Genomic DNA, 70748 nt, shown 5'->3' with positions numbered 1-70748 from the left:
CATCATAGAAACAAATATAAACAGAAAAAGAGAGAAAGAGAGGATGTGACAGAGAGACAGTAAGACAGATAGAAAGAAAGCAACAGAGAAAGTTACAGAAACTGAAAAACTGAGAGAGAGGAACAGTCAGAGCAAAAGAGGGTAAGAGACAGACAAAAAAAGACTGTGTGTGTGTGTGAGAGAGAGAGAGAGAGAAAGAGAGAGAGAGAGAGACAGAGACAGAGAGAGACACAGACACAGAAACAGAGAGAGACAGAGAGACAGAAAGTGACAGAAAAGAGACAGAGAGAGAAAGAGAAGAGTGAAAGAAAAAGCATCACAGGGAGAAAGAGCCAGAAAGTAAGACAGTGCAAGTGAATAAGAGAAAAAGAAACAGAGAAGATCAGAGAAAAAGAGAGAGAAAGGAACAGTAAGATAGAAAGATACAGAGAAGCAGAGACAGAAAAATGGGGGCAGAGCCAAGATGGCAGAGAGGAGAAATATCTTTATCTGAGCTCTTCCTGATGCCCCTCAGATCAACAGCAAATCAAGCCTCTCAACTGGTTTTAGAGCGACAGAATCCACAAATATTTGGAGTGCTACAAATTTTCAGCAGAAGCTATTTTGGAAGAACTTCAGAAAAAGTCGTTTTTAATTGGGCAGGGAGGTGGGGAGGGGAGGCAGCTGAGCACAGGGCCAGGGCAGAGATCCAGCATGGGGAAGCTACAGTGTGAGAACCCACATTATGGATGAAGAAGGGCCTCAAGGGGTTCTAGAGAAAAGGAAAGATTTGAAAATCCTTAGGAACCTCAAAAAGTATAAATTGAATAAAGGAAATAAAACATGAAATGTGGATTATACATAGACCACCAATGATGATGTGTTAAAGAAAAATGGAGCAGCAATTTTCTACACAAGGTGAAGAATTGATCCCAAATATAATATCTGACGAAGTGAATCCTATACTTATAGTGCAAGTGGAAGAAAATGACATGAAAAATCATCAAAAGCCAAGTGTATTGGCCAAACATAAGTTTTATATATAGCAAGTTACCCCTGCCAAGTATCGGAGTATTCTCACACCTGGCCAGCCTCTCCACAGATAGTCCATCCATATATTGTTGGCTATTTAACTCATTTTCATGACTCTTGTTCTCCCAAGATTCTAGAGTCACAGGGGCCTCTTTTTGTGTTTTTCATGAAGAAATTGGAAAAATATTTTCCTCATGAATTGTTTCTTAATTGATGAAAAAGTCTCCTTTCTTAATGATCTTCTCTGTAATGAAATATCATAATTTAATAAACAAATGAAAGCCATTAGGAATAAAGGCAGCAGCTGTTTTGCCCGTGACAACATCATGCCCAGAGTTACCTCCAAGCCCTCATTAGAACAACCAGTAAATACCTCGCTTGACTGTGATAGTCTCCTATCACTCAGTGTAGATTCTGATGAACATCTCTTTAGAATCCTCTTCATGTTTTCATCAAATAAAATTTTATTCCATATTTTCAAAAAACAAAAAACATCTTCACCTGGACATGAATTTTCTGTGCCAGAGCTTGGAAATTGCTGAGGCAGTCTTTCCTTATAACCTGATCCTCTGTGGGTTAGGTCTAGTATCTGGAATATTGTTCTTTTTAACAAGCATCAATTTACAACTGAAGGGATCTAGTTGTCCCTAACATAGGAAGTTTGCTCATAATCTTCCATCTTATTTCCCTCAAATATCAGCACAAGTGGTAGGAAAGGAATGGAAGGGAGTAAGTATTTATTTTCACCTACAATTTGCCAGGTGCGGTGCTATATGCTTTCTTTTTAATACAGTAACAACAACAGGGTTTAAGAAGAAATTTCTGCAAATAAGTTATTTTCACTATAAGGACACAAATCAACAATAGAAGACAAATGAAGATGCTATTTGCATATGAATGGTCGCCTGCTCTAGGGTGGGAGAAGGCAGAGGACAGGAAAAAATTATTTGATAAATTTGTTGCCTATGAAAAGAATAGCAAGTTGTTCATTATAGAGTTACAGTTTCATGCACAATCATCTTTTTTAAATGTGTACTGTTATAAAAATACCTGTTTTGTTCCATAAGTTAAAAAGAAAACTAAATAGTATGTCATCTTATCTTCACAATAACCTTCCAAGTTAGGTGATATTATTCTCCCCGTTTAAGAGTTGAAGAAACTGAGGCAAACAGAGTTTAAGTGATTGCTAAGGGGCACAGAGCTAGGAACTGTTTGAAGCTTGATTTAAGCTCAGGCACTTCTGACTCTATGCCCAGGTCTCTCTTCATTGTGTTGCCAGTTCCCCTTGACCTCTAGAAAATGGAAACCTTGGGATAAGTCCCTCCTTTTATGAAGAAGGTGCCCCAAAACCAAGCTATATTGGTCAGGCTTGAGGCTGCTCTGGCCCAATAATACTCTTTTCTCCAGGTATTAGGTTAGGAGTTTCTTCCAGAATGGAGCCTTGTTAGGATTCTTACAAGGTGCTAAGACTGGAATGGATATAATTATCTAATGGTTCCATATGATTGATCTGAGATGTTATGGGTCAAAACTTGAGACAAGGTACTTATGTACTTAGTTCCATCATTGGTTCACACATTAGACTTTATACCTTTAGAGAGAATATAAAAGGACAAGCCCACTCTCTGGGAAGAGATTCAGAACTAGGATTGACTTCTGGGAGATTCACAAGGCAGAAACTCTTGGAGATTCAGAGTCAAGATTCATTCTAACTTCCACCGTTGTGCTGGCTGGAGACATTGAGAGGACGAGAGGCTGAAGCTGGCTGGAGAGATTCAGAAAGAGCTCTTGGGGAACCAAGGAGAGAGACAGGCCTCTAAGGAAGTTAACAGGGCCCAGGAAAAGATTCAGGACTTTGAAAGACACAATAAGAGATCTGGACTTTAACTCCTGGCTGCATTTTGAGGTGATTATTGAAACTGAACTGAAGCCAAGGCTGCCTTCAGAAGCTCCCCAAGAAACCTGCCGCCCAAGAGAACGATTGTAATTTAGAGAAAAGAACATTACCGAGCCTAACAGGATAGGAGGCAGGAGTTGGGAAAGCGGGGTAGGCGTTGTCTCAGAACAAGTCCTGCACAAGATACACATTAACAACTAGATTATATGATGATCAACTCTGATGGATGTGGCTTGTTTCAGCAAGGAGGCGATTCAGGCCAGTTCCAATAGACTGTGAGGGAGAGAATCATCTGCACCAGAGAGAGACCGTGGGGACTAAAAGTGGACCATCACATAGTATTTGCGCCTTTTTTGTTGTGGTTTGCTTGATTTTTCTCTCTCATTTTTTCCTTTTTGGTGTTATTTTTCTTGTACAACATGATAAATGGAAACATGTATAGAAGAATTGCATATGTTTACCATATACTAGATTACTTGCTTCCAGAGAAGGGGTGGGGGGGAAGATAAGAAGAAAAATTGGAAACTAGGTTTTGTAAGGGTCAGTGTTGAAAACTAACTTTGCATAAATTTTGAAAATAAAAAGCTATTATTTATTTATTTATTTTCTTTTATTAAAGTTTTTTTTTTAATTTTATAATTTTTAAATTAATTTTTATAATTATAACATTTTCTTTGACAGTACATATGCATAGGTAATTTTTTTTTTTTACATTATTTTTACATTGTACTCCCTTCTGTCCCGAAAAAGCTTTTTATTTATAAAACATATGCACAGGTAATTTTTTCAACATTGACCCTTGCAAAACCTTTTGTTCCAAATGTTCCCCTCCTTTCCTCCACCCTCTCCCCTAGCTGGCAGGTAGTCCAATACATGTTAAATATGTTAAAATATGTGTTAAATCCAATATACATATCCATGTTTATACAGTTATCTTGCTGCACAAGAAAAATCAAATCAAGAAGGAAGAAAAAGAAAAACTGAGAAAGAAAACAAAATGCAAACAAATAGCAACAGAGAGAGTGAGAATGCTATGTTGTGGTCCATCCTCTGCTCCCATGGTTCTCTCTTGGATGTACATGGCTCTCTTTATCACTGAACAAGTGGAACTGGTTTCAATCATCTCAATGTTGAAGAGACCCACAGAACTGAATAGTCCTGCTGTTGCTGTGTATAATGATCTCCTGGTTCTGCTCACTTCCTTTAGCATCAGTTCATGTCATTCTCTCCAGGTTCTTTGAAATCATCCTGTTGGTCATTTCTTGCAGAACAATAATATTCCATAGCATTCTTATTGCATTATTTATTCAGCCATTTTCCAAATTGATAGAAGGGTTATTATTAAAAAAAAAAAAAAAAAAAAAGAATTGTACAATAGAAAAATGTGGCATATCCTGTTTTGGATTAAAAAAGCATTAATGATTGTGAATTCATTTTAGATTCATGTATATGTGAACATAATTGAGTGAATCTCAAAATGGAGTCGTTCTGGATCCTCACCTCTTTTCCTAAAGAGAGCTAAATTACAACTTTCTCTCCCTCTTCATTCCTAATGGTTTTCCTGACCAGAGTTCCAGGCCCCAGAGAAGATATGTTCTCTCATTCTGAGCAAAGGGAAGTACCATGGCTGCTGGACCCACAAGGACTGAGGAGCTGCTCCCTAGCTGAGTGCGGTGAAAGCAGGCGTGGAGAGATGTGTTTACAAGAGGCTTCTAGGAGTTACCAAGAAATAAGTGCTAGGTTTAGGGAAGGAAGAACACCTAGGAATTCTTTTTCAAGTATTTCCTTAGAGTGGTGTCCTGGGTTGGTCAATGAATCAGAGTGGCAAAGTTAAGGGGGGATGGCACATACCAGGAGACTCAAGCCAGGGCGTCTAGCAGGAGAGTCTGACATAAGTCTCCCACTAGATGACCTTTGACTTCCAAATTGCTCTGGGGGTTAAAACCTGCAACAGCTGACCTAGGGTGAACTTGGAGGCTTCCTCAATTAGAAAGGTCTTGGCATTAGTTCTAAGGCAGGAGGCTCACCCCAAAGACACCAAGTTTCTTTGAGAATTGAGCAGGAGGTCTGGGATAAGGTTCAAGAGCCTGAGTCAATCCAGATATGGAGGGGGAAGGGGATTATCTAGGGGATCTTCAGAAGAGTCCTGTAAGATTTTCTCTTCTGGCTTTACTTGAGTGACCAGTGCGAGGTAATGGGACCCCGCTGAGAGGGAGGACAGAGGCCACCTCGACCTCTGGTGCACACTAAGTTTTCTGCCACGTTGCAGTAAGGCCCTTGTGGAGCAAAGAGCACTGATTCATGACCTTGGGAATGGTTTGGGTCTGAGGGCACAGCCAGTGGGTGGGCAGGGACGCCTTGACAGGGCCTCTTGCCCCTGATCGACCTGCTGAATTGCTGGATCAGCTCTCCTCCTGTTGGCAGATAGCATGCATACCAGAAGCCCAAGAGCAGCTTCTCTGAATGGGGACTGGGGACTGCCTACTGCTCACTGGCTGATCACATTTACAGAACTGTCTGTCAACAAGGCCGTGCTGCATAAAAAACTGGAAAAATAAACTTTTCACATCCTGTGAGTTTCCCGTCTCATTCATCTCCCCTCTGACATCAAAGGGCTCACATGCCATGAGCTCTTAAGACAGTCCCAGCAGACCAGCAATTTACGACCTTCCTTGTGCTTCCCAGGGGACTGGGTGACCAAAATGCAAATACCATGTCTCATGGTCTCAGCTCTCAGCCAGGAAGGAGAGTATTTGCAGCCAGACATCAATAGAGGGCTACTGGCCTGGATTTTCAAGGTTCCCCAGGAAGTCTCTGGTGCACTGCCTGTTCTAGGTCTCTATCTTAGGAGTGTCAATAACCCCTTACTTTTTTTTTATTTTTTTTTCTTACAAGGACTAGAAAAGTACCCAGATGCACTCACTTGTCTCTTAAAAAAACAAACAAACAAAACCGCTCAAACTAAACGTGCCAATAAACACCTAAATTTATGCTAAGAAGCACCCAAGTTGTGCCCAAAGGCACCCAGAACCAAATAATGCCACATGGAGTCACACTGGCCCTTCCCAGAGTTCTATGGCTCACCAGCCCAAAGTTCTAGCACCCAAACACGACAGAAAAACTCACCTCTAGAAGGTTTCAAACCAGGTTCTCTACTGTAGCCGAAATAGAGGTATCAGTGGTGAGTTCTTGCTGCAGCTGGAACTGGTCTCTACGTGGGATTCTGGGAAAGAAAATCCACATGCTGGCTTCCCTAAGAGTCCAGAACCAGCCAGCTCAAGGCTCCCCACCCAAGGCAGGTGTTCTCTAATCTCTAATCTTGCTCTCAGAGCTCCTATCTCACGGTGGGGCCTGTCAATGTAATGCTGAAGAAACTGAGGCAAGACAGAGATTAGTTTTTAATATTTTAATTGTGCAGAGTTTAGGCTAGCAGGTCAAATCAAACTCATGTTCAAAAATTATTTGACTCCCAGCAATTAAGGCACAGGCCTTTTATAAGTTTTACTGGGTGGGTGGACAACCCATAATTCCAGGAAAGGTCCTGGCAGAACAGGGGTCAAGGCAAGAAAGTCAGAGGCAAGGGGCAACACCCAAAGGAGGGGGAGGTATCCCAGCAGGCATTCAAGATCAGGCATCTGGAATCTTCTGACTTTATGGTATCTCAGAGCCCCTTTTCTAACTTAATTTCCTTGTTCCTAAGGGACAAAGGAGTGGGGTTATAATTTTTATTCAGGGAAACTGAGGCATAACAACACAAGAGTCCAGACGCCCCCCCAACATCCTGCCCTCTGGCAGGAATTTGGGGTTTGGTCAAGTTCCCCCTGGCTCCACCAGAGGAACACCTGGAGGCCTGTAAGTAAGATGGGTAGGGCGTCTCCTTCACTCTCACTCTAGCCCTCTGGTCTCTGATCTCTGCTCCCCCTTTCCCAGGAAATAGGGATTGCAAGGGGGAGCTCAGGACCTGTCTTGAGATCTCTCCTCTGCCTAGCCAGCTTGGTGAGACCCCTCTCTCTCTCTCAGACCTCCAAGAGGAACTTTTTTTTTTTTTTTTAAAGCACAAACTTTTAGCCAGACAGTTAAGAGATTTGGAGAAGCTTAACTGCATTCTTACCTGGATCTGCAGTCCTGGGGAGCAGGGCCACGCCCACCCTCCAGATCCTGCCTCAGAGCAGCTACCCATGCTGCCTTAGAACAGGGGCTGCAATTGAAGAGCCCTCAGAATTAACCCTGGGATAGCCATTAACGCCCACTTCAGAGCATTTTTAAAAGCCAAAGCACATCAGTGACTTAGTAGGAAACCTAATAGAGATCACCTGACCTGACTCTCTGGGTCCATCACACCCTAATCTCCCAGCCCTGCTCCCTGACTCCACCCCAGGAGAAATGAGCTTTCCTGAAAATGGAAAGAAAGGGCGGTTTATTCAGTGATTTTCAATGACACCCTAGACTCTAGGCTACTTAACACTTTTATTAAAGAGGAGAACTGTTTGCTCCTAGTATTTTCTCTCCTACTTTTCTTTGGCATTCTATACCCCTGCCAGCAATTAAGTCCCTAACTGCCTTCAGCTGGGGGAGCTCTGTGGGCAGTGGGGGCATTCAGTATGGTTAGGTGGGCTATCAGCATTTTTAAAGGCAGCCCACAGATGGGACCTGCATTTTCTGCAAAATGCTCCATTCCCAAAGGTCATCATCTCAACCCTGGATGACACCTCACTTTTAATCTACTCCTGAGATCTGTTTTCTCTAGGCTTCCAGCTTCAGATTTTCTACTGGCCTTCAGCCTGGAGAACACGGGACTACTGACCGGGACAAACACCCCTTAGATGACCTGCTGCCATTTTCAAACCTCACACCTCCCCTCCTGGCATGAACCCCCATGAACCTTTGCCATCTCAAAGCAGTTACAGAAGAAGAGACCTTCGCCCTTTATCCCAAATGAATTAGGGGGTGACTGCTTGAGGGGGGAATGATGAGGGGAGCCCCCAAACTCTCTTTTCTCTGGCTTTGGGGAGGGAACACTGTTCTCCCCTGAGAGATCCGCCTCGGAGAATCAAGATAAAGTGGTTTTCATTCTGTTATTAGGCTGGGATTGGTTGACTCCTAACCCCATTGAGTTGGAAAGTAGACAGAGGACTCTATGCCCTCCTTACCTTCCTGCTGGGATTTCTCTTTCTATAACCCTCTGTTGGGACCTGCCACCAAGGAATTCAGTCTTTCTAGCAAAGGCTGACTTCCAAATGCCAATAAATAAACTTCTTTTTGCCAGTCTAGCCTTTTGGGTTTGTAAATTCCTTTACAAAGGACCTCTGCACTGACCAAAGGAGTTCCCACAACTCTCTGCCCTGCACCAAATACTAGAGGAATCGAGGGGACCCTGTGCTGAACCTTTTCATTTGAGGGACACAACCCCAAACTTCTTCATTTGGCTTCCTGACCACTGGGAACCCCAAACCTTAACAATAGGAGCAAATGGTCAACACAAATTCAATTATATCATATCATTTTTTCTGTCTGAAAATATGTAGTCATTGTATCCTAAATAATTTGATGAATGAGTATTTGGCCTAGTCATCTATGTGTAATAGACACATATAGATGTTTTCTGTGAAACAAAGTCCTTATAGGTTTTCAAAATAATGTAAGACAATGAACGTGATTGTCCATAACACCTAACTCTTATTTTGTTGTTTATTGAAACTGAAGCTGAAACATCTTTAACATTTGTCTATACTGTGACACAAATATATTTCATTAAATGGGAAGTTGCTGGCCAATCTGCACTGGTCTCCCTACATCTTATAGCAGTCCTTGTGGACTTGTCTTTATCTCAGATGATCCTAAGCTCTATTTGTTAGATTTGGGTTTTATTCTCATTTTGGTCAGTTATATCTGCATTGGCCAGTTTCGAGGAGCTGAATAAACCACTAAATGCTTCAATCGGTTCCAGTTTACCACCCCCTCCATAAAAAGATGGGACCCCACAGGTGACTCAGGTCTACACCCATTCTCAGCAGAAAGTAGTTGCAGAAGATGAGATCATCCACCCTGCTCCCAAAGAACTTTGGAGCCCATTGGCTTGGGGAAGAACAGGAACTGATTGGTGAATGGACCTCAGATTATCCACTGTCTGGATGGGTCTCCTGTTACAAAGCACTTGGGATTTAGGATGGCACAAATTTTTACTTCTCAGATTTGGGGATGCTACAATGTTTCAGAGCCCTCAGACATATACTTTGCAGCATGTTTCGAAATACAGATACTGTTTAAAGGAATGGCACTGGAATCCAAATCATGAATGTGTTAGAAGGATATATTGTGAAATGTTACAAGTGTATTCTGCCTCAGTGTCTTACTTCTGATTCATTACCTATGGTTCCTATTATTAAACACCCATCCTATGTGATGGCACCTACTAAGATCACAATTGGAACAGATCAGCACATGAACAGACTTGGGATATATCAAAAAAAAGGGGGGTGGTGGAAAACAATAGAAGTAGGAAAAAGAGATTTGTTGGATTATTCACTGTTGGAGTTCTAGCAGCTAGAGCAATTTTTACATCACTTGCTGTTTCAGGTACAGCTTTTACAGAATCTGTTCAGACTACTCAATTCACAGATCAAATAGCAAAAAATATATCAAGCTCTTAAAGAACAAATTAATATAGATAATGAGTTAAAACAAGAACTAAACTTTGTGAAACAATTTGGAAACTCAATTACAGCTACCTTATGATTATAGATTCACTCATGTATTTGTAACTCCATATAGATATGATGATACCACGAATGTGACATGGCTTCAAATAAGAAATAGAATGGAGAAAAATATAATTCCAATCTCACTTGGGATATAGCAAAAAGTAGTGTTCCTGTAATTGATCCTGACAGTATAGCTAACCAAATATTCGAGTGGTTAAAAAAGGTAAATCCTGCAAATAATATGACTTCTATTGGCTTGCATTTTGTTTCTCTCACATGTTTTATTTTTATACTTATTAGCTTAGTCCCTTGTGCCTTCAGGCATGTCTTGTAATCACTGTCATTTATAGGAACTTACAATTCATAGAATTCATAAATAAAAGGGGAATTTCTCTCTCCAGAAACTGAGATGCACTCTGGGAAGAGGAATGGAGACCAATTCCTTTGAGAAACTGTCAGACAGAAGAAGAGTAAGATAAACGAGGATAAGTTCAAATTTGAAAACAACCTTACACGTTCCAGTAAAAGGCAGTTGAAGATCTGTTTTTTCTAGAAAGGTTGAGGTCTTCCATGATGATTTCATGGTCTCTACTGCGCCTGCCTCCTTGATGAGGGGAGCCCCAAAACTCTCTTCCTCTCCCTGAATTTGGGGGTGAGCCATGAGGTAAAGCACTTGAGAATCTTCTTGAATGAGAGATTCCTTGAACCCTGCCTCTGGAAAAGACCCGCTCCAGGAAATCAAGATAAAGTGGTTTATCTTGGTAGGACTATTTGAAGCAATCTCATTTAGCTGGCTCAAAACTACTCCCAGTAAGTGGTTCTTGAAGGTTTCTACTGTTTTCTAACCATGGTTTTCAAGTAGCCTGACAGCACTGCTGCAAGAATGTATTCCCTGGTCACATGTTGATCAGGTGATTAGAGATTTCATGAGATGGGGTTGCTAGGTAACCCAGGAGTAAGAAAATTATTCTGAGGCAATGAGAGACAGCCCCCGAGGTTCTGTGGCCATTTGTCCAGAAAACCTTCCTGGAATGTTGGAAACAATTGCATATCAAACTGAGAAAACAGAATATGTTGCACTTAGAAGTGGTCAGAATTTGATATCACTGCACAGTCCCCAAAAGCATTATATTGCTGATCGTCATAGATTGAAATCACTTCAGAAATATAGTTGTTCAGGTAGAATTGGGCAAATAAGTGTTGTCTGAGAGGACAACTATCTTTATAACCAAATCAAACAATTATTTAGCACTTAAGGTGCCAGTAACACATTTATGGGTCAAATCCTTTGGATCACTGTCTCAATCAATTGTGCTTTTTTTTTTTTTTTAATTTTATAATTATAACTTTTTTTTGACAGTACATATGCATGGGTAATTTTTTACAACATTATCCCTTGCACTCACTTCTGTTCCGAATTTTTCCTCCTTCCCTCCACCCCCTCCCCTAGATGGCAGGCAGTCCCATACATGTTAAATATGTTATTGTATATCTTAGATACAATATATGTGTGCAGAACCGAATTTCTTGTTGCACAGGAAGAATTGGATTCAGTAGGTAAAAATAACCTGGGAAGAAAAACAAAAATGCAAACAGTTTACACTCATTTCCCAGTGTTCCTTCTCTGAGTGTAGCTGATGCTGCCCATCAATTGAAACTGAATTAGATCTTCTCTATGTTGAAGATATCCATTTCCATCAGAATACATCCTTATACAGTATCATTGTTGAAGTGTATAATGATCTTCTGGTTCTGCTCCTTTCACTCAGCATCAGTGGATGTAAGTCTCTCCAAGCCTCTCTGTATTCCTCCTGCTGGTCATTTCTTACAGAGCAATACTATTCCATAACATTCATATACCATAGTTTACCCAACTATTCTCCAATTGATGGACATCCATTCATTTTCCAGTTTCTAGTCACTACAAAAAGGGCTGCCACAGACATTCTGGCACATACAGGTCCCTTTCCCTTCTTTAGTATTTCTTTATGATATAAGCTCAATAGTAACACTGCTGGATCAAAGGGTATTATGCCTTTTTTTTTTTTTAAACTCTAGTTTGAAGATTTTTTTTTATTAAAGCTTTTTTAAATTTTCAAAACATACGCACATATAATTTTTCAACATTGTACCTTGCAAAACCTTCTGTTCCAAATTTTCCCTCAATGCCCTCACCTAGATGATAAGTAGCCCAATATTTATTAAATGTGCAATTCTTCTATATATATTTCTACAATTATCATGCTGCACAAGAAAAATGACATCAAAAAGGAAAAAAATGAGAAAGAAAGCAAACAATAAGTGCTAGGTATGGGACCCCATTGAGAGTACTGAGACCACCCTTGACCTTTGGTTCAAAATAAGTTTTCTGCCTCATAGTAGAAATGCCCTTGTTGAGGAAGAAGTTGTGGTTTTTCCATTGTTAGCACAAATAGATTATAAAACTAAACGATTCCCCCAGCTAATTTATAATCCACTTTAGAGTCACCTTTTGCATCTGCCTCTGTCCATTTATCAAGGGAATCAGAAGGCTGCTGATAAATGCATTTTCTGAACTCTCTTGGTGCCTTCTGTTAGGATAATTGTCATTGCTCATACTTCTCATTAAAGAACTGTGGAAGAAGAAGAGAAAATGAGCTCAAAGGAAGAGTGCTGAAAGGTGGTCAATCAGAATATTCTGCTGTTAAGAAAGCTACCTGCTAGTGGCTACTGGGGATTCTGACCAGTAGAATAGATTGTGTCACATGAGAGGATGATGATGATACAAGGAGATTGAGGCAGTTGCAGTGAAAATCTCAGAACCTTTCTCTTTATTCCATTCCCAATACATAAGATATAAAAGCTTTTTTTTTTTTTTTTTTTAGTACAGCAAGGTTACTAAAATAAAAGTATACAGTCTTTCACAAACAACATCTGCATCAGTATATTTGTTTTATGATGTCCAGACTCTTACCACTGAATGCCATTGTGAGTCAGAGCCATTCCTAGAGTTGGTCAGTTCTCTCAGAGAGTGAGATAAAGATTACTACAACATTCCTTTACTTTTCCTAGGGGTGCTATGATTCACAGTTGTGGCAGGGGGCTTTGGAGAGCCGAGTACCTTAAAGGTACCCTTGAACCTTTTTACAGGCTTCCTGGGTCCTACATTAAAGCATAGTCCTCAACACCCTACAAGTTCCCTTAAGATGGTAGAACAAATTCAGGAAGGACTCCATTATATTGGATGGATGCTCTGTGGTGAACATATGTGAGACATAAGCAAAAGTCACATAAGAGTGATAGACATACATCTATATTGTTGGAAGGAATTTCAAAATGGAAGAAATCCCTTAGTATTCAAGGGCCACAGTGAATTTTTTTTTCATGGTTTGGTTCACTACAATCTCTTAATTAACATATCCTTAAGATTCTCCGAGTTCTTCATATGCAATGGTCCTTAGGACATAATCAATATTCCAATATGTTTATGTGTCACAATTTGTTTAGCCATTCTCCACCTATTGAATAGTATCCATTTTGTTTCTCTTTTCCACTTATGCAACATGCTATAATTGCATTTGCTATTGCTAGTCTCTCCTAATTACCAGGGCGTTAGAGAAATCTCTGGTAAATATTAATATTAGGCTTACTATTTCCTGAGGCCTTCAGAAATCCTCTGGCTGCTGTCTTATATGGATGCAGTTTGAGCACAACAGAGCACCCGGGGATTTATGCAGGCAAGCTTAAGAACTTTATTCACGTGGTTTACATCCTACTCTAAGACCTCCAGCACTCTCTTATCTCCTTTTCTTGGCAGAGCTCCAGGTGAAAAAGGTCGAGCTCCTCCCCCACTGAGCTTATATTGGGTCTATGAGGACACAGGCACAGCCAATCAGAGACGGAGACACTTCCCATTCCTGACTTGACTTCAGAGCATTCAGGGTTCCCACAGTGGCTGGAGATCCCACTCACAAAGGTAGTCCTTATGTACTCATAGCCAATCAAGTCCGGGGATCTCCAGGTCACAGGCCTGTATTACACCCTAACTGCACTTGCCTGGCCTCTCTAAGGGACCCTTACACATCTACACTTGTTTGTGCTACCAAAAATCATCAAAGCAAATGGGACCAAACTAAAACATTTCAATCTTAGTATAACTAGAGCCTGAGTTTATGCCTTGCAGTGGGGTCTCTTGTGTCACAAAAGATGGACATTTGATCACCTTGTAACAAATCCTAATATCAAATAGTTTCATACCAGCTGGACCAACTTATACTTACACACATTTATTATTATTCCTCTACTCCTGTAGACTTCTAACCTACTTTCAACTTTTGGCATCAGCATTACCAATTTGATGGATGTAAACTGTATCTCAGAAATGAAATCTTTAATTCTTAAAAGCACCTTAATTAGAGGCAGCTAGGTGGCACAGTGGATAGAGCACTGAATTCAGGAGGACCCAATTTCAAATCTGGTCTCAGACGCTTAACACTTCCTAGCTGTGTGACCCTGAGCAAGTCACTTAACCCCCACCTCAGGAAAAAAAAAAAAAAAAAAAAAAGCACCTTAATTAAACATAATTCTTTGCCTGAATGAAGATGGAAAGAAATTTGTTACAGGAATTGCAGAGTTGTTCATTTGGGAATGACTCAATGATCTAGATTTAGAATTCCTCCTATCTTTTTGCCTCTCTAAACTTCAGTCATATGCAGAAGGCTTAGTGAAGTAATCTGAGGTTTTAGCTTTAATCTGAAGTTAGTGATCCAGAAAGCAGTGGCAGGAAGGGTAGACCTCATCTTCAAGCTCTTATTTGACTTCTCAGATCCCCTAAAGAATTTAGAACCAGAAGAGACCCTAATTCTAACATAAACGCCCTAAGTCCCATTAAGTAAAATTACTTTGCCATGAACACAGAGGTACAGAACCCAAATTTCAACCCATGTCCTCTAAATCCAAAGCTAGTGATGTTTCTATTCTGCCACGCTGCCCTTCAAATAGGTGACCAGTTGGAAAAGAAAGATCCAATATACCTAAGAAACTATCTGCTATGCCTAGTCATCATTTATGTTTCCTTCCTCCTTACGCCCTTAGGATTATGACTAGAGAAGGGTAAATGTAGAAGGCATCAGGATCACTACATCTTCTCCCAAAGTTCTCTACCTGATTCATTTTCCTCTTTAATACCTTTACCTTTCTTCAGATTTGGCATTAGCCAATCATATTTTTATAAAGCCCTTTCTTTCCTAATTGGATAGATTCATAAGTTTTCTCTCCTGTGTGAATTTTCTGATGTACATTAAGACTTTTCTTATACCTAAAAGTCTCTTCACACTGCTTACATTCATAAGGTTTCTCTCCAGTGTGGGTTCTTTGATGTACAGTAAGAGTTGCCCTTTGCCTAAAGGCCTTTCCACAGTGGTAACATGCATAAGGTTTCTCTCCAGTGTGGATTCTCTGATGGACAGGAAGACTTCTCTTATATCTAAAGGCCTTTCCACATTGGTAACATTCATAAAGTTTCTCTCCAGTGTGGATTCTCTGATGTGCAGTAAGACTTCTCCTTTGTCTTAAAGCCTTTCCACATTGTTTACATTCATATGGTTTTTCTCCAGTGTGGATTAACTGATGTAGAATAAGTGATCTATTGGCTGTAAAACCCTTTCCACACTGCTTACATTCATAAGGCTTCTCTCCAGTGTGCATTCTCTTATGTTTAAGAAAACTTCCCCTTTGTCTAAAGGCCTTTCCACATTGGTAACATGCATATGGTTTCTCTCCAGTGTGGATTCTCTGATGGACAGTAAGACTACTCCTTTGTCTAAAGACCTTTCCACAATAGTTGCATTCATAAGGTTTTTCTCCAGTGTGGATTCTCTGATGTGCAATAAGACTTCTCCTTTGTCTTAAAGCCTTTCCACATTGGTAACATTCATATGGTTTCTCTTCAGTGTGGATTCTCTGATGTCTAGTAAGATATTTCTTATATCTAAAGGCCTTTCCACACTGCTTACATTCATAAGGTTTTTCTCCAGTATGGATTCCCTGATGTGTACTAAGACTTGATTTATATCTAAAAGCCTTTCCACGTTGCTTACATTCATAAAGTTTCTCTCCTGTGTGGATTCTCTGATGTATAGTAAGATGTCCCTTTTTTGTAAAAGATTTTCCGCATTTCTTACATTCATACAGCTTCTCTCCAATGTGGAATCCCTGATGTCTAGTAAGAGCTCTCCTTTTTCTAAAAGCTATTCCACTTTGCTTCTCTCCAGAGTTGATGATCTTACGTGTCACACAGATTTCTCTCCAAGGCAAGACATAAAGACCATCACTCAGGTATCTTTGTTTGTGACTTTCTACCACATCAAGGCTTAGGTGTGCAGCAGTTTCCTTCATTTCAAGTTCCATCTCTTCTTCTGGAAAAATAACAAAAACAACAACAACATTGACATGCTCTTCCTACAATGTTTGATAAATTAACTCCACTCTCAATTTTTCACATCCAATTCATTATCGGCACTTTCAATTCTTTCTTCATAGATAAATCATTTGTTGCATATGTACTAAATACTCAAATTATTTCATGACAGTCCTGCCAATGAGAATAACAAATTTTCCTGATGATCATTTTCCATTTTATTTTATTTTTTTCTGTTACATGATTTGAAGTCACATTCAGAATGTTAATATTGTTGATTTTGTTTACCAGAGGTAGAAGTGGTTTTGTTCTGACCCATTACTTTTTTGTTTGTTTGTTTGTTTTTTTGTTTTGAGATAGATACTGTTCATTTCTTTTAGAAAAAAATATCATACGCCCCCTGCATATCCTTGGAACAAGCACGAGTTTAAGAAACGAATGAAATTATTGACATTTGAACATGTGTCATATACGGAAAATTAAGTTCATCATTCTGTAGTATGGAATGGTAGGGCATGCTCCACTATTGCAACACTTTCACTTTTAGAAGTTCACAATTCCCTTGAAAGATTAACACAGTGATTCAAGAGATTTGACCCACAAATTGGTTAGTGGCACTTTAAGTGGCACTTAAGATTATAAAGATAGTTGTCCTCTCAGACAACATGTATGTGCAGATTTCTACCTGAAGAGCTCTCTTTCTGAAGTGGTTTCAAATCTATCAGGATCCCCACACTGTTTGGGGGGATTTTGCAGTGATTACATCAAACTCTGACCGCTTCTAAGTGTAACATATTCTTCTGGTTTCTCAATGTGACATGAAATCATGTTGTTTTTCAACAAGATCATGAAATCAACATGGAAGACTACAACCTTTCTAGAAAAACAAGATCTCCAAATAGTGCTCATTGAAATGTATAAGGTTGTTTGCTAATTTGAACTTATCCTCTATTTATGTTATACTTCTTTTGTCTGGCAGTATCTCAAAGGAATCAGTTGGCTATGTGGGTTGGTCATTCAGTAGGGTTTCAGTGAGAGTATAGTGATTTTACCAGATATAGAAAAAAAAATCTGAAGGCATTCTATTCTTTCAAAGGTTGTACCTATACAAATATTATTTTAAAACTTCATAAAACAATATTTGCAATTGACCCTTGAATGTTTGTCAAGTGAATACCACATCATGAGCCAATAGAAATATAAATCTTTTTTAAAATAATTAACAATTCCTTTTGACTGGTTAGAGGTTAAAGAATGGGAGCTTGTCCAATTCTCCTATTTTTGACCTCATATATGTTTGAACATATCCTTTTTGGCAATTTCAGGAGAATTACTTTGCCTCAATTCCAAACAGTGGCTTTTTATAAGATCATAAATGATCCCCCGGAAGGGATCTACAGAGCCACAGAGCACAACCCAGTCATTTTATAGATGGGAAACTGAGATTCAGTGACCCAGAAAGGCACTGTCAAAAAATATCTGAAAAAGAATTCCAAGACTGATCTTTCTCCCCCAAACCTAGCAATTATTTCTTAGTAACTTCCAGAAGTTTCTTGTAAACACAACTCACATACACCTGCTTCCACCTCACTCACCTGGAGGGCAGCTTCTCAGGCCTTCTTGGTCCAGCATCCATGGTGCTTCCCTTTGGTTAAAATAAAAGATAACATCTTCTCTGGGAACGGGAAGTCCTGAATATGGAAATCAGTTAGGGATGAGATGGAGAGAACTTTGTAATTTGGTTCTCCATTTTGAGATTCACTCCATTTTGTTCACCCATATCAGTCTGTTTTTACCCATTAGCACTTATAAAGCAAGTAATCCTAAATGGGATGTGTTACATTATCCTGTTGTCCTACTTGTTCTGAGAAAGAGTCAAACCTCTTCACCCTTTTCTCTGGATACAAATAGCATGTTTCCTCATTTGTTCTTTATTGTTCATTTAGATATTTAGAATAGTCAAAATGAGTTATCTGCTGGAAGTTGTTCTTAAGCAATATTGTAGTTGCTGTATTTTAAAGAAATGACATGGCACAGAATCTGGAAAACAGTACTTGAAAATAAATGCTTATTGAACTGATGATGAGTGAAATGACCAGAACCAGAAGATCACTGTACACTTCAACAACAATACTGTATGAAGATGTATTCTGATGGAAGTGGATATCTTCAACATAAAGAAGATCCAACTCACTTCTAGTTGATCAATGATGGACAGAAACAGCTACACCCAGAGAAGGAACACTGAGAATTGAATGTAAACTGTTAGCACTACTGTCTATCTACCCAGGTTACTTATACCTTTGGAATCCAATTCTTGACGTGCAACAAGAAAATTGGATTTATACACATACATGTATCTAGGTTATACTGTAACACATTTAATATGTATAGGATTGCCTGTCATCTAGGGGAGGGAGGGGAAAATTTGGAAAAATGAATATAAGGTGCTTTGGGCTACAAATTGATGATTGTTAAAAAGATGAATATTCCAAATACTAAAGCCATCCTATAAAGGAATGAGTTGTAAGAAAAAGATGCCTGAGCAATGCTCAGAACTTTGGAAGGCAAATTTTACATCCAGATAGAGATTAAATGAAATCATCTCTGAGATTACTTCCATGTTTGAGATGCTTCCATTCTGATTTGCTCTTTGACCTGAAGCTGCCTATATATGATAAAAGACAGCTTCAGGAGCAACAAAAGAGACCCTCAGGGTCCTACCCAACCATGCAAAGACCAACACTTCTCCTTTCCTAATTGATTACCTTCTTCCCCTCCCCCTCCAAAAAAGAACAACACATACACAAAGAAAAACCCTGCACACTGGGGATTGAAGATATTTCCTTTGATTGTAGACTTGGAATTATCAGGGGAAGTGCCCTTACCCAGGGAGAGCAAGTTCCAGGCATTCTCCAGCATGACTTCCTTGTACAACTCCTTCTGAGAATGGTCCAAGAGGCCCCACTCCTCCTGGGTGAAGTCCACAGCCACATCCGTGAATGTCACCACCTCCTAAACCATCAAAAGACATAAGATGTAGAGCTAAAAAACACTTTAGAATTTAAAAAGTCCAACCCTCTTCAATTTACAGGAGGAAACTGAAACACAGGGAAGGGATTTGCCCAAAGGTCATCCCTTTTATGAGTGTCAGAGTCAATTTAAGCGTTGACTTAAATCCTTGGTCACTAAGAGTCTGAGTGTTGAGAAAAGCATTTTATAAGATCAGATAGAAGAAAGCTGAGAAGTTATGGAATTATTATGGAAAATGTCTTATATTGAGAAATGTGTTATAATTGAATAGCCTACTCAGGCTATGGCATATTCCTTCAATGGAGCCCAACTTTTTCTCTTGGTAACTATATTGCTCTCCCAATTCTATTTTATATTTCCCACTCCCTGTGGTACTTCATCTCTGAATTTTAGCAATAACTTCTTCTCCTAAATAAACCATCTTTTGCCAAAGTGAATGGTCATTGTGAATTTTTTACATTTATTTTGAACAAAGAGAGAAAGTTATTGCTTTTCTATACTTTTGAGATTTCCAAGGAGAAGACCACATGAATAGTCATGGAAGAAGGTGCAAAGATAGAAAAGGTGGAACAAGGAAAGAGACCTGATTTTGGAGGTACATGATGAATATTATAGGAGCTAGGAGACCTCACTCTGAGGTTTGGGGTTTTAGGAGTTGTCACACCTGAGAGGGAACTAGCACTTAGACAAGTAGGACAGCACGAACACAATGTTGAGATTTCTAGGAAAATGTAGAGGAAAAATAAAAGGACAACAAGAGAGGATGAATATTGGGAGGGGATGGTCCCTGCTAAGAAGCTGTGTTCTGTCTGACACCTGCCTTGATACACAGTATTCTGAAAGAAAGGCATCTGTAGGCTTAGCTTACAGTCAGTGGCAGAAAGCACCTACAGCACAGAGTTGAGAATGGAAACCTTGGAGGCTTTGATTGTGTGAAGTGTACAGGGACAAAAGAAAGAGCAGGTGAGTAGAAGGGTTTTGAAAGAGAAAACAAGAAATCTAGGAAAAACAAAAAGGGAAGATGGAAAATGAGGAGAGGGAGAGAGATCAATTAGCAAGACTAGTCAAAGGGCAAGAGAGGAAGGTGTTAGGTTCCTTATTAGGTGCTAAGTTGGTACTTAACAATTCTCTAGCTCAGAGTTCACAACTTTAGATCAAACCTTTAAAGGACTTTGCATCTTTAAAAGGAGCTAGCTCATTGGTTGCACAGGAGTTCCCACAAGCCCTGGGAGTACGCACAAGCCCATTCTCTGGGAGGATTTAAGAAGCCAGGATTCAGGAAGAAGAGGATTCCAGATTCTACTGTGGTGCTGACTGGGGACACTTGGATAAGAGCAGATTCACAAGAATTAAAGGAAAAGCCTGCTCATAGAGATTCACAACTAGGATTGAATTCTGGGAAACCCACAATCCCACACTCCTGGAGGCAGAGTCTGATTCATTCGCACGTCTACCCTCACTTTGGCTGGAGGCTCCAGAAGCTACCCAAGCAACCTGCTCCCAGAGAAAAGGATTTACAAAAAAGAAACCTCCTCCCAGAGAAGGATTACAATTGAGAGACAACAGAACATTACATTACATGTCCCTCTTCAGGCGCCAAAATGTCAAGTCCGGGTTAACTCCCTGAAGAGCTCAGAATCTGCCAGAGTCAGGATAAGCAAAAGTCCTTGCCCCACGTTGGGTGCCAAAATGTGTGTAGATTCTTATATCTAATCCCCTGAAGGTGACCCCAGAAGACCAAGAATAAAGACTTTTGCTGATCCTGACTCCAGCTGATTCTAAGATATCCAGGGTAATAAAGTAGTCACAACAAGAAAGGATCAAGGAGCTCATAAAGCCTTGGCCACAGAGCAAACTTTCCACAAAAAAGAAGTGGGGACATCTGATGCCTGAACCTCAATCATCTAGGCCAAGGAAGGAAGGACAAACACAAAGCAGAGCTGAATGGAGAAATGCATTTTACTCACCATTGAAAAGGGGGAAAGGAGAAAAACAGGAAGGGAAGTTAGGGGGAGGATAGATTAAGGGAGGGATTAGTTCATGTACAAGAATATAATTCTTTTTGAGGTGGTAAAGGCAATCTTAGGGATTACTCCTAAATGGGGTGAGAATGCATGAATAAGGGCCACAAATATAATGGAATATAATTCCTGAGTAATAATGTTGAAAATATTGGTCTCTACCACTTAAAGACACAAGGCTCTGGTGCACAACGAGAAATACGTTTTAGGACATAAGACCAAAGCATTCTCCTTATTGTATTGACTTTGTGGTTTTGGATTTTTTTAAAATTATTTTTCAGACTGTTTGAAGGTTGTGTGTAATGGGTTTGCTTTTATTTGTGTTTCTGGTGGATATGGAACAGGTGAGAAAAATGAGAAGATGGATCTTGGTCAATGCAATTGTGAATATGTGCATGTGTGTGTACACATGTGTGTATAAATACATAGGAACAATGATCAATCAATTCCTGAGGACTCAAGATAACTGTTGTCTACCCTTTGAGATATAACATTATTGGGGCAGCTAGGTGGTGCAGTGGATAGAGCATCAGCCTTGAATTCAGGAGGACCCAAGTTCAAATCTGGTCTGGTCTCAGACACTTAACACTTCCTGGCTGTGTGACCCTGGGCAAGTCACTTAACCCCAGCCTCAGGCAAAAAAAAAGAGATATAACATTATTTATATGACCAATGACAAATCACATTTAGCTTGTGTACATATGAACACAAATGCACATAAATCCGCATATGGACATATACCTGAAATACATGTTTTTGTACATATACGTATCAATACAGAGCAACTCTAATCAATGCAATGATCAGTGAATTCCTGAGACTTCTTGACACATTGCCTACTTCTTGATAGAGAAGTGATATGCAGAGCACACATTGAGCTAATATTCTTTCAATATGAACAATAAGAAATTTTGTTTAGCTTTGACTACATATATTTTTGTGAAAGGGGGTTAGTTTTTTTGCTTTCTCAAAGGGAGAGCATGGTATAAAGGAACAAGAGAAAGAAGACTAACTTTTGGCTCAAAAAAAAAAAAAATTGAATTTAATAAAATAAATCAATACCGGTCTGCCCTGCCCAATCTTTCTGGCTACAGGAATAAACATAAAATGGGGATATTGTAATGCTGGAGAAACTGAGGCAAGATAGAGATTAGAGAGTTTTTAATATTTTATTAATTGGAGAGTTTAATTGACTGGACAGGACTCTCATCTCAAAGTATCCAGTCATGAATGGGGGAATAAAAAAACCTTTTATAGCTTTTCAGACAAAGAAAAGAAGAGCAGGAAAAGTTAGAGCCACTTAGTTCTGTCAGGGTGGGGGGGGGGGGAGGAGAGGCTGTAAATTCTTACTAAAAGCCAGTCAGGAAGTTCGAATAAACAGAAGTAAAGATGTCAGTGAAGTATCTGTGATAGTCTTATCTTTTGGAATATTTTAGAGGGGCAGTGTCATAAATTTTTCAGGACAGAAGGAGCTAGGAGCCAGAAAGTCTGATCTGCTCCTCATCTCCCATTGACAATTTATAACCTTAGAGCAAATGGTCCTCAGTCTTAATGAACCAGGGGGGTTTTACAACTTAAGGGACTGAGGCAGAACAGTTAAGGAAACTGAGATAGAACAATTCAGGGAAACTCAGTCAGGACAACAAGGGAAACTAGTAGAGGGAAACAGGTAGAACAGCTCAAGAAGACTATGGCATAACAATATAAAGACCTCCCTTCCAGGGTTTGTTATGAGGATCACAGGAGATATTGGTAAGGTGCTTCATGTGTGTCTGGCACTTAATAGGTTCATCAAAATAACTGCCAGTTTTCTTCTTTAAGGCAGTCTTGAAATTAGATTGACTATTTAGGAGATGGCTATCAAAGGTAGAACCCCTCCCCATTGAGCCTGTCAGCCTTGGGGGAAGGGCCACCATCTTCTGGAGTTCTGTCTTTCCCATGTCACATGGTTGGGTCAATTTTGTTAATTACCCAGAAAGGAGACAAAGCTGCCCCAAAGTAGACTTAAATAGTGGGCAAATCCCCATGTGTCTCCCTCCCAACACTACCCTGAGGGCTTCTGGACAAATTAATATGGCTGCCTGGAAACCTAAACCAGGGTCCTTCAGATAGGACAGACTTCCCAAGATGCCACATTGCCACCCCCTGCTCTGCTGAACACAGGAGCTCCCACCTAGAGGCAAGAGGGGCCTTGTGTATTGAACCTAAGGAACTCGTGTCCATACTGAATGCCCTTTCTAGGCTTTACTCATTAATCTCCTTTTACCTGTAGAATGAATAACAGTGTCTGTGGTTGCTGAACATTTAAACTAAACATTGGCTGGAGTCAGTTCCTTCCATTTTACTCTTTCCGGTCAACCCAGGGTCTGCTGCAGCTGGTAGCAGAGTCACAAATTTTAGGAAACTGTCTCGGGTGCCATGACACACTAATGTGGTTCTTTCATGCTTCCTTTTCTCCCTGTTCTTCTCATTGTCTCTGCCAATTCCTGGCACTCTGCCTGGGGGAGCCCACATTAAGCCACCAGAAAACCAGTTTGTATAGTACCAGGGCACACAGTCTTGGTGCCCAGGAACAACAGAGGCAAGGAGAATCCCAGCAGCCTCTTTTAGACAGGAGAGATTGATCCTTGTGCCAGATTGGGATGTAGAAGAACCAGATCCTCAGGTGATGGCAGGCCCAAAGAGAGCAGACCTGACCCCAGTGGGATGGAGGTTCACCACAAAGTGGTACACCTGATCAGTCTGTTGTAACGGGAAGGGCACCAATATAGGGGATGTGTGTCTCAGTGCCCAAGATACTAAGGGCCCAAGGAATCAACTGGAAACATAGAAGGAAAGGGCAATATTGGTTCTAATGTGTTTTTCCTAATGGATGTTTTTTGTTTGTTTGTTTTTATTTTTTTTTTTAAGAAATGACCCCCACACAAAGCCCTCCCAGCTTCCCAGCTGGTCCTCCATATTGATGGCAATGGTAGTGACTGCTGAGGCTGGGCAGGTCTGTGGATGGACTACACTTACCTGAGATCCAAGGCTCCCAGGGCCCATTCCCTTTGGCTCCAGGCTCCCTGTGCAGGTAACAAAGCAACCAAAGTGATTCCTTTTTGTCAAGTTTCTCCCTTTAGTCCCTGGTTTTTCACTTGGTCCTGCTGTTCCCACTCTTGAAGGACCCCCGGAGTAGCAACAACCAAAGCTCTTACTAAGAGAGGTCACACCTAACCATGGGGCCTTTAATTATGTCTCTCAGAAAACCAAGGGAAAGCCAGGAGCCCACAGGAGAATTTCTCCCTTTATCTGTGCATGGAAAAGCCCAGCTTCCCCCCTCTATCTTCTTAGTTCCAGCCTGAGTGCCTCGATTTTCATTGTCTGGGAGACGGTTATTTGAGTCTCTCAGATTAAAACTGTTCTAATTTCACTCCACTTTGGGGGTCTGCCTTTGACCTAATCCCTGGTTGGGCCAGGTTCGGGTCCTCAGACGATGAAGCTGGAGAGGGAGAAGCATCTTAGAGGAGAGGACTTTCCCCTCTTTCCCTATGTGGGAGGCCAGGCTGCAGGGATTCAGGGAGTGAGGTCCTCCAGGAGGTAGGAAGGCCCTGGGCCTGTCCTCAGGGGAGAGACTCTACCCTACATAAGAATGCAGGGAGGGTCAGGATTGGAAAGGAAGCTGGGCTGAAGAGGAAGACTACTCCCCTCCCTTTTTTACTTCTTCTCTTCCCTCTCCTCTCCCAATCTTCCTACAGAGAGCCCAGAGGTACAAGGGGCTTTGAGACCCCAGACGGGAGGAGACCAGTCAGTGCCTCAGTGGCTCCTGAGTCAGCTCTCTCCCCCGCACCTGGTCCTCTGCCCTCCCTGTGTCCCCTCTCCCCAACTACCCCACACATCATCCTTCAGAGGACAGACCGCTTGCTGTAGGAAGGAGGAGAGCCAGGGGACTGGGGCATGGGGTGGGCTCTGGCATGAAGCCAGGGAATACCATCCTAAGTGATGACCCCTAGAAGCCTGAGCCCGAGGGACAAAATCCTGCCTGGGATTCAACTCTGAAAAGAAAGGGCTGGGGAAGTAGGAGGCTTGGGGAGCAGGGGTAGGGTCTGGGAGGGAGGACAGATTTATGTAGGTCATGGCAGGGAGGTCAGGGCCACTCAAGTGCTCCAGGGAAACAGCTGAGCCTGGGAAAACAGGAGGGCTATCTAGCTGCTGGACTCTCTCATAGAGTTTAGGATTGGAGTCTCTAAAAGGAAAGTGGAGACAGGGAGCCCCAAGACGGGGATCTGAAGGGGAACCAGCCAAAAAGCTAGAGGTTCAGATAAGGGAGAAGAGGAAAAAGCGCGAGTTTAGGGTTAGGGTTAGGGTAACTGTGTTCAAGGTGAGGTTTAGGGTAGGAAGGCAGGACTCTTGGATGCTTAAAGGGGGGTGGGTCTGAAGGCAAGACAGCTGAATTTCACACATGATTTTAGCCAAAAAGCTGAGAAACCAGGAAAGGGAATCTCTAATCATGAGGGGGACAGGGGGATGGGACCCCTGGGCCCTGATCACAAGGCTGAAATCCGGACTCCTGGATTTCTCTGGGCAAAGTCTGAAGTCGGGAAACGTGTGACCCAAATCTGGGAAGGGAGTGGGAGTCTGGAAAAGGTTTGGGGCGGGAGCTCCTGCAGCAGGCAGGCTTGGTAGAAAGCTGCACCTTGGTAGACTTGAAGGACATTTAGCACAAGGTCAGGAAAAGGAGACCCAATGACCAGAAAATATCAGGGGGGGAGGGGAGAGGGGAGAGGGCGCTGCCTCAGACCTACCTGGGACCTGCAAGCACGGGTCTGGCTCCCAGAAGACAAAGAGGTTTCAGCTGCAGCAGAAGGAAGAGATCCCAGCTCAAAGGTTTCCTGCTTCCCAGCAGCTCACTCTGACGGGATCTTCCTAGTCCCAAGAGCCCCGCCCTTTCCCTTCCCCAGGATAGATGGGCTCTTTCCTCCAGTCACACCCAGAACCAGGACTTTAGGACTTTCACAGTCTCTCCTACCTGAGCCCTGCCCCCCCCATCACTCAAGGATCCCTTCTTCTGCCCTAAACTCCTTTCAAACTCCTCCCCACCACTGGCCACCACTCCCAGGCTGGTTACCTGGGAGAGCTCCTCCTCCCCACGGCCTCCCCCAGCTCCTTCCCTCTCAGACTCAGCCCCCATCCTCCAGAGCAGAGAGACCGCCCTGCTAAACCTGCCTCCCCAGACCGAGCCAAAGTGAGGGACCCCATTGCTTGTGCAGGCAGCAGCCAGGGGCTCTGGGGAAGCTGGGGATGCTCCGCGCAGTTTGTCACTGTTAATCCGGATCGGATTGGACAGAGGTGGTAAATGGCTGGTCTTTAAGCTTCTACCAGGGCCCAGACCTTAAGGCAATGTGCCCTGAAACTCCATCATGAAAGCAAGAAGATGGGACTGCGAGAGGACAAATGAAAGGAACTGGATAAGAATGCCTCCATTCTGTTTTGAATGCGGTTTAGAGTAACATGGAGAGATGCAGGAAGTGAGCTTTCTCTGGAAGATAATTCCGAAACGGACAGAACAGGATGGAGAGTGTTCAGCGCGTGCGTCTCACACTTTGAATCTCTAATGTTTGGGATGTCCCGACTTCGATTTTGCTGCTATTGGGATGTTTGGGGAACCACTGCATGAGAAATACAAGAATTTTAAACATGGCTTCTAGATGGCGATACAATTGTATTCTTAGAAGTTTCCTTTTGGGATCTGGATACTATGAAACTAGGACTTCAACTATAAGAGTGTATTCAAATGTTAAAACTTCTTACCTACTTTTATTTGGATACGTTTGGGAACTGCCCTCCAGTGAGTTTTATTCCATTCCAAACAGTCCAAAATATTTCATTCAAATTATGAAATTATGAACTGTGAGAAATTGTCATTACAGTGTTCAAAAACTCTTCCACACTCCCCTGGGTACATTTTGAGGAAAATCCCTCAATGATGCTGCCATGTTATTCCAGTCAAGTGGCATTAGTAATGTATTATGATGGGGAAATTTCATTAGTTTGTCTCTTTTTGAACAGTAAAGTTTGAATAAACCACATTCTTTCTACTGTTAAACTTTTCCCCTTAATTATTGATTCAAGGTCATTTATCACTTAATTCACCTTTTTAAAGACTTAGTTCACTCATCTCTTGAAATGCCTCCTTCATTACTTATGCTCAAGTGCAGGTTGCAACCCTTAGATCCACTAGGGAGAGTTGAGTTTCCTGAGCAGGTAAATTTTATTCTGTCAAGGAATGAGTGAAATCATTGTCTCTAGAGATTCCAGAAGAAAAAGTGTCTAGAATTCTTAGTATTATTAAGCAGTAGTGATGGAAGAAATAAAATTAGTCCATAACCATGAAAACAGAAACTAGAAGAAATTCAATAAGAACTCTGAGGAGGCGAGTCCAAGGGGAAAGTTGGAGGCACTGATTCTCAGAATTGGAAGAGAATTCAATGGTTTTCTGATGCAAGTAGAACCCAAAAAGACTACGTCTTTGCTTAAAGATTTCTGAAAAAGCAATCCCACCAGCCCTTAAAATAGATGTCACATTTGGGAAGCTAAATACTGAGTGTTTTTCTTTATTATTTTATTTTGTTTTTATTTATTTATTTATTTTTTGCTGAAACAATTGGGGTTAAGTGACTTGCTCAGGATCGCACAGCTAAGAAGTGTTAAGTGTCTGAGGTCAAATTTGAACTCAGGTCCTCCTGACTTTAGGGCTGGTGCTCTAGCCACTGCGCCACCTAGCCGCCCATTTGTTATTTTAATTTAACCTGAAAAGTGAATTCATCTTGGCACCTTCCTGACTCCATTGCTTCTGATTCTGGTCATCTTGGGTCAGATAGGAAAATCTAAGACTTGAGAAGATTTTAGATACTTGAAGGTGGCAAGCCTGGTTCTAACTGACATGAATTTAGGTTCTAACAGGTCTCCTAATGAATAAGAAATTAAGATTTCACATTAGAATTGTAAGCTCACTCAAATCTAAGAGGCCTGAGCTTCTAAAGTATAGGAACTTGACCTGTCCATGAACTCTGCATGTTCTTGACGATACCAGGAACTAGCCATTCTTGGAAAATGCTTATGCTGAGGGCTGGGTGGCTCCCTCCCTGATCATATGCAATTAATAAGGACGTATGTCAAGCCTCAGAGGTTTGGGATGAGTCAACATGAATATACTGAGCTTTGTCACACAAACTGCACGTTACAAGTTCTTGTCCAAAAACGTCATATAGCTAGTTTTGGCCGGGAGCCTTATTTGCCCGAAACATATAAAAAACCCGTGTTCTGAACCACAGTCAAGCTTCACCTGTGGGAAGGACGCTTTGCCCGCGAAAATCTTTACACAATTCAAGTTGATTGAGGCTGAAACGGGGCTCCCAGCCATTTGAGTTTTTGAGGTTCCCTTGAATTGGTGATGTATTCTCTTCCTCTATCTGCTATAATTGTCATATTGTTAATTGTTCTTATTTCTATTTGTTTTTTTTATGCAAATCTAAGCTATCTATACCTTGTTTGATTAAAACCTTACTTTTGTTTTCAATTGAGTCTGAGAGCGTTATTTATAGGAGTGAATCCGAACATATAACTCTTCTTAATACACCTAACTAAAGCTCCTTAGTTCTTCCAAATGATCCTCACGGCACAGACTTGAGGACTTTCATCATGCTGGCTTCCTTCCTCTGGATGCTCTACTTTCCATATAGCCCAACACTGTGCTCCCTTTCTCAATGTTTGACTCCTGATGAACTTTCAATTCTTTTCCTTGAGTCTCACAGCAGTTTCCATTAGTAATCAAACCTTTTCTACTAGCAGCTGTTCTCTTTTTTTCTCACTGGGATCATCCATTCATTGATGCATCCATCAAGCATTTATTAAGTAACTATGGGCCAGGCTTTATACCTAAGGAAAAGAAGAAGCAAAACAGCCCTTGGTTTCCAGGAGTTCATATTATTTTGTCGCAAGCTCTGTCGGGCATAAAATGAACTGAGTAGTGGGTGACTGCTTAACGATATAGACAGTCTCTCTGGTGAGCAACCCAGGTGCCTACTTTTCCCTATTTTAAATTTTCTCAGTAAATTAAGTAAAATCTTCCTTTCTCTTCCCAACATATTAGCAAGCACTTATTAAGTACCTACTGTATTCCAGTTGCTATACTAAGTGCAGAGTGGCAAAACCAGAACCTGCTCAGTCAGAGGAAGCAGGGGTTCCTCTAATCTAATTCTAATTCAGTGATGGAGAATCTTTTTTTTTTTCTTCCAAGGATCCATTAGGATATTTATAGCATTTGTATCCATATATAATTATCTCCTTATAGAACTCAAGCATTGGGAGGCTGTTGTACCCTAGCTTTCAGCTCACCATCCCTTGTGTTTGCCTTAGCAAGCTCTGTTCTAATGAGTGAGACAACATGCAAACAACTAGGTACAAGTAAGATATACATATTGTAAATCGGAGATAATCTCAGAAAGACGAGAGATGATGCTAGTAACTGAGAGGATAAGGAAAGGCTTCCTGTTAAAGGAGTTTCTTCAGCTGAGTCTTGAAGGAAACAAGGAACCAGAAAAAGCACAGAGAAGGAATGAGAAGATTCCAGGCACGAGGGACAGTCAGCTCAAAAGTGTCAAGGGTGGAGAAGGTTTGCTACGGATAAGGAAGAATAAGAAATTCAATTTTGCTGGACTGTGTGAAGGGGAGTAATGTATAATAACGCTGGAAATATGGTGAAGGGTTAAATGCTAAGCAGGACTTTCTATTTGATTCTGGAGGCAATAGAGAGTTTTTGGAGTTGCGGAGTGAGGGAGTGGCATTTATTTCTAATATTGGGGGAAATCACTGTGGCAACTTCACTCAAGGAGTATTAGAGAGGACAAAGCCCTGAGCAAATTAGGACCCAAGGAAGATGTCCCAGGAAGGACCTGAATTCTCATTCAGCTGCTGTGTGAATGAAGAAGTAATATAAAAGATATAGTGGTCACCGAAATGACCGAATTTCACAGTTGATTAGATATAAAAATTGAAAGTGAGAAGTTAAAAATGGGGCTCCCTGTCTCCACTTTCCTTTTAGAGACTCCAATCCTAAACTCTGTGAGAGGGTCCAGCAGTTAGATAGCCCTCCTGTTTTCCCAGACTCAGCTGTTTCCCTGGAACACTTGAGTGGCCCTGACCTCCTGCCATGACCTACATAGGTCTGTCCTCCCTCCCAGACCCTACCCCTGCTCCCCAAACATCCTAGTTCCCCAGCCCTTTCTTTTCAGAGTTGAATCCTAGGCAGGATTTTGTCCCTCGGGCTCAGGCTTCCAGGGGTCATCACTTAGGATGGTATTCCCTGGCTTCATGCCAGAGCCCACCCCATGCCCCAGTCCCCTGGCTCTCCTCCTTCCTACAGCAAGCAGTCTGTCGTCTGAATGATGATGTGTGGGATAGTTGGGGAGAGGGGACACAGGTGGGGCAGAGGACCAGGTTGGGGGAAGAGAGCTGACTCAGGAGCCACTGAGGCACTGATTGGTCTCCTCCCATGTGGGGTCTCAAAGGCTCTTGTACCTCTGGGGTCTCTGTAGAAGGATGGGGAGAAAAGAGAGGAGAGAAGTAAAAGAGGGAGGGGGGCAGTCTTGCTCTTCAGCCCACCTTCTTTTCCAATCCTGACTCTCCCTGTATTCTTCTATAATTTCTCCCCTGAGGACGGCCAGGGCTGGCTAGCTGGGGCTGGAACATCAGCAGGAACCACAGAGACTTTCACTCCAATTCTGATACTTTCCATTTCTTTTTCTTCTTCTGCTATTTATTCGATTCCTGCAGGAACTGGGTATTCCCTTCAACCAGGATAATCTAGTGAAGGGAGGCAAAGCACGGCAGCAAAGCAGGATTTTTTTATTTCCTGAAACCACTTATCTTGGGCCCAGCTGTTCCTGACTTAGTATCAGGGCTCACAATCTGTCCCAGAAGTTCACTTCATCCTTAGGGTACAAGAACAGGGAACTACAAGTGCAAGATTAAGCAATGGGACAAGGAGGAGGTTCCCTGATACTGTAGCCCTAAAGTATGGCACTCTTTCAGGGGTCATTTCTCTGAGAAAAACTCATGTTCATCCCACTTACTACCATTTCTGACAGTGTTTATTACTGGTGATGATGGATATCACTCCTGCCTTTACTGGGAAGGCTTCTAGTTTATCACCAAATGCTTCCAGATAGTTTTCATAGATGTTTATCATTTTAAGGAGGAAAAAAAAAATACTTTGAAGTTATTTTAATAGAAATGTGTTATATTTTGTCAAGTTTTTTTTGCATTTATTTTTTTCCCCCCTGAGGCTGGGGTTGAGTGACTTGCCCAGGGTCACACAGCTAGGAAGTATTAAGTGTCTGAGACCTAATTTGAACTCTGGTCCTCCTGAATTCAAGGCTGATGCTCTATCCACTGTGCCACCTAGCTGCCCCCTTGCATTTATTGATTTAATCATCATTTTTGTTTTTCTTATTTAATTTTGTTAAAGGTTTTCTTTTTACTGAAAGAGTTCTGCATTCCTGATATAAATCCTATTTGGTCGTAATGTATAATCTTGAGGACATATTGTTAATATTTTAGTTGGTCTTTTTAATATTATGAAACTGATTTATAAACCAATATGTGTATGTGTATAAATATATATATGTATATGCGTGTGTATGTGTGCGTCTTTTTTGTTTCATAAAAGGGATTTGGTTGGACTTTATTTTTTTTTTTTGCCTGTTATCGCAAATAATTTATTTAATATGAGAATATTAGAATTTAATATTGGTAAAATTCAGCAGTAAATCGATCTTGTCCTGAAGCTTTTCCCATAGGAAGCTCTTTATGGTCTGTTCAAATTTTTTTTTCTAAAATAGATTTATTCTGGGAAAATGGTGGAGATTTTGCCTCAAAGTGACTCAGAGCATCAGAAATAAACAAAAGGCAGGTTAAAGCAGTTATCTTCCTAAGACAATTTGAGAAGACTCAGGAAAGACTTTACCTCCTGAGGTAGACTTGTGACCCGAGGGAAATACCAGCATCTCCAGGCCAGCTCTGCAAAATCAGCAAACAAGCATTGGGGGCAGCTGGATTGAGACTAGGAGAAAACTGAAGGAACTTCCACTGTTGAGGAATACTAAGCATTGCTTTTTCATTATTTGAAATCATCTTTACTGACCCTTCCCCTTCCTCTCCTCCCTTTCCAAGTTGAACTGAAGTATAATTGATTTTGTTCCACTTTCTTACCTTCACACTATGTGTCTCTTCTTCAAGGGTGTCTTGTAAACATTATTGATGGGATTCTGGTTTTTAATCCACTCCGCTATCCATTTTATGGGTCAATTTAACAAAGGGATCAGAGACTCTAAAAATCCTTGGAGAGATTCTCCTTGAACCCTGTGTCTGTGGGACCCCGCCTGAGGAAACAAGATAAACAGCTTCATTCTGTTATCGAGATAGGGCTAGTTGAATCCTGAGCTGGAGAATTCCAATCCTATTGAATTAGAGACTTATTAAATTCTATTCAATTCCAGCTCAAACTCCACCACCAGAGTTGTGAAAGAATCCAGCCATTCTGGAGAGCAATCTGGAATTATGCCCAAAAAGTTATCAAACTGTGCATACCCTTTGACCCAGCAGCGCTACTACTGGGATTATATCCCAAAGAAATACTAAAGAGCGGAAAGAGACATATATGTGCCAAAATGTTTGTGGCAGCTCTTTTTGTTGTAGCTAGAAACTGGAAGATGAATGGATGTCCATCAGTTGGAGAATGGTTGGGTAAATTGTGGTATATGAAAGTTATGGAATATTATTGTTCTGTAAGAAATGACCAGCAGGAGGAATACAGAGAGGGTTGGAGAGACTTAAATCAACTGATGCTGAGTGAAATGAGCAGAACCAGAAGATCACTGTACACTTCAACAACAATACTGTATGAGGATGTATTCTGATGGAAGTGGAAATCTTCAACATAAAGAAGATCCAACTCACTTCCAGTTGATCAATGATGGACAGAGGTAGCTGCACCCAGAGAAGAAACACTGGGAGGGGAATGTAAATTGTTAGCACTAATATCTGTCTGCCCAGGTTGCATGTACCTTCGGATTCTAATGTTTATTGCGCAACAAGAAAATGATATTCACACACATGTATTGTATCTAGACTATATTGTAACACATGTAAAATGTATGGTATTGCCTGTCGTCGGAGGGAGGGAATAGAGGGAGGGGGGGTAATTTGGAAAAATGAATACAAGGGATAATATTATAAAATATATATATATATAAATAATAATAAAAAAAAAAAAAAAAAAAAAAAAACTCCACCACCAGCTCCCACCAGGAACTGTTCCCAGTTTGTAGCCAAGGATTCTATTATAAAAAGAGCCAATTTTAAACCCTCTCCTTGCAGAAGACCTAGCATGCCATGTCATACTATGCCATGCTATGCCAAGGAAACCTCTGTCCATTGGAATGATATTCTCTTTCAATGTTGTCCTCTCTTTATCCTCACCTAAGACTTTATTATCTCTTTGTTGGGATTTCTCTGCTAAACACTTTACTTCTCTGTCGGGACCTTGCCACTAAAGAATTCAGTCTTTCTATTCATGCAGAGCAAAGGCTGACTTCCCAATGCCAATAATAAACTTTTTATCAGTCTAGCTTTTTGGGTTCATAAATTCCTTTACAAAGGACTTCTGTGCCATGAGAAGGGGGTTCCCACAACTCCCTACCTTGAGTGAATCCCAAGGTGATTTAGGGGAGCTAAACCTCTTCATTTAATTCCCTGAACCCCAAACCTGCCACTAACCTCGTCATCTAACTCTTCCTTTCAATGCCTCTTTTATGAGAAAATGTACCCCATTCTACCTTTCCCTCCCCACCTTCTCCCACTGCATCCCTTTTCCTCACTCCTTAATTTTTTTTTATTAATTTTATAATTATAAATTTTTTTCAACAGTATATATGCATCAGAATACCTCCATCAGAATACCTCTTCATACAGCATTGAAGTGACAGCGATCTTCTGGTTCTGCTCATTTCACTCAGCATCAGTGGATGTCAGTCTCTCCAAGCCTCTCTGTATTCCTCCTGCTGATCATTTCTTACAGAGCAATAATATTCCATAACCTTCATATACCATAACTTACCCAACCATTCTCCAACAGATGGGCATCCATTCATCTTCCAGTTTCTAGCTACAACAAAAAGAGCTGCCACAAACATTTTGCACATACAGGTCCCTTTCCCCTCCTCAGTATTTCTTTGGGATATAAGCCCAATAGCAGCAATGCTGGGTCAAAGGGTATGCACAGTTTGATCACTTTTGGGGCATAGTTCCCAAATTGCTCTCCAGAATGGCCGGATTCCTTCACAACTCCACCAACAATGTATTAGTGTCCCAGTTTCCCCACATCCCCTCCAACATTCATTTGTTCCTGTCATCTTAGCCAATCTGACAACTCCTTAATTTTTTAATTATTCCATTATTCCTTCATGCCCTTTGTATATTCCTAGCTGCCTAAAAAACATAAAGGACCTCCAACTACTCAACAATTTATAACTTTTTGCATTCTTTAAAATTTATTTTTATGTTTACCTTTTTATGCTTGAGTCTTACACTTGAAAGTTGGATTTTCTATTCAGTTCTGGTCTTTTCTTTACTTTATTGAAAATGCTTTTTCATTAAATATTCACTATTCTCCAAAGCAGTTTAATCAGTTTTGCTGGAGAGATTATTCTTGGCTGTAATTCTAGCTCTTCTGCCTTCCACAAGTCCACACTCCATACCTGATCCTTTAATCTGCCAGCTCTAAAGGTTGGATTATCAAACTATAATTGCTTGGAATACTTTCTTTTCGATCTGAGAGTGCTGGAATTTGGCTAACATTCCTGGTTGTTTTCACTTGGAGATCTCTTTCAGGAAGTTATAGTGCATTTTTTGCTATTTTACGCTTTGGTTAGAGGATGTAAGAACAATTTTATTTGATAATTTCTTATAATATGATGCCGACTTTTTTCTCCCTTTTTATTTATGGCTTTTCAGGTAGTCCAGGAATTATTAAATTATTTCTCCTTGATCTATTTTCTAGGTCAGTTGTTTTTCCAATGAGATAGTTCATTTTTTTCTAGTTTTTCATTCTTCTTATTCTTTTGTTTCTTGATGTCTCATTGAGTCATTAGCGTCCACTAGCCTAACTCGAATTAAAGTTTTTTTCATCAATGAATTTTTACACCCCTTCTATTAAGCTTTTGACTCTTTTCAGTTTTCTTGCATTCTCCTCCCACAAAAATGTTTCCTTCACTTTACTAATTATTTGATTTAAAAAAATTTTTTTTCAGGTCTAGAAATTTTGGGGTCCTGTAATCAATTTACATTTTTCTTTCAGGCTTTGCATGTTGTTGCTTTGATTTTGTTTTCTTCTGAGTTTTTGTTTTGATCTTTCCTGTCACTTCCTATAGTCATATTCTTTTCCTGTTTGCTCATTTTCTCAACCTATTTCCTGCTTTTAAATTAAAGTAGGTCTCTGCTCAGCAGCAGTGTCCCAATTTCCAGTAGAATGACTTAAGAAGCGTGGTCACTACTCTCCTGGCCTGGGCGCTGTGTGTAATCACAATCACTTTTCCTTCGTGTGTGCTGTAACCACATAGTTTACTGAACACTTTTAAAAAATGAATGTTGCTACATGGAGCCAGCTGTATCCATCTTTTTTCCCCTGCTCCTATTTTCACTTTTAGTTCTCCAGGTATGGCCACATGCATTCATGGAAAAGGGTGGGGGAGTGGGTGGCCAGGCTGCAACCCTGGGATCACAGACCAGAAATCAGAGAATGGGTCATGTGTAAGTCAATCTTCTGCTCGTGTTGGAAGGATTAACTACAATTGCTTCTAGAGCACAAATATTAGGCAATCTCTGGACACAGAAACCCTGGCACCCCAATGTAAAGTACAAGCTAGTTCCCTAGACGTCTTCAGGGTCAGCCAAAGTCAGGATGAAATAAAGTCCTTGGTCTTTAGGGGTAGAAGTGAAGGAGGCAGGAAAGCTGCCATACGGCTCACCAAAGATCTCTCCTCGATTCTGGAGTCCAGAATCTTCACCTTTCATCTCCTCTTCCTGCCGCCCAGTGACTGTGGCCTCTCTCCCAACTTCCAATCCTTGCCTATGATTATAGTCCTTGTCTCATATCGAATAGGTAATTAGCCTTAAGTGCTAGGTTGTCTGATTTAAGTGCATCTATTCAGAATTTCAGCTGTCTACACCCCCACTGTCTCAAGGGAGCATGGGAGTCTCAGTCATGGGGCACCATGACAACCAGCAAGCCCTTGACTCCAATGTGCTAGTCCCACACCACTTGGTCAAGTCTGAAACTCATGGGCAGTGGGAGTGAATAGGACCCTAAACTTCTGGATGTTTATGCTCATGTCGTGTTCCTCCTTCTTTCCAGGATTTCCAGATCCCTATCTAATCACACTTCTAGAGCCCTCTCAGAGTTTCACTGACTTGCCCATGATCAAGGCAGAGTGCCTGAGAGAACCCGGGGCCTCCGACTCCACAGCAGGCTTGTAACTCTTTTCATGTGTCATAACTCACTTTTCTACCCTGGAACTGTGACTCCCGGCTCCCCTGCCACTACCAGTGTTGATACCCTAGTGCTCCCCTCACCCTGGAACTGTGATCCAGAAATGGATATGGTGAAGGCGAAAAGGTCACGCACCTAGTGTCAGCAAAAGGGTTGCCTTATTCTTTTACCCCGCTGATGCACACACTGAGGCTGGCTGTACCCTACACCCACCAGGAACAGTCCTTTTCCACAAACTCTAAGTTGTCTTAGGTTGGCACAAACTCTACAGAATTTGTTTTAAAATATTATTTTAAACTTGTCTGGAGGGTAATTTGGGAGAACCCAAGCAATCTCTGCCTTCACTCCTCCATCTTGACTCTGAGCCTTAAGTAGTATACTTCAGCCAAAGTAATAAATAGAACCAACTTAATTGGAATCCATGGCAGGCATTTTATTTGAAATGAAATTAGCATTCCCTGTGAAAATAGAGAACAGCCTATTATTAAACTCCAAATGCATTAACTTCACCCTACTAAGTACAAATTTAAATATCCCTAAGTAGTTAACAGATTAGCTACTTAAAACATCAGTTAAATGTGAAATTAAATATTGGTTCTACCCACAGCAGTTGGCTGACTAGATACAAAAAAAAAACTATCTTCAGAGCAATATTTTCAAGTTCTACATTTCTCTCCTCAAAATCATACTTAAGTCTGGATTAAATAAACTTGGAATATATGTGAGGCCCAAAGGGCAGTTTTCAGATTGATTCTGAGAAACACCTCCTAAATTTTACAATTTTAATTTCACACATATAACATCTAGATTTCAAAGAAGTTTACAGATGAGACCAGGAGTCAAAGAGCATTTCCCTTCTTCGCAAGAACATGGGTCAAAGTTCAAGAATACTTAGTTTAAGCACAGAAGGAAGAGTTATTTACTCCAGTGGTAATAAAGAAAGTACATTAAACTTCTGGTCAGTTTGGGGAATACTCCACACCAACTTCACGTTACTTCTTTTAGGGAGAACAGAACTCTGGACATCAGGCAGGGAGGAGCACTTGCTACATAAGACACTCCTTCACGTGGACCAGCTTGTTGGACTTATGAGCATATGAATTTGAATCTTGCCTTCCTCTGGATGACAGAGCAAGTCAATAAAATCCCTCTGACTGTCCATTTTGTAAATTGCAAAGCAGGGATGATATTAATGTAAAAATTCAGGAAAAACATGAATATATATAATAATAACCTGATGTAGCTGATATATAACAAAAGCAACTATCATTTCCATTAGAAAAGCATCCAACTGCAAAACAGCAATCCAAATCCTTCCCAAAAGAAAACAAAAATACCTCAAAAGCGCTGTGGTTCTCAGGACCGCCTCGCTTCTCCTGACAAGCACTAAGAGCCCAGGCACAGGACTCCTGAGGAAAATTACTTTATTGACAAGCTATTTCTTTTAAAAGGGTTTTATCATTTTAGAAGATCACTATGGATGCAAGCATGTTTGAATTTCCACCTGGAGAGCCCCAGTCTATTTATGCTAATATTTAGACTCTCTTACTTCGTTATCCATTTCTCAAAACTACATGCTTGTAGACGTTCTGAATAAACAGACTGAAGCAACTCAGCATATGCTAAACGATAAACTCTCTCCTCAGCTCAGCAGCCTTTTCACTAATTCTAGCTTTGCCCTCTTCTGCTGCCTTTTCCATAGCTTCATGGTATTTCTCCACAGCACTTTTCAAAGTGAGGAAAATTTCCTAGAAGGAAAAATGAAAAACAAAAACAAAACCCCATGAGTTTTACTTTGAATAAACTGCAGTTTACTGATGGTTACAGTTAAAAGATAGACCTCTACTGGCCCAGATCACAACCTCTTCAGACCTCAGCAGAGAATCTCTTGATCTTGGGTGAATTGTTTTGTCCCTGGGGAGTCCCCAGTCCAGTTCTACACTACCTCCATCTTTAGCCTGGAGAACTACAACTGAATTGGCCATTTTCTATCACTTGCTACAAGGTGAGGAACACAAGTCCCAGAGGCACAGCCCTCACTTCCAAACTCATCCAGGACACTTCTCATTCCAGGGTTGGAGCTTCCTAGTCTGTCAAACGAGGGCTTAGGCCCTGTGCACCGAGGCTGCTGCTACTCTAGCCCTCTGATTTTATAATCTTTAGACTTGGGGCCTCCTGTTTGCTTAAATTCTCGAATTTAAGAATGGCCAGTGACATTATTTTTACTCTTCCCCCAACCCAATTCAACCCAGTACTTTCTCTGTCAGTCACATTGCTCTGTCATTCACATTCCATGTTCTCAATTCATGGACACTCGAGTCTCTCTACCCGTCTGTCCTGGGCTGGTGCCAGCAGCGGTTGCTCCTCCTCTGACACCAGGAGGAAGAGCTCTTTGGGTATGCTGTGACATCGAGCCAAGGAAAGACAGGGCAATCTCCTACCTGCTGCTTGCCCCCAAATCCCTGTGTTCTAAGGTTTCATTTCTACTTCTCTCATCTTCCCTTCTGATGTACACACTTTTGGTTTTTCCCTTCTCCCAACTAGATCCAATCAGATGTCCTATCTTGCTAAGTCAACTTACTTCCTTAGCATCTTTCTTTCTATTCCCACAACCACGTTCCCAGTTCAGACCCTGATTTCTCTCATCTAGACAACTTTAACAGGTCTGTGGTTCTGATTTCAGGCTCTCCTCTTTCCAACTTATCTTCCATAGAGGGGAAAATAAACAAACAAATAAACAAGTGAGCGAGTAAATAAACAAATCCATAAATAAATATACATGCATATACCTAAAGAAAAACTTTTCTCATATTACTCATTACTCTCCTGCTGAAAAACTTTTAATTCCGTTGCTTTGGCTATGGAATAGAAGTCAAACTTCTTGGCCTAGCATTAAAGGCCTTCTACACTCATCTAACTATTCTCCTGAATGAACTTCCAGGTCTCAGACAAATGAGACAGCCTACTTCCTTCCCATCTTCCTTTGCTCAGGCTCGGCCACCCCCACCTCCCATACAGTCTCTTCTCCCGAAAGCCTTCCCCTGAGCCTCAAGGCTCAATTCTCAGGCACTTCCTCTAGGAAGCTTTCCTGGATCTACACACCCAATGACCCACACAGTTGTCAGTGACCTCGATCTTTCAAACTACTTTTATATAGATTTTTGTCCGTATATAGCAGGGCTCTATAGCAGGCCACAAGCTCAAGAAGGGCACAATTTTGTGTCTCTGTGTGCACACATCTCACTGATACAAAGTATTTAATATTCATTTCATTCACTTGATAAACTGGGGAATGAAGTAGTTAACAGACAATGTTGACAAACTTGTAAAAGAAAAATGAGCAGGATTTTATTGCAGAAAAGGATTGAATTAAAGATGACTCTCAATCTTTGTCATTTGCAAGACCAGGAAAATCTTATCACTGCCAGACATTGAACAATGGAGCTGAATTGAAGGGCAAAGAGATTCCCATGTTGGCAAGGTATCTAAGTTGAAATGTTCAGTGGTGATTGAGGTGAGAAGAAAGGAAAGGATTAGAGAGAAAAAGGAGTTGAGAACGACTTGCAGATAGGTTCCAACTTTAAAACTCTTTGAGTACATCAGAAATTTCCAAGTACTCCAGATTTGCACCTCAGCTTGCATGTGGACTAGTAAAAAACAAAGACTTGGTGCAGAACAATAGTCCTGAGAAAACCAGAAAAGATCAGAAGAAAGAGGCCAGAGCCCTTTTGTAGTGGCAAGAAACTCAAGACTGAGGGGATGCCCATCAGTTGAAGAATGGAAGAATAAGTTATGGTATAAGGATGTTATGGAATATTATTGTTCTGGAAGAAATGATCAGCAGGACGTGATTTTTTGGTCACAGTATCCCTGGCACTTCGCCTAATCCCCAGCACATAACAGATGCTTCACAAATCCTTGAGGACCGACAGTCCCTCAGTATGACATATTGAACACTGATATTATCTTGCACTTTTCATATCCTTTTAAAAAACATTTATTTTGAGTACTTTTTAAAGAGACAGTAGCCTCAGTCAAGCCTTGATTTCCAAGAAATGAATTTGGATCTAATAATTGTTAAAAGCAACTGTGAGAGTTTTACAGAGATTTTGCCTGCTGGTTATGCTGGCAATGCAATCCCTTGACCAGATATGAATGGACACTGAGAACGCTGCCTCACCCCAAGGCTACCTGAACAGTCATCTCCTTTACTTGATAATTATGGTCCTTTTAAAACATCCAATCTCTCCTCACCTGGAATTTCACTTTCTCATTTTCAGTGACATCTTTGAGTTGTTGTATTTCACGTCTGATTTTTTGAACATCACAATTAATTGTTGTCACCTGTTCACATATGGCTCCTCTCTTCTCTTGAATTTTATTGCATTCCCTATAGGAAAAACCAAAATGGTAGAGTTGCATAGTTGCTCTGTGAGCAAATGCCAAAGTAGAAAAAGGCAAACTTTAAATGGAAATTCAAGATTTTCAAAAGTGAGCATTTCTCCTCATTCCTATCAAATAAAAACCTTTGCTTGACAAAATTTACAACTGATCTCAATATATAAAAACAAATTGTTAAAAAGTCCAAAGCAGAGTGTTAGAATCATTTCATACTAGTGAGTTTTAACACTTAAAAGCAAATAATTAAATGGACCTTCTAAGTTACTAAATTTCTGATTCTGTCAGACAAGGCCAAGAAAACTTAAGATATATCCTAAGCAGTCAAACTCCAATATAATGCAAATCATTCTACACCAAAACATTTCTATGTCTGGTGAATGGGCCTTAACAGAGCATTTTTTTTAACCAAAAAAAAAAAAAAAAAAAAGGTATATTTAAGACAATAACTAAGTTTTCTCTAGTCTTTGTTGGCAAAAGATTAAAATTTTTCAAATTTCTAAAACAACTATTTGCAGAAGTGGTTAGTTCAGCTAGCATCTTTTATCTCTCCATTTGTATGCTGGAAGATTCTAAGTTATCTTTCTGATGGTTATATTAAAAGCATTTCTTCAAAATATTGGTCGTTCTCAAGTATTACAAATCATCTGCTCCTACCAGATAAGGCCAACTAAATGTCACTAGCCTAAAAAGAGATTTCATTTGACAAAATGCCCAAGAAACATTTAAAACTAAAACAACAAATAAAACATATAGTATTTTCCATATTATAAACACAAACATTATAATATTTTCATCATTATGGCAAAGACACAGGGCACTTTGCCCTATGTCAACACTGAGTTAACAATCTTCTAAATATTTCAGAAGATTAATGTTGTGGCTTAGGAAAAGGTTTCAGAGTGGGCTCTAGTTTGTCCAAAATAATGAATAATTTGGACAGCTCATAAAGTTAATTATAATAGGATTGAAATAAGCCATAAATAGAAAGTCCCCTTTTAAAAATTTACATAAAAGAAACAGAATTGCCTTTTTTCAAAAGGGGGTATTAGTGAATATTAACTATTTAAGTTTATGTGATTAATTATGAATTCCATGACTTTTTCAAAAGATTACAAATTTTAGAATACTGATCAATTTGAATAGTGCATCACACAATTGAAAATAATTTAAATTCATACTCAAGTACTAAGCGTTTATACTGCTTAACATCCTCATGCTTCTTATTTATCTTCAGTTGGGTTGTGGCAAGCTTCTCTTTCTCAACAATGACTAGTCTTTTCAACGATGTTTCCTCAGTCTTCAGTTTCTTTAATTCGGTCTGAGCACTTTCAATCTGGTCCTCCAGGGATTGGTTCTGTATTAAGAGAAAGTATTTAGGATTAATCCAAGCCAGATAAGAGTTTAGAAAAGTGAAGTTTTTTATTTCTTTGTTTTTCTTGTACAAATTTAACACAAGATTAAATGGCTTTAATCTTGAGAGCTGAGAAAAGAAAATCTGGACTCGATAATTAAGAAGCCATCTCGATAGGGTTTCAGGAGATAAGGAATATGATAAAAGCAGCATCTGAAGCATCTTTCATCCAGGAGGAATGTGTAGTAGACCAGGACAGTCAGTAAGACTGAGCAACAAGAGAACCAATGAGGACACTGATGTAATAATAAATGAAATGAATTGGGTTAGGGTTGGATATTTAAATGTTGCCATTAGCAATTATATATATCCAGATTTTATTTTATTTGGTCTGGTCTATCCTAATGGAAATTGGAATGTAGTCTAAGTGGGTTCTCCTATCTAAAATAATATTTAAGGACATTTTACACCAAATCAGTTTTGAGAAATTCCAATTTTAAAGATTTATTTTTTATTTTCAGGGTTGAATACGAGATAACTATCAATTTCAAGATTTCCAACTAACATACTTCATGAAAGGCTAGTGGTTGTCTTTTTTATATCAGAATAAATTTTAAGCTGTTTCCTTTTAGAAAGGAATGTTTAAGTAAAAACTTTGTGTGATTTTTAAAAAGCCTCTAAATTTTATTAGCTAATTTATTGCAATTTGGTGATACTGATAACAACTGTATCCAGTCCTACCTTGATGAGTGAGACTTTATTATTTGAAGGGAAATTATTTTTTGGACCACGAATATTCTTTTTTGTATTTGTGAATGTATTTTTTGTATTAATGAAAAAAAGAACTGCAGCATAATTATCTCAAATGAAAAATGGCAAGTCCATCTTGCAAATGCCATAAAGACATCCATTGAAAGAGATATCCACTTTTACAAGGGGTTATTATTATAAATTATTCACAATTGAAATCAATATGGAAACTTATGAGGGAACTCTTCAGAGTTCATCTTCTTTTTAAAAATGTTCTATTATTTGAGTAGAATCTCATCTTCCTAACTGAGGAATGAATAATGTTAACTATAAAACTGACTTCTAATTTTCAGGTTACATCTGAATTTCTCAGATATCAACATGACAATTGACTAACCTAAAGAGGTAAATTCTCTGGTCTAAAAAGTTCCAAATTTTGATTTTCTAATATTAAAGACATAACTCTCACTAATCAACTTTGTTATTGGAAAAATAAATTTAAAATTGTGTCAAGAACAATTTTATAAAAGATTTTTTAGCAGAAAAGACAGTCTCAGTAAGTGACCTGAACTGGAACAGCCAGTAAACTTTAAAACTAGTCTGAGATCACACTCAAACCAGAGGGTTACATCCGATGTTGTCCAGTGACAACTATGAAAGATGAGAATTCTGAGCCTTACATGGATATTTAAAATTTTTTTTAACCATTTGTTTTTACCAGTGTGCTTTTTAGCAATAAGATTTGCTTACCAGAGGGGGTGCTGTCCCTTTGATAATGTTAATGTGATTGGTCTCCTTCTCTTTTGCCTCTCAACATTATTTCCCCTCAAAAGTCCCATAGTTAAAAAACTCCTGATGAAATGTTTGTTGTATCATTGAAGATTCCCTGTGACTCTCAATAGAATCAAACAGAAAAATGAGAGAATGATTATTCCTCTCTTATATTAATGACTATTTACTATTGAGGAGATCCAGGATGTCTTCCCCTTCCTGTTTCCTCATTCTCTACAAATCAAATCAGCTCCTGAAGAGTAGGTATAAGATTGGATTGAACATTATTCTCGGTCTTGTTCAGACTCCTTCCAACTAGAGAAGCCCCCTGTGTTCTACTCAGGACCTAGGTTGGGGTGCTCTGGGAGTAAAAGCAATATAATCAAAGTCACATTCCTCCATCCTATTAGGATAGGTTCACTATATTATAATATTCATTCTTTCCATAAATTGTTAACCAAGTGACACCTGTAGGGAATATCCACTCTTCTAAGGGAATACAGGATATCAATGCCACCATGATTTGTCTTTGGGTTATGAAAAGATGGCCAAATGACTAATCCACTTATTGTTTGCTAGTCAAAATTAAAAAAAAAAAAACAATTAATCATATCTCTCAAGCTTTTTATGTCACAAGAGAAGCCATTTATAACTGGCTTCCTGGCACTGACTTGATATCAAAGCACTCTGTGGCTATACATTCTCTCATTCTGTCATTCTTGTGACTGGCCCAGTAACTTTTCCAGTCATCTACTTTGGTGATTTTTTTTCTTATGGCTTATTCAAACACTTACTCATTACAATATTTGAGGAGATTTCTCATAATGCAACAGATCTCTTCATTAGTCTTTGTTTTTGTTGGGACATTACAAGAAAAATTAGAAGATAATAACAAATAGTATTATGGATTCAAACTATGAAAAAAATGTTGTGGTTGTTTAGTCACTTCCATCATGTCTGGCTCTTTGTGACCCCATTTGGGGTTTTCTTGTTAAAGATACTAGAGTGGCATATGAAAGAGTGTTCCAAATTACTACTGATCAGAGAAATGCAAATTAAGACAACTCTGAGATACCACTACACACCTGTCAGACTGGCTAAGATGACAGGAACAAATAATGATGAATGTTGGAGGGGATGTGGGAAAACTGGGACACTGATACATTGCTGGTGGAGTTGTGAAAGAATCCAGCCATTCTGGAGAGCAATCTGGAATTATGCCCAAAAAGTTATCAAACTGTGCATCCCCTTCGACCCAGCATTGCTGTTATTGAGCTTATATCCCAAAGAAATACTAAAGAACGGAAAGGGACCTGTGTGTGCCAAAATGTTTGTGGCAGCTCTTTTTGTTGTAGCTAGAAACTGGAAAATGAACGGATGCCCATCAATTGGACAATGGTTGGGTAAATTATGGTATATGAAGGTTATGGAATATTGTTGCTCTGTAAGAAATGACCAGCAGGAGGAATACAGAGAGACCTGGAGAGACTTACAGGAACTCATGCTGAGTGAAAAGAACAGAACCAGGAGATCATTGTATATTTCAGCAATGATACTGTATGAGAATGTATTCTGATGGAAGTGGAAATCTTCAACATAAAGAAGATCCAACTCACCTCCAGCTGATCAATGATGGACAGAGGTAGCTACACCCAGAGAAGGAACACTGGGAAGCGAATGTAAATTGTTAGCACTAATATCTGTCTGCCCAGGTTACTTATACCTTCGGAATCTAATACTTAATGTGCAACAAGAAAATGGTATTTACACACATATATTGTATCTAGGTTATATTGTAACACATGTAAAATGTATGGGATTGCCTGTCATCAGGGGGAGGGAGTGGAGGGAGGGGGGGATAATTTGGAAAAATGAATACAAGGGATAATGTTATTAAAAAAAAAAATTGCTCATGCATATATACTGTGGAAAAAAAATTCTAAATAAAAACAAACAAACAAACAAATAAATAAATAGATAGATAAATAGATAAATAAATAAATAAAGATACTAGAGTGGTTAGCTCTTTCCTTCTCCAGCTCATTTTATAGATGAGAAAACCAAAGCAAACAGGGTTAGGGTTAGGATTAGTCTTGCCCAGAGTCACACAGCCAACAAGAGTCTTGAGTCCAGATTTGAACTCAAATCTCCCTGACTCCAGTCATGCGAGTCTAGTTCTCTATCTATTTAATAGATGGATCCTAAATTTTGCTTTTTCTAGAACTACGGTATTCCATGAGTTATAATTTCTGGTCTATTTTCTTCCCTTTCAATTCTAATCTTCATAGTATCTCAAAAGTACTTGTACAAGAAGGATGCCCTGGAGCACACACTCTGTGTCCCTCCAACTGAATTATAGTTTTCAACAGTGGGCATGCCTTTTTTCTCTCTCATGAAAAATGGTTGTGAACTTAAAATATAAAAAGAAGAGCATTTCCATTGACCCAGCAAAATACAAAAAGGATCCCATAGGAAGTCATGGCTCTCCATTTCATACCGTTCATTTGCTGCCACATTTGGCCGTCCTACCATAGTCTCTAACGTTCTGTGGAAGGTGAGTATGCACAGAGAAGGTCCATTTGGGAAGTTAACAATTTTGAGAGTTTTCAGAAATGATCACTCAGGATATTCAATCTCTGGGATAGAGACTGAATAAATGGGAAAAACAAAAACAAATACACAGATATTTCTATTGCTTCCAAAATTAAGAAAGTCTTAATAGTTACCAACCTATTTTCTTATATTTATAAAGAACAACTTAAAGTTTTGAGGGCAGTCTTAATAAAGACAGCTAATTTAGGAGATCCTAACTTAAAAACCTGGCCAAAAAAAAAAAATAAAAATCTAAAGCATGAATTCAGCTGGCAGAGCCGCTGAGAACCAAGATTCATCTCCACAGCAGGAAGCAGTGAAGGACTGGTAAAGTGCAGATGTTAGCGTTACACAGTACAAACCTCTTTCAAGATCCTTGTGACTTTGTCCACACACTCTGCAAGTTCTTGCATTTTCTTTTGATATAACTGTAGCTCCATTTGGAATGAAGGCATACCCTCAATTGCATCTCGATAGGCTTCATATTTCTCAGTCACTTCAAGCTAAGAAGAAAAAGCATTTGAGAGAAACCACAGTTCACTCGTCTTCTTTATATAAACTATAGTAATATCCATTTTTGAGTTTTGGTACTTTAACAGAAAACAAGAAAAATATGGAACATAAAGTTTTGCAAAGGTGAATTTTTGCATGTATTTGGAAAAATAAAATACTATCCAAAAAAATTAAACAATTAACAACTTTAGCAAAGTTGTAGGATTTAAGATAAACCCATGTAAATCATCAGTGTTTCTTTATATGACAAAGAAAGCCCAGCAGCAAGAGATAGAGAAATTACATTTAAAACAGCTGTACAAGATAACTGTATAACTAAGTATAAATATGTTGGATTTAACATATATTTTAACATATTTAACATGTATTGGACTACCTGACATCTAGGGGAGGAGATGGGGAGAAAGAGGAAAAAGTTTGGAACAGAAAGTTTTGCAAGGGTCAATGTTGAAAAATTATCCATCCATATGTTTTGTAAATAAAAAGCTTAAAAAAAAAAAGTAAGAAAGCAACAACAAAAAAGAATAAACAGGTCTCTACACATAAAACAAAACCAAAAAACCCAGCTGTAAACAATATAAAATATTTGGGAATCTACCTTACAAGACAAATCCAGGAACTATATGAACACAATTACAAAACACTTTTCACACAAATCAAGTCAGATTTAAACAACTGGAAAAATACTAATGGCTCATGGGTAAGACAAGCCAATAAAATAAAAATGACAATTCTGCCTAGAATAATTTGTTGAGGTTGGGAAGGGACCCCAAAAAGTTGGGGATAGCAGACTGGTTATCAGGAGGTGTCTCAAACGAATTTGCAGGCTTGAACCCATAACCAAGTCAAGAGGCAAAGTTGATTGTAACTGAAGCGGGATAAGTTCCAAAAGAATTTAGCAAAGAACGTGGAGAAAGGAGACACCTTTATCCAGGTCTTCGTGTCACTGATGTGCTAATTTTATGGCCTAGAGGTAGAACTGAGAAGTGGTCTCAGGAATTTGACGGACAGTCAGTAATGCTTGTAGCACTCTTCTAGGGTCAGAAGATTTTGAAATCATTGACAGATTGCTAGAACAATAGCATTCTTAGGTCAGAGGGTCTCAGGATCACTAATATATCTTCTCTAAAATCTAAGGGAAGAAATATTATTATATTCCTAGGCCAGAAGACTTTTACAATCATTGACAGACAGATTGACAGAACAATAGTACTCCAAGGTTGGGGGAAAGAAGGAAATTTGGGATCACAGGTTCCAAAGCCAGACAGATTATTAGAACAGAATCACTCTAAAGTCAGGGGACCTTAAAATTATTTCTGTCTCTCCTAGAAGTTATATTCCATCAGTACTGGCTAAGAAATGGTAGTGGGTCAGGGGAATAGATTAGGTAAACAAAGCACAGTAGTCAGTAACAAAAGTAACAGTGTTTGATAAAAGCAAAGACCTCAGCCCTTGGGATAAGAATTATTTGACAAAAACTGCTGGGAAAACCTAAAAGCAATAGAACACAAACTAGGTACAGACGAAGGTCTCACATCCTATACCAAGATAAGGTCAGAAAGGGTGTATGATTTAGATAGACATAAAGGGGCACATAAACATAAAAACAAATTAGAAAAGGGGAACAGTTTACCTGTCAGATCTACAGGGGAGGGGGGGGAAGAAGACATGATCAAACAAGAAATAGAGAGCATTACAAAATGTAAAAGAGATCATTTTGATTATTTTAAATTTAAAAGTTTTTATACAAATAAACCAATGCAACTAAGATTAGAAGGGAATCAGAAAGCTGGGAAACAATCTTTACAGTCAATACTGTCTGATAAAGACCTCACTGACACGGAACTGAGTCAAATTAATAAGAATACAAGACATTCTCCAACGGATAAATTGTCAAAGAATATGACCAGGCAGCTTTTAGATGAAGAAATCAAAGATATGTACAGGTATAAGAAGAAGTGTTCTAAACTGGTTTTGATTAGAAAAATGCAAATTAAAACAACTCTGAGATTGATGAATCTATCAGATTCATTAATGATAAAAAAAGGAAAATGATAATAGTTGTAGAAGATGGGGGAAAATTAGGACACTAATGAACTGCTGGTAAAGTTAAGTGGATGCAATAGAATCCGACTGTAGAATAAGAATTAATGAACAAATTTCAGAACAAGTTGGAAAGACTTGTACAAAGTGATAAAAAATGAAATGAGAGAACCAGGAAAACATTGTACATAGCATCAGCAATATCGTGTGATGATCCATTATGATTGACTCAGCAACACAAAATGATCCGAGACAAATACAAAGGATTTATAAAGGAAAATGCTGTCCATAATTAGACAAAGAACTGATGGACTCTGAATGCAGATTAAAGCAAATTTTCTTCACTTTATTCTTTCTCATCCTTTTCTTTTTTCTTTTGACCTGTTTCTTCTTTTGCAATTGTGACTAATATGGATTTTTTTTTTAATGTGATAGCATATGCATAACCTATATCAAACTGTCATCATTTTTGGAAGAAGGGAAGGAAGGAATGTGTGCTCCAAAAAACTGTCCTGACATGCACCTGGCAAAAATAAATAAACAAACAAACAAACAAACAAACAAATAAATGCTATTAAAAATTATAAAATTGTTCCCTTTAACTCATTTTAAAAAAAAGTAACACCATAATTATTTACCTTTGAAATTTTGAGTTTCTGTACTGTCTCTTTCATTTTCTCTTTATCATTCTTTAACTTCTCTGGTGAGTCGACAATTTTTGTTTTTAAATTCTCCTGTTCTTCTTTCAAAGTAACTAGTGACAATTTTAATTCATTCTGTTGAGAAGAAATATTAAACTTTTAGATTAGATAATTTATTTGGAAGAGCAGGGTTCTCTCCCCACAATAAGGAAGCTCAATGGTAAAGATGAATAAACCAAATCAAAGGATGATTAATGTGGTAACACAAACCCTAAGCTACTTATAGCCATGAATCATAAAGACCACTGGACTGGGGCTGATGCTGTAAACCTGAGTTCTAACCATAATCCCTCGTCTAAGGGATAACCTTGGGCACTTGGTCTGAAAATAAGTTACATTATATTATATAATTATATAAATTATAGCAATTATAAAAAATAATCTGGTAAAAACTAAGAACCAGAGTGGTAGATGAATGGAATAAAAGACCACAGTAAAATGCTAAATCCAAAGATCTAAGATTTTGGAACAAAACCTCATTATTTGACAAAAAGTGCCGGGAAAAATGAAACATGGTATGGCAGAAACTAGGGACAAATCACCTGATCACACCATACTACCAAGATATAGTCAAAATGGATATATGATTTATACATAAAGGGTGATATCATAAATAAATTAGAAGAATACGGGCAAGAGGAGGATTTAGGACCAAAGAAAATATAGAGAACATTACAAAATGTAAAATAATATTTATTTTATAAAATTAAAAGTTTTAGCAAACAAAACTAATACAACCAAACTTAAAAAGCAGAAAACGAAGGTGGGGGGGTTGAGGGGAAGAGATTTTGCGACAATTATCTCTGATAAAAGCCAGATTTCTCAAATATACAGAGAACTGAGTCAAATTTATAAAAATACAAGTCATTCCCCACGTGTTAAGTTGCCCAATGAAAGATTCACTGCCCCCTCACTGGGTGCTGCAGTCTAGACCACCCCACAGCCAACAGCTGCAATCTAGTTACATGGAAATCAACAAAGATGTTTACCAGATGTTTAGTGGTCTCAGCAAGGTCTAACTTCTTCTGGGAAATGCCATCTTGTATTGCTGTCTAGGTCAGGAAACAGTGAGAATTGTTTTATAATCCAGAAAAAAAATTTTTAAATCTATTACTGATTTAAACAGAACAACTTAAAAGTGTTTTTTCTCACCCACTTTCCTCCCCTCTCCCACTTAGAACCAGTACAAATATATAGCTTTAATAACACTCAAACAGCACCAGCAATTAATGGTCAAATCATCAGAAACACAGTGAATGTGCACCATGACTAGGCTGTGGGATACAAGCTCACGTTTAAGCAACCAGAATGCTAACTCATGGATCCCCAGGGGGAGGCACATCTAGCTTTAGAGTACTTATTGGTCACCTGCATAGGGCACTTCCTATCTCTAAGCAGCTAAGTTCACTTTAGGAAACTAGCTTGTAGAAGAAAAAACTGATGCTTGGTGACAAAGGATCAGAAAGAAGGAAAGTACATCTTCCTGAAAATCTTCCATAAAGTCAGACACAAAATAATTATAAAAATGTTATTTATTTTCATTATGATATTCTATTTTGTATCTAAAACAAAATATTATGTACATAATAAAATGATCTCTTCTACTTCATGTTTGTCTAAAGAATCACTAGCAGGTGTCTAGCACCAGAATACCCTCAATAAACTAGCAAATTTTTTCTCTTTGGTCCTGCTCTAAACTCCGTCTGTGGAAGCTACCACAGATGAACCTGAAAGATTCTATAGATCATTCCAGGGTTTTTGACTATGAACTTGTTTTTTAAAAAATATTTTGCTGTTAATTTAATTTAATTGATCCCATTAGTCTTTAGATTTGACACGTTAAAAAAAAAATCTTTCTGACAAGTCTGCACTGTCTTTTTCATTTTCTCTTTATCAATTCTTTAACTTCTCTGGTGAATCGACAATTTTTGTTTTTACTACCAGATCAATCCACAACAAAAAAGAACTTTAACCCACTCACTTGACAGGAATTCTATTTTACACCCATTTTACATTATGAAGAAATAGGTCCAGAATGTAGAAGTCATGTGCCCAAAATCACTAGCTCCATGCTAAGACTCTATTTTAAATATCATATTTGGTAATGTTATCTGCCAAAGGTCGCTTGAGAAACGCTGGACCTGGGAGACATCCTCATCTTCTTCCCAATCCCCAGGAAGTGTGCTAAAGAGGTTTGTTCCTGGTTCTGGAGTCAGAACCTTTCTTCTGGGCACTGACAACATCATATTCCACTGCCATGATGGTGAAAATAAATCAGAGCCCTCCCAGAAGCTCCATCAGCCCAAAGGGTTTTAAGAACAATAAGCTCATACTGTTTTTTGACGAAACCCGTTCAGCGTTTGCTGCAGCTCCTGGATGTCCTCCAAGAGTTGTTTGAACTCAGCTTGCTCTTCAGCTGGGACGGAACTAGGAATAAAAGAGAAATGAGATCAAGACACCCCACTTTTGTCTTTCAGTGTCTGAGGAAAAGACCATCCCTCCATAAAAGAAGAAAAGGGACTTGGTTTGAACTAGATCTGTGCCTGGGAAGAATGAAGCTGGACCAGGCAGGTCAGAACGGTTTGCAGAGTCCCCAAGAGCGTCAGGGGATTTAGGAAGCTGGGGTTCTACTGAGGCAGCCATGGTACATGTCACCACTTCTTATGGAACAATCCCATTCCCTGATATAGAACATTAGCCATTTCTGTAGCCATTCCTTTATCAACAGGTATCTGACATCCCTGCTTTGCTTTAGCAAAAGGTATTGCTTTAATTACTTTGGGGTGTGTGGGACTTGCCTTTGTATCTCTGACCTCTTGGAAAACCATCTTGCAGTGGGACAACCTCCAGACCCCTTTCTGTCTGGTACCCCTACCTTTCCAGTTTTCTCACACCTTCTCAACCACCTCTGTGATCCAGAGACACAGGTTTCCTGTCCGTGCATTTCTGACCATATGTATTTCCCTGGCTGAACTCTAGGCCTGGAACCCTCTCCTACCTTCTCTCTGAGAAATCTTTCCTTATCCTTGTTACACTTTGGCACTATTTCATCCTTTATATGCCTCATTGGCAGACAAATTATTTATGTGATGTCTCCTCCTTTAGATTGGAAACTCCTTAAAAGCAGAAATTATTTTACTTTTAGCCTTTTTTTATATCCAATATATACAATGCTTAGCACTGATTAGCACACAGCAAGTACCTTCACAGTAGTTCTATCACTTTTTAAATTTCATTTTTTAAATTCTGAATTTAGGTTAAATGACTTTTGGAGCAAATTCCAAATGACTTTTCAGAAATGGTAAAACCAATTCAATTACCCCATCAACAATTAATGTTTCTATTTCCTTAAGTTTTCCAACAATTATCATTTCCCTTTTTTTTAGTTATTGTTGTCATCCTTGCCAATCTGCAGGTTATGAGACAAAACCCTCAGAGTTCATTTCATTTTCATCTCCTTTTTTAATTATTAATAATTTGGAGCATTTTCCTTCCATATGGTAATTGATAATTTGGGTTTCCCCCTTCAAAAATGCCTGTTCATATCCTTTGACCATTTATCAATAGAAGAGCTATTATTCTTGTTAAAAAAAAAAAAAATCCATTGATCACCAAAGATCCTTTGTGAAAAACACAAAGGAATATTATTGCCAAATTTCAAATCCTCTAGATCAAAGAGAAAATTTTACAATTAACAAGGAAAAAAATTGTCAACTAAGTATAATACTATGAAAACTCTTTGGAAAAAGACTATAAGGAAGCCATCAATACCCAGAGAAACTATGGGAACTGAGTGTGCATCACAACATAGTATTTTCACTCGTTTGTTGTTGTTTACTTGCATTTTGTTTTTTACTTTCATTCTTTTTCCTTTTGATCTGATTTTTCTTGTGCAGTGTATTTGTGAAAATATTTATAGAGGAATTACACATGTTTTAACATATACTGGATCACTTGATGACTCGGGGAGTGGAAGGAGGGAGTGGAAAAATTTAGAACACAGGGTTTTGTAGGGATAAATGTCAAAAATTATCCATGTATATATTTTGAAATGGTTATAATTTAAAAATCAATAAAAGAATGAGTGGGAGGAGCAACTAGATGGTACAATGGATAGAGCACCAGTCAAAAGGATTTATGTTCAAATCTGGCCTCAGACATTTGATACTTGCTAATTGTGTGACTCTGAGCACTGCCTTGTCAAAGTTTTAAGAGAGAGAGAGAGGAAGAGAGTCAAAAAAACCCAAACCATAAAATAAAGGATTTCACTGAAAAAAATGACTACCAAACAACATAACAAAATTTACAGAATGGGGACAAAGGAGTACTTAGGGGTAAATTCATATCTCTAAATACTTACATCAATAAAATAAGAGAAAGAGCACATCAATGACTTGGGCACACAATTTAAAAAGCTAGAAAAAGAACAAATTAAAAATCCCTAATTAAACACCAAATTAGAAACAATGAAAACCAAAGGAGAATTTAATAAAATTAAAAGAAAATCATTGAATCAATAATTTAGGGTTTTATGAGGGGAAAAAAAAACACAATAGAATAAACTATTAATTTGCCCTAAAAAAATGAAGAAAAAAACAAATTGCCAGTATCAAAAATGAAAGGAGTGAACTCACCACCAATAAAGAGGAAATTGAGACAATTGTTATAAGTCATTTTGCCCAATTATATGCTAATAAATTTGACAATCTAAATGAAACGGATGAATATTTACAAAAATGTACATTATCCAGATTAACAGAAGAAGAAATAGAATACTTAACCCAATATGAGAGGGGAAAAAAAAAAAAAAAGGAATTGAACAAGCTTTCAATGAACTTCCTAAAAAAATCCCCAGGACTTGATGAATTCAACAACTGAAGTCTACCAAATACTTAAAGATCAACTAAGTACAATACTATGTAAACTATTTGGAAAAATAAAGAATCCTAGTGAGTAAGGAATCTTAAGGGAGTCTGGGCCATGTCTTTTTTGCAATTTTTTTTTTTTTTTTTTTTTTTTTTTTACTGAGGACATGAGAATGTGCTTGTGGTTATCTGATGGAATACTAGGAAAGCCAAAGGAGCTGATCGGCCACTCTTCTGGTGCATTAATTATGAGTATCCTTTATTGCAGGCCTGTGTTTACCCTGGAAATTTGGCCAGTTCCTTACATAAACATAACCCTCCTAAAGGAATGAACAAATATTCTTCTTGATGAGCCTCTTGTGATGGAGCATCCTACGTGCCATCTCAAGAGTCACATAACAAATGAGAATACTTAATGTAGTGATTTCTTTGTTCTTAGTCTAGCCAAACTCTTTAAGGGAAAGGGACTTGGAGAGTTTGGCTAGGAAGTCAGCTTGACTAACAAAAGTTCGCATTTGAGACTCTGAATAGTTGTGATCGTGGTCCTTCCAGCCAAGAAATTCAGATGTTGGTGCTTCCCTGGAGTAGTGACAATGTAGGTGGTAGATTGTTTGTTAGAGTGTCTTTATTGTTATGGCAGCCATGGTGTTTGTTAATTATATATTACTTTTAAACTATGAGTTTCTTCTTTCCTTATGTCTTATTTAAATCAAGGTTCTGAGCAATAATAAACTTGTACCCACCTGGTTTAAGACTATGCCTATTGAATTAGAATTCTGAACCTAGATTAATCTTACAAATACACAAAGGAAACCTTCCAAATTCTTTTTATGACACAAATATGTTCCTCATACCTAACCAGAAAGAGAGAAAGGAAATCATAAATTAATTTCCCTAATGAATATTGATGCAAAAATCTTCAAATAAAATATTAGCAAGGTCATTACAGCATATATCTATGACCAGATGGGATGCATACCAAAAATTCAGACTTAGTTTAATACTAGGAAACCTATCAACATAACTGACCATATCAATAACAAAATCCACAGAAATCATATGATTGTCTTAATAGATGAAGAAAAAGTCTTTGACAAAATACAACCATTCCTATTAAAAATTAGAGAGCATAGGAGTAAATGGAGCTTACCTCAAAATGAGGTATCTAAAATCGTATTATACTTGTAGAATCCTAGAGAATCATTTAATAATTACTTAAAATAATTAACAGCTTGGATAAAGCTGCAGAAAATAAAGTAACCCCACATAAATCATCAGTATTTCTATATATTGCCAACAAAGCTCAGGAGCAAAAGAAGAAAGAGAAATTTTCACTTTTAAGTCTACTTGCCAAGACAAATCCAGACACTATACAAACATAATTACAAAACACCTCACACAGGTAATATCAGAACTAAACAAATGTGAAAAATAAACCTACTTATGGGTAGGCTGAGCCAATAAAGTAAAGATGACAATTCTAGAGAAATTTATTAATTCAGTGCCATAGCAATTAAAATTGATCAATTATTTTTATAGGAAAAAAATAATAAAATTCAACTGGAAGAACAAGAATATCAAGGGAATTAAGAGGGGAAAAAAAATTACAAAGTAAAATGACTTAGCCATACCAGATCTCAAAATGTGTTATAAAGTAGTAGTCATCAAAACTATCCAGAATTGGGTAAGAAATAGAATAGTGGATCAATTAATTAGATATACAATACATGGTCCAGTGTTTAATCAACTCAAAAATCCCAGTGTTAGGGACAAGACCTCACTATTTGACAAAAACAGCTGGGACAACTGGAAAATAGTATGGCAGAAATTAGGCATAGACAAACACTTCACAACCTATAATAAGATAAGGTCCAGACAAGTTCGTGATTTAGATATAAAGCATGATGCTATAAGCAAGTTAGGACAGCGAGGGATGATTTACTTGACAGACCTTTGGAGAAGGGAGGAATTTATGACCAACAAAAAATAAAAAGATTATGAAATGCAAAATGGATAATTTTGGTTACATTAAATTAAAAAGATTTTGCACAAATAAAGCCAATGCAACCAAGATTAGAAGGGAAGCAGAAAGCTGGGAAACAATTTTTGCAGCTAGGATAAAATCCTCATTTCTAAAATATATAGAGAACTGACTCACATTTTTAAGACTTTTCCCAACTGATAAATGGTCAAATGATATGAACAGACATTTTTCAGGTGAAGAAATCTAGGCAGTCATATGAAAAAATGCTTTAAATCATTATTGATTAGAGCTAAAACAATTCTTAGATACCATTTCACACTTATCAGACTGGCAAAGGAGACAGAAAAGGAAAACGGCAAATATTGGAAGGGTTGTGAGAAAACTGGAACATCAATGCTCTTAGTGGAGTTGTGAACTGATCCAGCCATTCTGGAGAGCAATCTGGAATTAGGTCCAAAAGGCTATAAAATCGTGTATATCTTTTGATCCAGCAATAACACTACTAGGTCTGTATAACTAAGATATATTTTTAAAAGGAAAAGCACTTATATGTACAAAAGTATTTATAGTAGCTGCTTTTTTGGTGGCAAAGAATGAAAACTGAAGGAATATCCATCAAATGAGGAATGGCTGAACAAATTGTTGTTGATGGATTGGTTGTTGTCCTTTGTACTTGAAGAGGACCAAAATGATGTTAGAATCGAATCAGTGTGTCCGACTGTGGCTGACCACACCCATTGAACTGTTCTGTCCCAGGTCAGACACAAATAGCCCCTATGAATATTTGGGATAGCTTCTCTAATTTTGCACATCTCATATTTCTTTGGGGCTAATTAAATTCATACAGCACAGCCCCTTCTCTGATGAGGGCATGTTTTACCCGGCAAAGCTGTGCCAGTGTCTCCCATGACTCACAATCGATTCTCAAGTTCTTAAGAGAGATCTCGAGAGTGTCCTTGTATCATTTTTCCTGACCACCATGTTGTGTGCCTGCCTATGCGAGTTCTCCATAAAATGATTTTTTTGGCAAGCATACATTTGGCATTTAATCAATGTGACCAGGCCAAAAGACTTGTGCTCCTGCAGTAGAGTTGGAATGCTTGACAGTTTAGTTCAAGAAAGGACCTCAAACAAAAGACTTACATGAACTGATGGAAAGTGAAGTGAAAACAAGTAGAACCTTGGTTCATACTGAGACAATGATCAAATCTGAATGACTTTGCTCTTCTCATCAATGCAAAGATTTAAGACAATAGGCTTTGGCAACAGATTGTATATGGGTGGGATAAGAGAGTGAGGAGATGAAAATGCCATTTAGATTGTGAAATCAGCATTCAAAAACTTCTCAACCCCATCTAATTGTTGAAGAGGTTATGGGAAAACAGGCAAACTGTTAGTGAAGCTACAATTCCATCCAGCCTTTTTGGAAAACAATTTGAAACTGCCCCCCAAAGTCAATAAATTACTAGGTCTGTGGCACAAAGAGATCAAAGAAAAGGGAAAAGAACTTGTGTCCAAAAATACTGATAGCAGTGGTGACAAATTGGAAATGGGGAATGCCCATTAATTGGAAAATGGGTAAACAAATTATGGTATACAACTCCAATGAGATTATCAGTACCCTGCAAGAAAAAAGACGAAAGGAAAAGTTTTAGAAAAAAATGGAAAGGCTTTTTTATTTAACTGATAAAGAGTGAAAAGAGTAGATCCTGGAAAACAATTTACACAGTAACAACCTTAAAAGAATAAATAATTCTAATGAATGTAACAACTAACTCTGATTTCAAGGACCCATTTTAATGACTTATGCTACCTATTTCCTAACAAGTGAGACTCCAAAGTAGAGAAGGTGACATGTTTTGAGAGATAACAAATGTGTGGATTTGTTTTAAAACTGATTACCTTTAACCTAGTTTTTTACCTAGTTTGTGTTTATATGTATACGTGTGTGTGCGCGCACGCGCGCACATTTATTTGAAGGGGAAAAGCAAATTGGTCACAGTATTGCCATAAAAAGGATTATTGAAGCACTTATTAAAAAATGCACAGAAGAAAACTATTTCAAAAGGAAATATACAAGCAGAACAGCTTGCCCTAAATTTCATAAGCAGGCTCTAATCTGTGATTTAGCTTCCACTTCCAATTACCTCAAACAGCACCATCCTTAAAGGAGTTACAAGTTGGCAAGACAGGGTATTCACTTTATTTCCTAGAAAATGTCTCATTCCAGCCCTCACTCAAAACTCACTTTTACTTTCAAATTCAAAATAAGGAGGAATCTAGGCAGAAAAGGCTTAGACTTTTGTGTTTTACCATCTTACCAAAAGAAACAACTGATTAGAACTCATAGTCCTCAATCTGATCCCATCCTAGCTAACTCTGGAGGTGAGGAGGCAGTGCAGGGGCAGGTTTTCTCTAGCATTCTAGTTGTTTTACAGGCCCCTATTGCCCTCTGAAAGTTATTATGACCAGAAATAAGCCAGATAAGGTCTTCCCTAAAATAGATGTGCAGTACGATACCAAACACTCTACTCTTATGGTTTAGAAACTCAAAGAGAATGTCTACAAGTCATAACTCTAGATTATTTTCTTTTTCCTATATGAACTCTAAGTCAATGTAAGAGTCTAGTTAGGAGAAATATTTCAGAACTAATTAAGGTGGACAAAGTGATAGTTCTTGGACTAGGAAATGTGACACACAATAATGTCTAAAAAATCATCAAAGAACAGATTATATAGTAAAAGTCAAAAAAGCCTTTTCTCAATAAAATCTGAATTGCTTTCCTCAATATTAGAAGCAGTTTCAGAGCATAATACTGGACAACATACACTTATTCAAAATTTTACTAATTACTTATAAAGTCTTGTACTTACTCAAGTTTCTCCAATTTCATCAATGCTTCCTGTTGTGCTACATGTAGCTGCTGCATCTTATCCATAGAAGATTTCTGCAAAAGTAATTTCGTGAGCTTATTTAAATATGACATGTCACATAAAAATTCCAAAATATGGCAATCTGGCTACTGGTCCATTCTATAGCATCTATTAGAAAGGAGTTCTAAAAAATGATTGAGAAATAGTAACAAGAGATTCCTATTCATATATAGATAATCTCAGGAGAAAAACAAATATTGTAATTGAATACTACTTAGGGAAGACACTACCCATGAGACCTTTCCTGAACCTACATTTTGAAAAGCAATATAAAGCATAAAGTTCCTGACTTTTCAGATTGTTCCATTATTATGGAGAAGAAGCAGAACAAAATTGAATTCATCATTCACTTTGGTATTAATTTATTTGGGAAGTAGCCAATAAACATTAATTAAGAACTACCAAATCCAGGTACCATATTATATATAAGGAAAATAAAAAGATAAGAGTTACTGATTTCTCTGTCAGTAAGTACATATCTCTTTCTAAGAAGAAAGGAGTATCGTTTCTAGAGATTATTCTTGGGCCCTTTTATGACAAAAGATGGCCTCCAGTGAAGTTCTGGTCTTTCCTGGTATTTTCTGGGGAAGAGAACAACATTGTTGCCAGCTCTAGAGTGCCTTGAAAATATGTAGTTAAAAATAATTAACAAATGAAATCTCTCGCTTCTTGTTATTTAAAAGGACATCCACAATGCAGGAAATGTTTTTGGGAGATTGCTCTCATATTAAGATCAAATATTATGTTTCATCTTACGTATTCCCATAAATGTTTCATATATATTTCTCGGCGTGATTCTCTGAAGTGAATGAAATTGATGATGGCACTTAAAAACCGACATGTACGTTTTCCTTCTGAAATATAAAGCAAAATAATCTTTGCATAAATCTCATTCTTACAAAAATCAGGACAATCTAAAACTGAGGATTCGTTTCCCAACTGTATACAGTGTATCCATTCAGCTTTTAAATGAAAGAACACAGCTTTTAGGCATTCAATAACTCATCTAATTAAAAAAAAAATAGCTTAAGATTCAGCAACTGTTTTCATTTTTTAAAATTATAATTTTTTAACAAAGTTGTTTGGGTAGACCTATAGTTAGAGAGGTACTGGTGGAGTAAGAGTAGAGTGGCATTTTTTTTAAATGAATTAGGCTAAGTAGAATGGAAGAATGAAGCAAACCTTAATATCACATTATTTTCTAATAAATTAATAACTATAAAAGTCATACAAGATATAAATATCATTACTAGAAATTCAGATAAGATGGAAATGTCTTTTGTCTAAAGCTCCATGTCCATTCCCAATATTGTCTGTTAAGATAGTGGTTAGAGGCTCTACTCCTTTAAAGCAACAATAATAATTTCTTGTTCAGTAAGAATCTCCTATGTCTCCCATCTGTTAGGCCCCTCCTCTCCTGACATCTCTTTCTCCAATGTCGTCTACCTGCCTCTTCATGTCCCAACAGCATGGCCTTTTGATTGATGGAGCCTCTCCAATAACACCACAGGCTTCTCACTCTCTGCCTACTCTAGATAAAATGTAGCTTCCTTCTAGAATCACTTCTGCCCACTTCTAAAAGAGTGTTGTGCCCCCAGTTCCCCACTCCCCATCTCTGCATTTTCCCAAATAAAGTGTCCCCTCCTTCTCCCCTCCACCGAATACCACTCCTCGAAGTGTGAGGTTTTATCAATCAAAAGGTAAGCTTGTTGAAGGCAAGTCTTTGCTCTTGTAATCTAGGTTCACAGTGCTTAGCACATCGCAAGCTGTTAATAAATGCTCTCATTTACTGTATTTTATTTTTAGTCTTCTTACAACAATCAGACTTTTTCTTTACTAAACTAAGGAAGGATTGGGCCTTGAAAGCACTTATTCCTGTTGATACAGTTAATATAGTAGGGCTTCTTTAGCAGAAAAGGTGAGTAGGGGTGCTAGAAAATAATAATTGGCATAACTTATTATTTGCTATATATGTGAATTTCTTATGGCACTTATGTACATCAAAGTAAACAATATATTAAAAATAGATATGACTAGGAACAAACATTTCAACTTACTTGGATAGAGAATATCAGCAAACTCAAAATCATTCACCCGGCAGATGCGAAGAAAAGACTCCCTAAGGGTGGAGGTGAAAATCAAAGAGTGTTTACTCAATTTTATAGTAATAAAAGTACAATCACTAATACGAATTACTGATAACTTGCACTTTGTGTCTTCCTCTGCCCTGCCCCAGATATTGTAGAAAATTGTGTTGAGTGTGTGTATACATGCTCAGGTTCTCTTTTTCTCACTTGGCATTATTCAGAAAGTTCTGTATTTCTATACTGTCTTTATATTTTCACTAAGGAAATGGAATCAAGAATGCCCTGGATTCAAATGTTTGCTGACAAATTCTGGCTTAGAAACACAGGTTTATGGCAACTTTTCTGAGCCCTAGGGAAGCCAGGTGGCCCAGAGGACAGAACACTGTACCTGAAGTCAAGAAGACCCGAGTTCAAATTCAGCCTCAGACACTCAGAGGCCAGGGTATCTCTCCCAGCCTGTTTCCTCATATGTAAAATGGAAAAATCATCACACCTGTCTCCCAGGGTCATTACCACAAAATGACATAACATATAGGAAGTAAACTTTATCAAAGCTAGATACTATTATTAAATCGAAACAATACCATTAATATTAGTTCTCAGCTTCGTAGTAAGAATAACATGAGATAATATATGTAAAGGGCTTTACAGTTTTCCATACTATTTATGAAGATTAATCATCATGTTGGTTAAGAGAAAGAGACTTAGGTTAACGTGTCATAATAGAAATAACATTTGACTTGAAGCTGGAAGCCCTCAGGCTGAAACCCCAGCTCTTTCCCTACATACTGTGAAACCTGGGGCAAGTTATTCCATAAACCTTAAATGATCTTTTGCTCTAATCTGCTGTTCTAGGTCATGTGACACCTCTAGGATTTTATCGGGTGGGAGTTTACTGATATTCTTATTGTCATCGACCAGCTTTTAGGAGGATGACAACTTTGAAAAGGGCTGACCTCATAATTTTACCTTCTGGTTATATTTACTATAGAAGTATTTAAGATCAACCAAGTTATGGGTTAGGTTTCCAACATCACGAGTATAGGTGGAAGGATGCCTCTAGGCTCATCAACCAAAAAAAAAAAAAAAAAAAGGGAATTGATTCTGAAACTTGACAACTTAAGTACAGTTAAAATCTGGAACAAATGTCTACCCCTCACAATGGAAGCTATTTAATCCAACTACATTTGATCTGGACATGTTTTTAAAGTCCACAAATCTGAAAGTTCAAATGGAAAAAGAGAAACAAAACCTTCCCAATGCGTTTTAGTTTTTACAAGATTAAACTGAAAAGTAATAGAAAGTTAAAAAAAAAAAAAACCAAACCAGTTTACTTACATATAAACAAACAAGTTACACAATGGTAAGAAGCCTTCCATTATCTGTGGATACATGACTTCAATGTTCACTGGCATCTAAATACAAAAGTATAGAAAATGTCAAGTGGGCTAGAATGGGAGACGGATTCACAACTTATTTTCAAGCCTCAATCACTGACCCCCAAAACTCAGTGTGAATTTGCTATTCATACCATATCCCAGATAAAAAGCCTTTCAAGGTTTGTAGGCAATGGCCTTCCCTACAAAAGGGGAGGAAGCAGGTCTAAGGGAAGACAAGAAGTCCCATTGAGAAGAGAGTTCTATTCTTTCCTGCAAATTTGGGCTTTACCTTGGTGCCCTGGCACTGGCAGCTGTGTATGTTCTTCTGGACACATATAGTACTGGGGACCTTTTATCAGCCATTAGTGCAAACATTCTCCCATTGGAAAGGAACATAAGCTTAAATGAATCACAGTCAGTCAACCAAACATTCTCCAAGTCCCCACTGTGTGCTGTGCACTGTCCTCAAGGAGTCACTCGTGGGTTGGCAATCAGGGACAGCACTGGCATGAAGGGGGCCTGGTAAAGGGTTCCTGAAAAAACTGGCATTTGAGGGAAGCCCAGAGACAGAGATGAAGAGGGAGAGAATTTCAGGCTTGAGGGAGTCAGTGAAAAAGACTGCAGTCAGAAGATTAAGGGACTGTAGGACGTCATGGCAGACAGAGCATGAGCCCAGGACTTAGGAGGAGCTGACTTCAAATCCTGCCTCCCATATTTCTGCCTAACACTTAGTAGAAGTTGGCAAGTCACTTCACCCTGTTTGCCTCAGTTTCCTCATCTGTAAAATGAACTAAAGAAGGAAATGGAAAACCACTGGTATCTTTGCTGAGAAAACCCCAAATGGGGTCACGAGGAGTCGGGCAGGACTGACCAATAACAAAAACCAGAGACTGGACTCTGGAGAGGACAGTAAGATAAAGACAAGAGGGGCTTTGAATGGTGAGTTCAAGATTTCATATTCGATTCTGGCTCTGATTTTGGGTAGAGGGAAAGGCTGAAGGCAGGTCACTTAGCGAGTATAGTTAGGCTGCAGGGGATAAAGAGGTCCCATTGGTTCCTTCACTGCAGCCCCACCCTGGCCCACCGGCCCAGCCTGGCACACAGTAGGTACTTGATCACTGTATGGCAACACCTATTATAATGGTATGAGGTGGTGGAGGGGTGGTGTGTTGGAGGAGAGAAAGGGACATATAAGGGATGTCATCGAATCAAAATCATCCTGGGTATGGGGGGACTGGGCCCAGAACTGCCCAGCGCAAAACACAGCGAGTGCTACTGATGAGAAAGAAGGAGTCACAGGCAGGTGGGAGACACTCATTAAGTGCCTCCTGTGAGCCTTGAGCACTGGGAATACAAAAGGAGGCCACAGACAGGAGCTCACAACCCCAAAGGCAAAACTAAGAGCACAAGTGCCTTATTCTTGTGCTCGTAGACCTGGTCCCTAGCCCGGTGCCTGGCATATGGCCGATGCTTAAAACATATCACTGGTCTGATCTGCAAACTAAAAAATAATTTAAACGCTGAATCAGTATTTGCCAAAGAATCATCAGTTTTACATATAACCTACATCTACACACACACATCCACATAACGCACACATGTATTAGCTATAAGCATAAAATATAAGACTATTGTCTAACCCTCCATGTTTCATTTTTCAGGTGAAAATACATTCAGAGAGGTAGAATATTGGCTCGGCCAGCCCCACAGAAACACTAAGAAGCCCAGCTCTCCTGACTCTACTGCCTGGCACATCCTCCAAACTCATGCTGGAAGAATTTTGAAAAGACAGACATTTCCTTTATTTTTATTACAATTTGTGTGAAACTACTTGAAGGCAGGAACAACTCTGGTTTTGGTCTGTGTGGCTCCAGAGCCAAATACAGTCCCTTTCTAGAGGTACGAACTAGCACAGAAATGCCTGCTGAACAGAAACCAATCAGAGGAAAGTCATTCCGTCTAGGGCATGGGCCTCAAACTTTGTAAACCGGGGCCAGTTCATTGTCCCTCAGACTGTGGGAGGCCGGACTCTAATGAAAACAAAAGCTCACCCTCTGCCTCACCCCTCAGCCCATTTGCCATAACCTGGAGGGCCGCATCAACGTCCTCAGTGGCGCATCTGGCCCACGGGCCGTAGTCTGAGAACCCCTGCTCTAGAGAAACCAAACATTATCCTGGTTTCTGTTTATTTTAAACTATGCTGCCATTTTTGTTTGACTATTTTCCAATGTGGGCAGACTTCTTGAGACTAAGGCTTTCTGTTGTCCCTAAAGACTGTTCTTAAAATGTTTAACGGCTTTATTAATCCCTGAATAAGGTATGATCTCCACTGTGAGGTTATCCTATAACGTACTAGTATCCATCTTATGGAATCTCACGTTTGCTCACTTGAACAGAACTGAAACTGGTTGAGTTGGCTGAGCTCCAATTGAACCGAAACAGAAGGTCCATCCGAAGAACCAACCACACGTGAGGACGAAGAGAGAACATGTTTCAGCTTAACAGCAGTCATGCTTCTGCAGCACTTCACACACACAGTATTTTCCGTCCTCTGTCTCATCAGCAAACTCACCATGTAAAAGGGGTCCAGTGGAATTCCATACACAATTTGTAGCGTTCGCAAGAAAATCTTGCGCAAGACTTCAGGCTGCAAAACAAAACACAAAAACATCTACCTTAAGAATGCAGCTTTTTAATAGCAACTCCATCATTCTTATCACTGAAATTAGATAGTGACTGGCATATTCACAGAGAAGGAAAAGAAAAACTACTCAAGTCTACTCTCCCTCAAATTTATTTTCACTTTTTCCACTTGAAACAACACACTATAGTTCAGTCACTCTCCATGTTAAGGATGAGCGTTAAAGACTTTGAATTATGGGGCAGCGAGGGGGCGCAGTGGATAGAGCGCCAGCCCTGGTCTCAGACACTTAACACTTCCTGGCTGTGAGACCCTGGGCAAGTCACTGAACCCCAGCCTCAAAAAAAAAAAAACAAAGACTTTGAATTATGTTGGCTGCCTAAGCTCACATAAAGCAGTGTTATGAAACTCAATACAACTAAATTCCTTTGAAAACGTCATATATACAGATACCATTTTTTCCACTAAGAGACATAGGGGGAAAGTTAAGTCTGGTTGAGTCATGTACATTTGTAAAATGCAACACCTTCAACAGAAAGGAAAACATATATATATATTTATATATTTTTCCCCTGAGGCTGGGGTTAAGTGACTTGCCCAGGGTCACACAGCCAGGAAGTGTTAAGTGTCTGAGACCAGATTTGAACTCGGGTCCTCCTGAGCATCAGAGCTGGTGCTCTCTCCACTGCGCCCCCTAGCGGCCCCAGGAAAACATATTTTAGGAAGAGAGAACAAAAGTAGTAGCTGAGGATGATGAATACAAAGAGTACTGTTTGTTGCCCTGATTAACAAGTCAACACCTTGTTCCAGTAGGTTCCAATGTAATAGGAGAGTCACCCGTGAAATAAGAGACCCAGCCTGTGACGCAGATTAGCTGTGGGATGCTGGGCCGGAGCGGTCCAATCCACAAAGAGTTTGGATCCAAAGAAACCGTCACTAGAAAATGCCTAACGAGATAGTGCTCATCTGTGGTTTCAACGTGACCAGCAGAGACCATTTCTACCGGGCTTTAACAACCAGCGCCGTCCTCTAAGACTGAATTAAAAAGGAACTCAGTCTCCCAAATGGAATCACCGAAGCCATTTAAAAACAAACTCTACACGGAGGCGGCCACGTGGCCGCCTGGCTCCCAAACCTCAGCCCAGTGCAAGAGGACCCGGGACGGCACCTTCGGGTTAGGGAAAATGTCACTCTTGGACAGCGTCTTGCCGTCGGCCCCGGTCAGGATGGAGTTTTGGACGTGAGTCACGATCTCAGCTGGATTCAGTCTGGGGAAAGACAGGGTCTCCATGCTGAAGTCCTGCGGCCGCGTGACAGGGAGAAAAGAAACACAAAAAAGGGGCGTAAGTGAGAAAGCAACTGAAAGTGGGGGGGGGTCAATCCCGTCAGCGTCAGCTGGCGGCAGGACTCGGGATCTGTAACAGACCAGCTACTCGGATGCGCGCGCGCGCACGCACACACACACACACACACACACACACACACACACACACGCTCTCGCTCTCAGTCTGTCCCTCCCTCCCTCCCTCCCTCCCTCCGGAAAGGATCCTCAGCATAATCTGAATGGGAAAAACATCAAGGAGTGACTTAAACTTGGCACAGGGCGCACAGCAAAACAACCAACCCGAAAAGGAGGCTGAAAAAGGAGAAAACGAGGAGACAAAAGGGGCGGGGGCAGCCAGGGGGCGCGGTGGAGAGCCCCAGCCCCGAAGTCCGGAGGAGTTCCAAGCGGGACTCAGACACTTTTAACACTTCCCGGCGGTGGGGCCTGGGCAATTGTCTCAGAAAAAAAACGGGGGGTTGGCTGGGATAAAGGGTCCCCGACCATCACAGTGTCTAAGTCTTCCTGGGGAATCACTGGGGCATGGGGGGGGGGGTCTGAGTTCCGCCTCAATGACTGCAGCAATGACGGTGCAGTCTCCTCCTTCACCAGACCCTGCCCCTCCCCCAGTGCATCCCGACAAGTAAAGGAACCTGGGGGAGGCTGCGATTTGGCCGAAGCAGAAGTGACTGATTGACCAGAACTCGGGGGTTCGTCCGGGGGCTCCCTCCTCCCCACTTCGCCCCTCCCTCTTTGGCACCTCGGAACCCTCCCCAGCCATTCCGGGGTCTCCTGCCCCCCCCGGGCCACGCCCCCCGGGTGACAACGGTTTGGGTCCCCGCACCTCGGACATAAGGGAAACGGCAGAAACCCCAAGGCTCCTCCCCCCATTGACTTAGATGGATATTGTTAACGCGCGCGCGCGCGTGTGTGTGTGTGTGTGTGTGTGCGTGTGTGTGTGTGTGTGTGTGTGTGTGTGTGTGAGTGTCTGTCTGTCTGTCTGTCTGTGTGCTCGCCTGTGTTCAGAGGCGGGCGGGCGGCCTCCCAGCCTCCCGCCTCCGTTCACGGCCCGCCCGGCGTCCCCGCCCTGAAGCCTGGGTCCTCTCAGAGAACGGAGGGCAAACAGCCCAGGGCCCCGCCGTGGCCGGGGACGCCGAGCGGCGGGGGAAGAGAGGAGTCAGGCAGAGGGACCCCCAGCCCGCCGCGGGGCCCTCCCCACCCCCAGCCCGCTGCGGGGCCCTCCCCACCCCCAGCGAAGGCGCTTCCAGGGCCTCTTCTCGCCGGCACACCAAACGGTTCCGGGAGGAACTTCGTGCTCCCGCCCCTAACCTACGGGGGTGGGGGTCCGGACTCGGGACTCGAGAGGAGGAGAACCCGCCCCCCACGTCCTCGGCTCACTCACCTCCTAGATCTCCGACCTCCGGCCTCCGGCCACAAGGGCGGGAGAAGGCAGGACGGTGGTACTCGCGGCCCCGCCCCGCCTCCGCGCTTCCCCACGGAGCCGCAGAACTTTTCAAATCGGCCGCGGTCGAGCCCGCCGGAAGTCCCGCCCCTGTCGCACTTCCGCCCTCCTACGGGGTCATTTCCGAGAAGCAGAGTGTGCTTCCTGTGGGGTTCTGGTAGTTTTTCGGCGGTCCTGCGCTCCGCGGCTTTAGCGGCGATGAAGAAATGCCTTCAGCGCTCTCAGAAGGGCTCTGCTTTAAGGAGCCAGCCTCCTGCACGGACACCGGGCGCCGCAAAGCCTCCGCAGCGCTCTTCCCCTCTCCTGCCGGGTCTCGGATTTCCCGTCCCCTGGGCTCCCAGCTTTTTGCCGCGTTTTTTGTAACTTCCGGCCGCATTTTCCCACCTTCAGTCTCCCGTTGTTATCTGGCTAAGACTTTCCCCTCAGTTCTGCTCCGCGGCCGCCGTTAAATGTTAATATTACGTGAAAGTGAAAAGAGCGCAACGGGTAGTTTCAGATTTCCGTCCTAGCCAGCTGCTCGCCGGGCTCCTGGCATTCAGCCCCCCCTTTCCCAGCCTCCGACTCCGGCCCGGCCGTCCTTTGGCAGATCTACCCACCGCCTGGAGCTGAACTAAATCACTGCAGAATAAGGGGGGAGGGGCTCGTGCTGGGTGAGGACGCGCTTAGCGCCAGGGCCGCAGGCCCAGACCCAGCACGTGCCGTGTCATGTGGTTCGAACAGATAACCCCGCCCAGACTTCCCAAGGCACAACAGCGGGTAGGGTCACAGGTCACGGGGGGAGGGGAATCATTCTGATGAAAATAGGTCCAGGGACCCGTCCAGCAGCAGCCAAAGGAGGCCGGAAGCTGTGGCTTTGTGCTGAGCTATTGGAGGGGAAGAGAGTTCCATTCGGTTCCGAGGACCAACCCCTGTTGTCCATTTCAGCTCCAAAACCGAACTCGCATTTATGTCGCTTTCTTTTCGTGTTTGTTTGTTGTAGTCAATTCCTCTCCAGTAAGATCACCAACCCGTCCCTGCACGAAGCAAGGGTCGCTTTGTGCCCTTGAGAAACGGGAGAGGGTTGAGGAGGGAGCGCTTCCAGCAGAATTCCCTTCCAGAGGAGCATCTCCGGAGAAACAAAGCTGCCGCCCTGCAGACGCCATGCGAGAGACAACCACTTCAGCGAAGCTCCAACAAAGCCCGGCAGCGGGAGGCAAACCCAACTTAAAATAGCTGCAAATATATTTGGGAGTCTGCCTGTGGAGACAAAGCCGAGGCGGGAGCACTTACAGAACGAGACAGATCCAGAGCGAAGAATACCAAGTGCTCCCGAGCAGGCCGAGGTTACACAAAAATGACAGTTTTACCCGAATCTACCCAGTGCCATTTACACTGGCAAGAACTATAGAGCTAGAAAAAAATCATCTGAAAGAACAAAAGATCATGGATTTCAAAGGAATTCAAGAGCCTCTCTCTCTCGGAGGACTGAAGAAAGAAGTAAGATCTTGCCATTTTGTCCACCACAGTGACACAAGTAGAGCACGGCTTTCCCAAGAGCATCCCGGAAGCATCAAGAAAATAGATCCTTGATCTAAATGAACCTGAGGGTTTTTTTTTTTTTTTTTTTTTTTTTTTTAACATTTTTATTCCAAGTTTGAATTTAAAATTCCAGCTCCCCCTCTTTAAGACAGTAAGCAATCAGACATAGAGTTAGGGTTATGAGAAATTATGTAAAAAGTTTCCATTTTAATCATTTTGTACAAGAAGACTATAAAGAAAAAAATTAAAGCAGAGAAAAACATGCTTCAGTCAGTATTCAAATTCCAGTTCTTTCTCTGGAGGCAGAATGTAAACTTCTGTTGTCTCTTCAATTATAATCCTTCTCTGGGAGGTTTCTTTTCTGTACAATCTTTTTCTCTGTGTGCAGGTTTCTTGGGAGGTTTCTGGAGCCTCCAGCCAGCCTCTTCTTCTTCCGGAATCCTGGCTCTGAATCTCCTCCAGCTCTTGTCCTGCCCCTAACCCTAACCCTAAATGCACTGCTTGTCCAGGCCCAATGTTGTCTTCTTTTATCCTCCCAGAGAATGGGCATGTGAGAACTCCCACAACCAATGAACTTGCTCCTTTTAAAGGTATAAACTCCTCTAAATATATAAACTCCCCCCCAGAAGTCCAAAGGTGCAAACTCCTTTCAAAGGACTTAACCAAAGGTGTGAATTCTAAGCTAAAGAATTGTTTAGACAACCTGAGTTATCACCTTGTAATCCTAACATCTCCCCTTTTCTTTTGATTGAGAACATAGGGTGGTCATAGCCTTAAAACATAAATTCA

The 70748-nt window shown here is 40.0% G+C and overlaps 2 protein-coding genes across 3 annotated transcripts; both read right to left on the bottom strand.

The window, feature by feature from the left end:
- Positions 1-11361: 11361 nt before the first annotated feature.
- On the bottom strand, positions 11362-25966 carry LOC141552148 (KRAB domain-containing protein 5-like). Of its 2 annotated transcripts, XM_074284619.1 has the most exons (6): positions 25845-25966; positions 24079-24125; positions 18895-19021; positions 17602-17697; positions 15876-16004; positions 11362-12221 (listed from the first exon to the last, which is right to left on the bottom strand). In XM_074284619.1, the coding sequence occupies exons 2-6, from the start codon at positions 24103-24105 to the stop codon at positions 12214-12216; spliced, it is 387 nt and encodes a 128-aa protein (XP_074140720.1). In that variant the 5' UTR covers positions 24106-24125; positions 25845-25966; the 3' UTR covers positions 11362-12213. The 2 variants fall into 2 exon arrangements, with proteins under 2 accessions (XP_074140720.1, XP_074140719.1); XM_074284618.1 differs by lacking the exon at positions 11362-12221 and having other exon boundaries at positions 12248-16004.
- Positions 25967-37058: 11092 nt separating this feature from the next.
- NUF2 (NUF2 component of NDC80 kinetochore complex) lies at positions 37059-68534 on the bottom strand. Its single transcript, XM_074284617.1, has 14 exons — positions 68382-68534; positions 66827-66958; positions 65590-65664; positions 62977-63053; positions 61609-61670; positions 60308-60405; positions 59492-59565; positions 52102-52195; positions 50758-50820; positions 49706-49843; positions 46874-47014; positions 42226-42401; positions 40901-41036; positions 37059-38394 (listed from the first exon to the last, which is right to left on the bottom strand). The coding sequence occupies exons 2-14, from the start codon at positions 66947-66949 to the stop codon at positions 38269-38271; spliced, it is 1383 nt and encodes a 460-aa protein (XP_074140718.1). The 5' UTR covers positions 66950-66958; positions 68382-68534; the 3' UTR covers positions 37059-38268.
- Positions 68535-70748: the final 2214 nt, after the last annotated feature.

This window comes from Sminthopsis crassicaudata, chromosome 1, assembly GCF_048593235.1.
Source record: "Sminthopsis crassicaudata isolate SCR6 chromosome 1, ASM4859323v1, whole genome shotgun sequence".
In the NCBI taxonomy this organism is placed as follows: Eukaryota; Metazoa; Chordata; class Mammalia; order Dasyuromorphia; family Dasyuridae; genus Sminthopsis; species Sminthopsis crassicaudata.
This window is presented reverse-complemented; position numbering and strand designations above follow the sequence as displayed.

What these genes read in the sequence shown, in the direction of transcription:
- LOC141552148 (XM_074284618.1), bottom strand. Translation starts at nt 24,105, where the DNA reads ATGGGCCCTGGGAGCCTTGGATCTCAG. An exon ending in CTGGAACTTGCTCTCCCTGG is followed by an intron (nt 17,698 to 18,894) that starts GTAAGGGCACTT and finishes TTCCATATTCAG; the next exon opens with GACTTCCCGTTCCCAGAGAA. An exon ending in CCTGAGAAGCTGCCCTCCAG is followed by an intron (nt 16,005 to 17,601) that starts GTGAGTGAGGTG and finishes TTATTTTTCCAG; the next exon opens with AAGAAGAGATGGAACTTGAA.
- NUF2 (XM_074284617.1), bottom strand. Translation starts at nt 66,949, where the DNA reads ATGGAGACCCTGTCTTTCCCCAGACTGAATCCAGCTGAGATCGTGACT. An exon ending in TCACAAGGATCTTGAAAGAG is followed by an intron (nt 42,402 to 46,873) that starts GTTTGTACTGTG and finishes CTCTTAATACAG; the next exon opens with AACCAATCCCTGGAGGACCA. An exon ending in ATGAGAAAGTGAAATTCCAG is followed by an intron (nt 38,395 to 40,900) that starts GTGAGGAGAGAT and finishes TTTTCCTTCTAG; the next exon opens with GAAATTTTCCTCACTTTGAA.